The following is a 72,089-nucleotide window of genomic DNA, read 5'->3' as shown; positions in this document are numbered from 1 at the left end:
AAAACCTTCTACTTTATACTCAATACCCTCTATACTACCAAAGTTCAATCCCCATTCTTAAGTACCCTTCAAATATTTCATCACCCATTTAGCAGCTTCCCAATGCTTTTTACCAGGATTTGCCAAAAATCTACTTATCACACTAACAGCATAACCAAGGTCTGGCCTAGTGCAGACCATCAAATACATTAAACTCCCTACCAGGTTAGCATAAGGAATATTACTCATGTACCTGAACTCTTCTTCTGACCTTGGAGAATTTTCTGAAGGCAATTTGAAATGCCCTGCCAATGGAGTCTTCACTGACTTACAACTACCCATAGCATAACTGTTAAGGATCTTCTGAACATAACCAGTTTGAGACAACTTCAACTTTCTCAAACTTCTGTCCCTAATGATCTCCATACCCAATATCTTCTTGGCAATCCCCAACTCTTTCATTTCAAACTCGATCTTCAACATTTGCTTTATTTCTTCTATGTTCTCCTTGTGTTTACTAGCCACAAGCATATCATCAACATACAGAAGCAAGTAACTGAAACACCCTAGACAATACTCCCTGAAGTAAACACAGGAATCATAGGAACTCCTTGAAAAACCATTATTCACCATGAACTCATCAAATCTTTTGTAGCATTGCCTAGGAGATTGCTTTAAGCCATATAACGATCTTTTCAATAAACAAACCTTCTCTTCATTCCCTCCCTGTATAAATCCAACTGGTTGTTTCATAAAAATCTTCTCTTCCAAATATCCATGCAAAAACGCAGTTTTAACATCCAATTGTTCCAATTCCATATCTAGAGCTGCAACAATGGATACTAAAATTCTGATCGAAGTGTGTTTTACTACTGGTGAAAATATCTCTGTATAATCCACTCCAGCCCTCTGAGTGAATCCCTTAGCTACAAGCCTTGCTTTAAATTTGGGACCTTCTACACCTGGAATGCCATCTTTGACTTTATATATCCACTTACAGGATACTAACTTCTGATCTTTGGGTCTTTCAACTAATTCCCAGGTGTCATTCTTCATCAAAGAATCCATTTCCTCTTTCATAGCTATACACCACTTCCTTTTATCTTTGGAAGTAATTGCCTCTTCATATGTTAAAAGCTCATTAACACACTCCTCTTCTGCTGCAATGAACGCAACAGCAGACATAGAAACACTTGATGAATCTCGGAATTTTAGTGGCTTTAATATAGTTCTCCTCGGCTTGTCTCTTGCCAAACTATAATCTTGTGTGTCTTGTGATACACCAGTACTCGAGCTTTCTTCTTGAGGATCTATCCTATCTTCATCACAACTAGACTCCACCTCAATCTGAACTTCTTTTCCCTTTGACACACTATCATTCATACCTGGCATTTTATTGCCAACCATATCTTTATACAAGATATCTTCACTGACTTTCACATTCCTACTCTTTATAATTCTAGGGCTGCCACCTTCCACCTTCCACCTTCCAACTTCCAAAGTCTATACCCTTTTACACCTTCCTGATATCCGAACAAAACACATTTATAAGCCCTAGAGTCTAACTTATCTTACTGACATGAGCATACACCAGGCAACCAAAAACTTTCAAGTCTTCATACTTTGGCTTAACCCATGTCCACATTTCCATTGGTGTAACCCTAGAAGGTGTTCTGTTTATTAGGTATGAAGCGGTAGACACAATTTCTCCCCAAATATACTTAGGCAATCCTGAACTTAACCTCATACATATCAGCCTGTCTAAGAGAGTTCTATTCATTCTCTCTGCAAGACCATTCTGCTGTGGAGTTCCTAGTATTGTTAAATGTCTAGCAATACCATTGACCTTGCATAATTGATCAAACTCTTTATTGCAATATTCCAGCCCATTATCAGTTCTTAATTTCTTTATCCTTCTCTTGGTTTGGTTTTCTACCAAAGTCTTCCATTCTATAAACTTCTGCAGTGCATCATTCTTGTGTTTGATAACAAACACCCAAACCCTTCTTGAGAAATCATCAATAACAGACATGAATTATCTTTCCCCTCCTAATGATTCAACCCTTGCAGGCCCCCAAATCAGAGCGTATATAGTCAAGAATTCCCTTAGTGACATGCTTACCAACCCCAAACTTAACTCTTTTATGTTTGCCCCAAATGCAGGTTTCACAAAACCCTACATCACAACTTTTAATGTCACCAAGAACCTGTTGTTTCTTTAGTTCTACCAGCCCTTGACTACTTATATGGCCTAATCTTTTATGCCATAAACTAGCCAACTCATTATCCTTATCAATAATTGCAACAAAAGCCAATGACCCATTATTAACACTCCCATCGAGCACATAGACATTGTTATCCTTTCTTGTACCAGTTAACAATACTAGAGATCCCCTGATCACTTTAGCCTTTCCATCATTTAGACTTACACGACATCCTTCTCTTTCAAATGTACAAAGAGACAATATACTTCTCTTAAGACTAGGCACATACCTGACATTTCAAACTTCTACTTGACTGCCATTCTTTAATTTGAAAATAACTGTACCAACACCAACGATCTTGCAGTGTCTATCATCTCCAAGCTTCACATGACCCTGATCTTCATATCTCAAAACTTTAAAGAGCTTTTCCGCCGCTGTCATATGAAAAGAACCTCCTGAATCAAGTACCCACTATTCTTTCATGTCACTACTTGTAACACACATTACATCAGAACTATCATAGCCATCTGAGGCTTCTTCTTGAGAGTTATGATTTACATGTTTTCGTGAATTGTTACTAGCCTTATTCTTTCTCTTTTTCCATTCTGGGCAGTCTTTCTTGAAATGTTTCTCTGAGTTGCAGACAAAACATTTTCATTTAAACTTCGACTTTGATCTTGATGTTGATCCTTATGACATCTTGTTATGTGATCTATGTTCTGATCTGCCTCTCACAATAAGCCTTTCTCCACCTTCATCCTTAGGATCAAACTTCTTTTTGAGTTCTTTAGAATTTAATGCAGCCAAAACTTCTTCCACGGTAAGAGTTTCTCTTGCATACATCAAGGTATCAACAAAATTCTCATATGAGGAAGGCAATGATGACAGAAACATTATTACCTGATCCTCATTGTCAATTTCAACCTCTATATTTTCAAGATCAAGTGTAAGTTTATTGAAGTCATCTGCATGTTCTTCAATTGACTTACCAACACCCATTTGAAAGGTATACAATATCTTCTTCAGGTACAATTGATTAGCCAGGGACTTCATCATGTACAGGGTCTCTAACTTCATCCAAACCCCTGCCGCAGTGGTTTCCTTGGACCCTACTCTCAAGACTCTTTCACGGAGACTCAAGATGATCGCACTATACGCCTTCTCCATTATTTCTTTCTTTTCTTTCTTGGTTAACTCAGCCAGAAGATGATTTTCCCCTTTCAGTGCATCTACGACCCCATTATGCACCAGTAATGCCCTCATCTTCAACCGCCACAAGCTAAAATTGTTCTTGCCATCGAATTTTTCTAATTCAAACTTTGTAGACACCATCTTGAGTACCAGTTGAGCTTTGATTCACCGTTTTCTTTTTCTTCTGAATCGAGAGCCACACCAGGCTCTGATACCAATGGTCCAACTGTTGTGAAATCAACACCAAGAAAACTCAAATACAAACCAAATGCTTATCAACTTTATTGAATCAAAGATTATTGAACTATTACAACTGAGAATTGAAACATGAACCGAAAGAAATTATGAAAACAAGAGGTAACCTAAACTGAGCCCTAACCCCTCTTTTATACCAACTCCTAATGATCTTTAACAGTCATTAAAGAAAAATGACACAAATACCCCCTGTACTTATAAGTAATAAGCCAGGTCAACCTTCACCTTCTAAAACTTATTATTTTGACCTTTTGACCTTCAACATACGTCAGTGACCTTCCAAGTTCCATGTGAAATCATATATCAAACCAAACAGTTTCTTTTCCACACGGATTCTGTTTTCACTTGGTGTTTTACTTTTCTTGGAATGGAAAGAAGGTGAGTCAATTTTTTTATAACAGAAACATATCATATACTTTATACAACTATAAAAACTTAACAATTTAGAAGTTATTTTGGGCTTTGTCTCGATCTAGTAACTTTTGATTATATAAAGAAACATTTCAATAAAGTGACAAAGACATGGTTATATTGCATTCTAATCCTTCCTAGCAAATATATGGTGCATCTCTCTGCTTCTCTTCTAACCCTTAATGTAATATTTGGGCCCCCCCTTTACTTTCTATATATTTCATGAGTAATGTAATATTTAGGTGCATCTACGCTTTTCTGTTAACACGTAATATTGCAGGGGAAAAGCTTGGATCACTTGAGACTTCGGTTGAATGATATAGAGTTGGCCACAGATAAATTTTCAGAAACGTGCTACATTGGATCGGGTGGATATGGTATGGTGTACAAAGGAGAATTGGACCATTTTGATGGCATGGATTCTCTGAAAATTGAAGAGAAGAATAAAGGTGAATTTCGTAAGAAACATAGTTGTGTAGCTATTAAGCGCCTTCATAATAGAGTAGACACACAAGGAGAACAAGGGTTTGTTTCAGAAATTGAAACGCTGAGTAATTGTAAGCATCCGAATATTGTCTCTCTTCTAGGATTTTGTGACGAAGGACATGAGCTGATTCTCGTTTACGAATATGTTGCTAAGGGAAGTCTTGATGATTATTTGGGAAACATGGATGGCATGACTAATCTTGTTTGGGCCCAGCGTTTACAAATATGCCTTGATATAGCACATGGATTAAACTATCTTCACACCCACATAGAGGGCAAACCAATGATAATACATCGAGATATTAAGAGTGCAAACATCTTATTGGATGATAATTGGGTGGCAAAGATTGCTGACTTTGGGCTCTCCAAATTACAACGTGCAAATCAACAAGGTACCACCCTTATTACCAACAATATTGCTGGTACAGAAGTGTACCTAGATCCAGAATACAAGAATACTGGTAAACTGAAAAAGGAATCAGATATCTACTCTTTCGGAGTAGTTCTATTTGAAGTGTTGTGTGGAAGGTTGGCATATGATGAAATATATAGTGGGGGAGGGCTTCCATCAATAGCTCGACAATGCTTTAATGAGGGAACGTTGAAGGGAATGGTAGATCCAAAATTAATGGAAGCTGATGAAATCATTTCTTTGCTAAAAGGGGGTGTCAACCAAGATTCTCTAGAAACATTCTCTAAAATTGCAGATCAATGTTTGGAAGAAACTCAATCCAGGCGTCCAACTATGGAAGTCATCATCAAAGAACTTGAAAAAGCATTGAATTTTCAAGTAAGTAATCTATTTCAAAATGTAACTTCCTTATTTGTTAAATAGATAAAGTATGATCTACCTTCACATCAGTTTTTAAGGTATAAAGCACAAACTCAAAAACGGAATCACCCCTAACTAAACTGAGTTTTTTTGAGTGAGTTAGGGTGTTGGATCAAAATGGCAAGAAAATTGAAAACTCAGGGACTCAGAGAGAAAAAACTATTTGGACTAACATGGCAATTTGGAACAAACTTAGGGACCAAAATGGCAATTTACTCTAAAATATAATACACCATTTATTCATAACTCATACCTTAATTTTATTGTGAGTTCATGTATTTGCTTAACTTTAGACATAGAACTAGAAACTTGATATATGAGTTCAATCTAAATACATAAAAGAACATATTATACTACATATACAATCCCAATGGCGGGGAATAGTGCCATCCCCTATTAGCCCGTACAATTTATGGTTTTACCCCTAGTTTAAAATTACGAATTTGCCCCATCTTCAAAATCACGGTTTAAGATTACGATTTTGCTATCGTTTTAGCTTTTGACAAATTATAATTTTACCTCAGTTCAAAATTACAGTCTTACCATTTTTTTTTTGCAAAACTATGGAAGTGTTTTATTTTAATTGATTGACTTGATATAATTTTTATTCATATCAGGTTAACACTCTCTCATTGGTCCTGAAAGTTATAATTTTGCCCCCGGTTCAAAATTAGAATCTTGCCATCGTTTTAGCTTTTTTATAGCAAAACTATTATGGTGTTTTTTTAATTGGTTGAGTAATATTCGGCCTTCCGCCCCGAAACGCAGGCGGGGTATACTATAAATGGTTTGAAATCTTAGCAAATATTTGTATTTCGTGTTCGTGTGTTCCTTGTATGTAAAGTGTTAAAAAGATTATGGAAAAAAAATCAAAAAGAAATGATAAAACCTATAACACATCCTATAGGTTTTATCATTTCTTTTTAAATTATTAAACCAATGTCCTTACACACATACATATTTCTTCTTTTTAATTTTTTTTTTAATGTAACGTATCAATGCTTTAATTACCAGCAAGTAAATTTTTTAATACAGTTGTTGCATACTGCAATTGTACGTAAATTTGTGAATTACAAAGTTGATTTTTTTAAGTGCCATGATTCACAGAAAAATAAGGACAATCTACATATATCACTTAAAGCCATAAAATTGGGCACACAAAACTTCAGTGATTGCAACTGCATTGGAGAAGGAAGATTTTGGAAGCTTTATGAAGGAGAAGTTGATGATGCTTATGCATGTACCCGTGTTGTTGTAAAGCGGTGGGATGGAAAGTATCGTCAAGGACATATTCAGTTTTTGAAGGAGTTTGAAACGCTTCTCAAATATAAACATGAGAACATCATTGGTCTTGTAGGCTACTGTAACGAAATGAATGAAAAAATCATCGTTTACGAGCATGCCTGTAATGGAAGTCTCAATAAACATCTGGACAATCCTAGTCTTACGTGGATGAAACGCCTCAAGATATGCATTGATGCTGCAACTGGCTTGAAATTTCTTCATGAAGGTGGTGTAGAGCAAGAGGCTTGGATGCGGCATAGGGACATTAGAAGTGGTAGCATTCTACTTGATGCTGATTGGAATGCTGAAATTTCTAATTTGGAGTTCTCCACCAAAGTTGCTGAAAGAGCTGAACATTTGGATGATAATGCTTTCTTCTCGTTGGGATACATTGACCCTTGCTACGAAACAAATGGTTTCTTATCAAAATGCTCGGATATATACTCGTTAGGTGTGATTTTATTTGAGATGTTGTGCGGGAAATTGGCCTGGACAGAGGGATGTGAGAATCACTCTCAATCGTTAGGTCCTTCGGCTGTAAGATACTACAATGAAGAAGGAAACCTTGACAAGATGATATTTGAGGGCATAAAGGAACAAATTACCCCACAATCATTGACTACATTTCAAATGATTGCCATTCAATGCCTACAGGTTGACTGGTTTAAGCGGCCAGCTATAGACCAAATAATAATACAACTTCAAAAGGCATTGGAATTTCAGGTAAGTTTTCATACATCTATTTTAGTTGGCTTCCTGCTTCAAGTACATTTGTAAGAAAACTATTTTAAAGAACTGTATAAGCACATCAAGAAATAAAAGCAAGAAAAATATTAATGCTAGTAACGTTTAAGAAATAATATTTCTTAAAAGGTGAGCGTGCTGAATGAAAACCAATAACATATTAAATGAACTCTCTTTGATTGTTTAATTATTAAATGTATAGGAAGATTATGAATTATGGGAGCCCAAGCTGCCTATAGACTACCAAGAAATAATCCAGGTTTGGAAAACCCCACAAATCTACAAGCACAAATCGAAAAAGGATCTCTACAATATGTTCTCTAAAGGAATCCTCCTACAAGATGGCAAAGTGGTAACCCACTCCTCGTATTTCATTTCACTTAACCATCATCTTGTGTGAATGGTTTATGAATTTCAAATACTTCACGATTTAATAACTCGTGCGTGCAAGGGGTTTTAAGTTCTTTTTTTTTTTTTTTTTTTTTTGTGAAACAGTTGTTTTCACTCGGAAGTAACAAAGAAAGAAATGAAATGATATCAGCAAAAAGATTTTCATATAACTATTTGTTACCTAAATGGCGATCTCTTCCAGAATCAAGGTTCCTCTCTCATTCACTGGTGCATTTTGTATGATAATCTATTATAAATGACAAACATCTTGAAACCATTCTTTTATTTAACAAAAATGATTAACATACCTAACCATTCAATGCTTGAAACAGGTTTCCGAAAGTAGCAAAGATGTTTTATATTTCGAATTTGAAGATTCAGATCAAGATAAGAACACAATATTTATCTCCAAGTGTCAATTGTAAAGTTCATCTCATCTTTAGATTTAGTGGTCCAAGAAAATCTCAAGCTAAGCGGATGTATGTGAACCTAAAGTACAAAATGGGGAACGAAAGCTTGAATGCATATTTCGCAACATGGAGAGAAGACGGGTGGATGATGATTGAATTATTTCAATTCTTGAATCACAAAAAAGATATTGATTTTGAGGTTCTACTAGAAAGCTTTTCACAATCCTATTGTGGAAGTGATTCCATCTACATTGAAGGCATTCAGTTTAAAGCAATTGACGATGCAAGTTTCAAATTACCCTCTGGCTCCCATTATATATTGTTCTATCAATTAAACGTTTTCAATATTTGTCTTAATTTTTTATGCAGGTAACACACGAAGAAATTGAAAAGTTAACGGCAGACCATCAAGCCTTGAAATCAAAATCGGAGGCGAATAAGGTGTGATAATTTCCACCTAATTATGATGAAACTTTTTTTTAAGAAGAGCCTGTATTGTAGAATAAGATTATTCGTTCTTGGTTTTTTTTTTTTTTTTTTGTATTATAAACTATGTCTTAATCCTTGATCAAATAGTTGTGGTTCTTGCCAAATCCGATGAAGGAAAAGAAAGATCACACGATTTGGTTCTCATTATGTCATATACAGAAAAAGAAAGATGAGTTTCCTTCTACAAATGAAGATATGCTATCAATCCAATCCGGGTTTGTTCTCTAATTTCTTCATATTTGTTTCTGATAATCATTTAGTTTTATTGTATAAATTTATAAAAAGGCTAACAGGTTCAAAGTTTTTAAGAATTTATCAAAGAATAAAATGTTTAATGTTTATATAACTAAAACGGTCACAAGTGTTATAGAAGTTTTAAAAACTGACATGGTTAAAGTTTTATTAAATTTAATAAGATCTAATTAGTCAAAGTCCTATAAAAGTTTATACAAGAAGTAATCTGGTTAAAGTTTTACAACTCTAGTTATAAACAAAAGGAAACTGATTTTAATAGGTGTTATAAATTTTGATTAAATTATCATTATTTAAATGTCTAAAATTTTAAATAAAAAAAAGGATTTTTCTTATAATAATAAACCAAAACACAGCAGGGGCCCACCATTTTTTTTTAATATCATGCATTTGATGGTGATCACTAGCTTAGTAGCTTCTTGGAATGGTATGTATAGTATCACACAAACGGTGAGTTGTAATTGGGCCTACTATTAGTCTAGATGCTAAGAAGGCTTTTAATGTGAATGCATAGAGCCCAATGTAATGCCCATTAGGCCCACTATTAGATAATAAGACTGTAAGTGCGAATAGTCCAATGAAGGTCCAATGGGCCCTAAGGTTTAATTAGTTTTGATAATATATGAATAAGAAATTTTGTTAATCTCTGATTACACCCACCACCAAATTTACGAGGCCTGCTGTAAGTTTATGTCAGATTATATGTTTTATATGTTTGAGTGCATCTTCAAGAAGTATATAATTATATGATATGTAGTACATACAGATTTATTGGAGCGATTGAGTGTCCACGACAACAAATATTACGAATCAAGTGCAAGATTAAAAGTCAAATGTTGTCAGCAAACGCCCAATATACGTGCTACCTGGTGTTCAGGCTTTCAGAGAAGTGTCGTGGGTTGCATGGTCCGGTGATAGTACGAGATTTATTCAACTGGAGAAGCAAAGAGACGGGAGTTGTTTATTTTAGACATCCAAACCCCTGGAATGTACGCGATACTGACTCGGTTCCAAGGCAGAGGAAAGATGGATGGATGGAGGTTATTGTGTGGAAATTCAACTCAAATTATGAGCTTAAAAATGATCATCTTTTTGTTAATTTGAAACTCATAACTTATGAAGGGACTATGTCGGGCCTTATTGTACGTGGCATCAAGTTTCGTCCGATCTAAGTTCGTACCGGAGAATTTCAGCCATATCTTAGTCTAAGCCAGAAGTAGTTCGGTAGGCCAGATCCGTTTAAAGAACATAATCATATGCTTAGTGCTGATGTGGCAGTGCCAGTGTGAGCGAACACCCGTCAAGAATGGTATGCTAGACACCCTGAATGTTGGTTTAGTAAATTTTTTCGGTAAAAAATTGCTGGTTCAAGGTTAATGGTAAAATAGGTGCTTTGACAAGAAGTATGATTGAAGCATTGATGATAAACAGGACAGTTGTAATCTATTGACAAAAAAGTATGAATGAAGTTTCATGTTTCTCTAGTTAATATTAGTTATCACAGCCTTGTTAGGTTATTCGGTTTGTTTACGGGTCATGCGGGTTAATGGGTCACGAGTACGAGTCAACGGGTCATGATCAAACAGAAATTCAGCAGCGATTGATCAAATAACAACCTTAACCTAAGACTCAGCTACATATGCGATTAGAGATCGACACCACTAGCCCTATCTGAAATCCTGACCCACAACTAAAAGCCGACTACTTTGCTAAACAAAACATAAAATAAACATGTTAAGCTGCTGACCCAGTTGACCCGTTAAGTTGCTGACCTAGTTGACCCATTAGCTGCTAAACAACCGAATTAACCCAACATTTAAAAATGTCTATTCTATAGTAGGATTAGTGACAGGCGTATACACATAAACCGTTTATTTTAAAACAATGGTGATCGACACAATGAAAGAATCATCATGGTTCACTTCTATCTAGAAACCTTTGTTGGTCAGTTCTGTTTTAGGCATAATGAAAAACATGAAAACATACCTTTGATTGCATCAGTACAGGCCAGCAGAGAATCCAGATGGAGACCGGGCAATAGTGTTCGACATGATTGTCAGCTTGATCTGGTTCCTCCTTAGGGTGCAATCTAATGATGGTGATGATAAGAAACCGAAAAGGGTATCGGTTAGGAGAGGAGGTCGATTGATATTATGTGCTATTAGGGTTTGCGAAACTGTCTAACCCTTTAACCTCCACATTATTCTCCTTATATATGCACCCAGGAGGAAACCCTAATTAGTTAATAATGGTAATTAGGCCCATCAACAATTACCAACTAATTATTTAATAGGATTGTTATATATTTTGATCCATATAATGTAAATGATTATAATGGCTACTATATTAAATATAATATAAAATATTTAATCTTACATTCTCCCACTTAGCTGAGTAATCATTTACTATGAGTGTTAGATAAGCCTGATCAGGAGTTAACACTCATTTTAGCCTTAAACAAATACTATAGCAGAGAAATACAGCCGTTGAATCATTATGCGACTCAGGACCCCCATTAATCATACTATAGCCTTAATTTAAAACCTAATCGTCATGATCAAAATACGCATAAGCCCTTTGTTTGATTTGTAACTTTATTTGTCTATATGCCATTATGTCGACTTGACATATTCTTAGAGACGTACAAAATCAAACTGGTGAGGAAAATTAACTAATACTTAGTCATTCATAGTACGATATGCAATTGCGCATGGCCATTAATTAATACCCGTCTATGAGCTCTCTTAATAAGACTTATGGGTAATAGCCCTTCAGTTTATAGGATCCTTAAGCATATCATGAATGTATTCGATACAAAACTTAGTTTCCTCGATTCGTTCATAAACGAATAATTAATTGCGTATCGAAATTTAATGCAGCACCTCTTGAACTGTTACTGTTCAAGGAGTCATGGTAGCTGACTTTATCACACTAGTTCTTCAAAACATTAATTATATGGAGTTAATAAACTTATAAGTCCACTGATAAATTTCCAACAACATTTAGTGACTATATTATGTCGTTATAACTTAGGTTGTTAATATCAGTGCATTATGACTCCTCCATGAGATAGGTTTGTCTGCTGACATAAGGATATACCCAAAATTACATTCTATCATCTTTAAATATTTCAAAGTTTAGAGTAATAAACCGGTTTGAGTTCTCACTTCTTCTTCAAATTATAGCCTCTCGTTTATTTAAAGATATTGTAATACTCCATTAGATGCTACACATTAATCTAGACATATCTAGTGTGTTGCAATGTGAGTAATATCTAAACGAGTATAGACTTAAACTTACATAAGGCTTCCAATTAATGAAGCATAAGGAAATAATTTCATTTATCCTATTATCCTCTAAAGGAGAGCAGTATTTTGTTACATATGTAAGGACCCATTTAATGTTAAACTTATGGAACGAAACTAATGTCCCATTTGGTCTATCTCAGTACGTTATGATATCTATTACATAAGAGACATCTCTGAGATCTATTATATCAAAGTTTGTGTTAACAATGCTTTGACTTATGTAACATATACTTGTCAAAAGAATATCATCTATATAGACAAGTTTATCTTAGTTGCTCCCACTCATTTTGAGGTAGGTACATTAATCCACTTGATTGTTGATGAAAATAATTACGTTAAGATTTCATCACATTATGATGTTTGCATTAACCCATACATGGATATTATTGGCTTACAAATAAAGTGTTCTTTAATCTTTAGTTTAGAACTTTCAGGTTGTTTTATGAACATGTAAATGTGTCAGCCATTTGTTAAGGAAAATTGTTTTTAATGTTCATCTAATGTAGCTTTAAACCATTATAAGCTATTCAAAACAGTGATGATCCTCAAAGAAATCTTTGATAATTTATCTCTTCCTAAGTATAACCTTTGACAATCAATCATGCTTCTTAGTGTCTTAACGTTTGTATCAGGATTTGGTTTAGTTACGAACACTCTTAGGTAATTCAATCAAATCCCAAACGTTATACGAACACATAAAATCAGTTTTACTAGAAAACTCTTTTATTCCATTCAGATGATTGATTTACGCTAATGGCTTGATTTTAAGAGATAGGATCATTAAACATTTCCAAAATCCATTTCAACTTCAGTTAGGGAGGTTACGTAATCATCAAAGTTAGTAGGTTTTTAAACCTAGATGACCTCCTGAGTTGATTATTGGGTTTTAAAAAGTTTCAGCTTTATGGATTAGCTCTTGGTTAGGTTGCTATCATTTTCATTCTAAGTTTTGTAAGAGTTGGTGCAGTATGGTGTACAAGAGGTGTAATCGGAGTTAAATTCGGAGTGAAATTTAATGACACTCTTCCCCGCGCCTCTTGTATTCCTTACAAATCATGATAAGGACTTTGACTGCTCCCACTAACCTTAGAAAACTTTAGGAACTCAGCATGCTTAGGGTCAATATTTAACGACCAACAAATTCTAATAGAGAAACAAGTTAATGACGTTAGTCGTTGTGATTTCTCTTGTTGAGGATTATGTTAGTTTAGGTAAGAAATCTAAGTGTGCCCACAATTAAGCAACAATGAAACTTTTGTAAGAGTAGCATTAGATTTTAATGAGACAAGTTTTGATAGAACAGTGTCGTGATGGAGCGGTGTCTTATACAAGAGGTGTAAATTTAGGTAATGTAAAATTTTTCACTCCCCCACCTCTTGCGCAAGTTATTATTAAGACACTTAATGCTCCCACTGATCTTTAATATCTCTAAAATGCTACAAGAGAAGTTTCAATGAGCTATGTGACGTGGGAACCTATCACATATACGTTAGACTTTATTTGACTTCTTTAATGTCCAGATATCATAAGAAACTTTAGGGACATTTTTAATAGAAATCTTATTAAGTATATATATGAATAGATTTCTTCTAAGACCATGAGCCATATGCGACAAAATTTAGATACAAGTTGATAGTCTGTTAAATGATAAATGAATTATGTCTGAATATTCCATTTGGAATAAGTTCCACGAATGTCAATGAATGACTTATGATGGACCCATGCTTATTCCTTAAGCCAAGTCATATTTTAGGGCTTTAACGTCATGATTTAAAATCACTTAGAATGAGATTAAATGAAAAAATCATCCTCATTAACCATGTCATGATTTCTCATGAATTTTGGTTATAATGGATGAAATTTATAAGTCTCATTTTCCTTTTGTCAAATTCTCATTTGCATGATGACAAAAGTTGTGAAAAAGTAAGGTATCATCTAGTTTCATCTTAGTAATGTTTCTATCCAGATATTTAGAACAAATAAGAGGAGAGTTTAAGATAAGTGTGACTTTATGTTGACTATGCAAACCTCACAATCCTCATAACATAGCCTAAGTAATGATACTGTATTCTGATTAATCTTCAGAATATGTAAGGTATCGAATAGCGTTGTTAGAAGACTGCTTATTATGGTTCTTATAGTCTTAACATTTAATTTTTGTCACTAACTCTCACGTTAGTTATTTGTTGACTTCTGGTAAGGAAACACTTAAAACTAGAGTCAACTAATCATGTGTTAATTGGAATATTAAAATTATCAGACTTAAATATCATTATTAAGTGACTATCTAATTAATTTATCCAACTGTTCTTTAGAATAATGGATAGTCTCGTTGCTTATGTCTAGTCTAATGGCATAATTATGCAGTGAGATTTTCCCTTGAAGAACCTTAAAGTTGGAATTAGCACTTGTAATTTGTCTATGGACCTTAGAACAATCCTCTCTTAAGGTTTTAGTGGTTGTAAGGTGAATAACATCTTATTTTCCAGTTTCAAACATTTATTTCTTTGTACATATGTTGTTTATCAACACACTCGTTATACTTTGGTATTTTTGAGTGTTATAGTTGATTTATAAGGCATCAAATTGTACAAGTGAAAATCTTAGTATGTAATGTACTGGAAAAATGTACTCATTTCCATGCGTAAGCCCTTAACTTTATGGGTCATGGTATTGTACATTGTTATGTATTCACATAAACCACTTAACTTTATAATTTATAATTTTAAATGAAGGCATGCATCTTAGGAGTTCTAGTGATTATTCCACAATAATAGATTAGTCTTAGGAAAGACTTAATCTGGAATAACCTTTTAGTGACAATACTTATTCTTGATTATCATAAGAGACATCATGTTCGATTTATCCTAATCATCATGCTCTATTTTTCTTCTGTAGTGCTTTATCAGAATAGAGCAATAGGATTATCGTGTCTTAAGAGATAATCAAGGATTTAATTTAAGAGCTAATTCTTATAGAAACTTTAAGTAAAACATATTGATTTAGGAATTAGAGTGGATGAGATATAGATTTATAGAAGAAAATTATAGTGAGTAAAATTATGGGTACTAAGAATAAGGCAGACGAAATGATCATAAAATTAATTAAGGATCATTAATATAAGGATCATTGTGTGAAGAGGTTGTGATATGTCTATTACTAACATCAAAATAATAGACTTATTTAAAATTCTACTTAAACGAAGACAAATCAGCTTTGGCCAGAAGTGTAATCATTTAAGCATGTGTGCAAAGTAATCGTGACAAATCAGCTGTGGCCAGAAATGAGACAATCACTTTAGTTATGCACTTGTCAAGCATGCTAAACATAAATGAATTAAATCAGCTTTGGCCAGAATTAAGACATTTCACGTTTGTAATGCATACTCAACATAGCTTTTATAATACTTGAACAATAAATAGATGCATCAAATCAGCTTTGGCCAGAAGTGATACATCAAAAGCTCATTCAAGTTAAGCCATTTTGGTTTTGTAAAACATTATTTGATCCTTATTAATTAACTAAGTATTTACAAAAACCAATTATTTAGTAGCAAACCACCTGTTAGCGCTGGGGTTGCAGAGGGGCTGCGTGCCCCCGCACGGGGTTCGGGGCGGAGCCCCGAGCTAAATCTTAGTTCACATTAAACAGCCTAAAATAATGAAGTTTCGAGTCAGATCTCGACTTAGTTATGAGGTCTCGAGTGAGATCTCGAGTCAAGTCTCGACTCAGCTTATAACATTATGAGGTCTCGACTCATTAATGGTCTCGAGTCGCAACCTCAGTGTCTCGAGTCGTAATCATGGTCTCGACTGCTGTGAATTATGAGATCTCGACTCCTTATGAGGTCTCGAGTCGCAACCATGGTCTCGAGTTGTGACCTTTATGGTCTCGAGTCGCACAGATTTAAGCCCCTAGTCGAAACCTTGGTGGTCTCGAGTCGAGACCCTGTGGTCTCGAGTCGAAATCGTTGTCTCGAGTTATGAAGATTTGAGAACACTTATGATTTCGAGTAGAGACCTTATGGTCTCGAGTCGAGATCTTGGTCTCGGCTCGTTAAAGGGATCTCGAAACTTCCTGTTAATCAGCTGATTGTGTGATAAGTTTGAAATTCGAATTTTAAGGGATTTGGTATATTTTATTTCCTATTTTAAAAAGATATTTTATATTTATCCAATAATTTCGAAAATTATATCTAACAACATTAACAGATTTTTCGAAATCTTAAGGGATAAAAATTAATCAAATACAGGAAAAACACCTTCTAATCCTTAATTCATTCCAAATAAGGGAATTTATTCGAATTTCACTAAGAACATGAAGAACCCTAATAAATAAAATAATAATTCTGGAACCCGAAACCTGAATTTTTAAGAGTTTTATACAGATTTCGGACAGTTAAGGTTTACGATTATGATTCCGAGTCATTAAAACATTCTTTTTCCGCGACACAGTGGACTCGGGTTATGTGACTCGAAACCGGCTATGAATTTAATTAGGCTTTCAAAATTCCGTTTTCCAGATTTCAATCCCAGAATTAATGGATACGAAAACAGAACTGACTAATCAACATATGCTCTGATACCACATGTTGGTCAGTTCTGTTTTAGGCATAATGAAAAACATGAAAACATACCTTTGATTGCATCAGTACAGGCCAGCAGAGAATCCAGATGGAGACCGGGCAATAGTGTTCGACATGATTGTCAGCTTGATCTGGTTCCTCCTTAGGGTGCAATCTAATGATGGTGATGATAAGAAACCGAAAAAGGTATCGGTTAGGAGAGGAGGTCGATTGATGTTATGTGCTATTAGGGTTTGTGAAACTGTCTAACCCTTTAACCTCCACATTATTCTCCTTATATATGCACCCAGGAGGAAACCCTAATTAGTTAATAATGGTAATTAGGCCCATCAACAATTACCAACTAATTATTTAATAGGATTGTTATATATTTTGATCCATATAATGTAAATGATTATAATGGCTACTATATTAAATATAATATAAAATATTTAATCTTACAACCTTCACGCAAACACGCAACTTCCAACCCCGAAAAACCCATTATCGGAATCATGTCATTTGAAGTCACGAGATTAATGACAAAGCTAGCCAATTTATGGCAGGTTTCTAGCCATAAATAAATGTCAAGATTACAAAAAAATAAAAAAATAAATAAATAATAATAAAATAATAATAATAATAATAATAATAATAACAATAATAAAAAAAACAACAACAACAACAGAATAATAATAATAATAATAATAATAATAATAATAATAATAATAATAATAATAATAATAGAAGTCTTTAACAAAGTTTTGTGTTTATCAACTTTGATGTCCGAGGAGTGGGCTGATGATTAATTGCTTACGTGGGCCTAGTAGATAACAAGTTTTAGGCTTCTTTAATTTAGCTTTGGGCTGAATAATATCATAGTATGGACCGGGTCTTATAAGTTTATTTGTGGGGTCTAGTGTATTGATCAGTTTTGGTTTTTCGGTCGGGAGTACAAGATTATTAGGCTGGAGGGTATGGAGAGCCTCATCCCCGAGGGGGTGGGCCGCCACGTCACCGCCACGTAGGAGGGGCTTGAAGGGGATGGGCCTAGAGGGGTGGGGGATGAGCCCCTTTATGTATATATATGTATGTATAGGTATATGTGAGAGAAGGGAGGCACGGCGAGACCGGCGAGTGGGAGCCGAAAAGGACTTGCCGGGCCGAGGGGGCGGTGTGGGGGACCGGCGCCGAGCCAGGCCGGGCCTAAGGCGGCCCCCATACCGTCTGGTCTTATACATACCAAAAGAAAATATTGCAAATGATAAGGGGAGTGCCAGTTCAATTCTTATGGCAGGTTTTAAGTGATAAACAGATGTCAAGATTACACGAAGAACTCACTACTTCACTCGGCACTCTAAATCTCGTTTCCAATAATCACGATTATCTCATGGTGCTTGCGTTAATCGAGATCGTTGACAACATTAAATGTGTTGCGAAAGGTGTTTCTCGGCTCGGGAAGAAGTGCACGGACCCGGTTTATCGTAATCTTGATCATGTTTTCGATAATCCGATCGAGATTGACGGTAATTGGTGCGGGTGGGAGTATAAGTTAAAGAAAATGGAGAAACAGGTTAAGAAAATGAAGAGATTCGCTGCGGTTACGTTACAGTTATGCGAAGAACTCGAAGTGTTATCCGAGCTCGAGAATGGTTTAAAACGATTGCAAGATAACAACTCAAATCAAATGAAGTTAAACGAATTTGAGATTTGAGAAGAAAGTCGCGTGGCAACGCGAAGAAGTCAATGGTTTGCGAGAAATGTCTGCATGGGTTCGTACGTATGACTACACTGTCAGGTTACTGTTAAGATCGCTTTTCACAATCGTCGAATGAGTGAAGGGCTTTTTAGGAATTTCAACCAATTTCGTTACCTCCGATGGATGACGTTTGATTCGCAGTAATTCCATTTCTACCCTTTCGAGTTATCCGGCTAAAAACTCGATTCATATATCATTATCGAATCTCGGATACAAACAAAGAAAGAGTCTTCATATGCACCATCGTTCAAGTGTCTTTTGTGGGACCCAAACGCCAGTGACGACAAAAAGTTTGACTCAAATTGGACTTTTAAAAAAATGCATGACACCTGATCTTGAGTAGCCAAAAGTCAACGGTACACTTCAAAACCCTATTAACATTCTATTCATTCATAAAGGATCGTTAAAGGGTCAAAACAATCGAAAACCGACACTTGGTGATGCGGCTTTAGCTCTTCGTTACGCAAACGTAATCATATTTATCGAGCGATTAGCTATATCGCCTCACTTCATCAGCCCTGAGTCACGTGAAGATTTATATCACATGTTAACCACAAGTATCAAGAACTCACTTAGACTATGGGGTATGGGGCGGGGGTTGGGGCGTGGGTTGGCTGAAAACGCCCAAGCCACCACCCCGGGTGGGCTTGGGTTTGGGCGTGGCCCAAGGGGCGGGAGTTTAGAGCCGGCGTGGGGCGAGTCTATCAATATGACATGGCGGGCTGTGAATGGCCAAACCAAACTAGCCGTTGGCCAACGGCTATTTAAAAAAAATATTTTTTCACTATAAAACTCACACTTCTACTCCTTTTTTACCACATTCAACCACAATACACTCCACATCTTCTATAATCATCTCTATTCTCATTCTACAAAACGAAAAATGCATCCCTATAATCGTGTTATGACCCGAACAACCCGTGGGCATTCCAAAAAAATCCTAGCCCACCACCGAATCGTCCAATGGCTCCTCCATTTTTAATACACTCCGCTATGCCCGATGTGGCGGGTTACGCATCGTATCTCTCTCTCGAATCATTTGTATACTAACTTCCCACACACCGACGATTCTATACCTAGCCCGATTCCACAAACGCCCATCAACCTTTCACCAACCTCCATCAACCTTTCCCAAATCGAAACCGTCCCCGAAACTCAACCACCCAACGATGGACCTTCCGCATGCAAACCCATCAAAAAGAGAAGTCACAAGAAAAAAACCGAGGCGGAGAAAGCACATGAAACCTCCAACAAAGATGGGTCGTTAATGAAGAACTTGCATTGGTGAGGGCTTGGCTTCAACAATCTCTATATCCAACTTTAGGTATTTTTAAATATTTGTAGCCCTTAATATTTATGGTTTTTTTTTAATATGACTTTCTAATATACTAAATTTTGTTTTGATTAAAATAGGAAATTCTCAACATAGAAGCCATTTGTGGGAAGCGATTAGTAAAGCATTCCATGAAGAAATGGAAAGGGAGGTTTATCGTGAAAACGATAGCTTGTCCTCGAAGTGGACCGAGATAAGCGGTCAACTTAAAAATTTAGTGCTTTTTTAAATAAAGCAAAGCAAAACCCAAAAAATGGTGAAACCGAAGCTGACTTTGTGACAAATGCATTGGTTACATTCAAAACAAATGCGGGGAGCGACTTCCATTTCATGCATTGTTGGAAGATTTGTAAGTTCCATCCAAAGTGGGCGAATATCCCCAGTGGTAGCGAAACTAACACGTCTTCCAAAAGGTCAAGGACACCCTCGTCCCAAGCCCAATCGGATGCACGAGATCAAGAGTTGGAGGACTTTTTGGATGATTCGCCAAACTGGCCTGAATACGAAAGAGATGCCGCAAAAAGGCGCACTCAAAAATCAAGATCGGGTACGGCATCCCCTTCAGTTGGGAGTTCAGGCTCGCGTAGGGGAGTATCAGTTGGATGACATTGCATGCAAGTTAGATACATTCAACGTATTCCAACAACAAAGGGCTGAAATTCGGAAGAGCAAAGAAGCTAGGGATGCCCTGAAACAAAGACGAGATGATATGAAATTTCTAGCCCAGCCCATTGATCACCTATCAGGTGAAGAGTTGGAACTAATGTTGGAGACGAGAGAAGAGATAAAGAAAAAACATAAGCACTAGGAATTTTTTTATGTAATTTTCTTTATTTAAAAATATTAAAAAATTTAAATTTGTTGTTTTAAAAAAATATTAAAATAGCGGTTTGGGCTGGCCACACCCCAAACCCCCGCCCCACCATACCGTCTTCAATGTGGGTCAACCCAGCGAAGCCCCCCCCCCCAAGCCACGTGTCAACCCATGCCCCAAACCACCGCCCACCATGCCCCACGGTCTTAGAGAAAAACTTAGTTTTGAGTCTAAGAACGATTATAATCACGATGTTGCATCCGATTGAAGTTCGTCGATGCAAATAACACTCGAATGGTTGGTACCGCTCGCTCAAAAAACATGATAAAATGGCATTCTGAGAGGAATTTTGATAAGCAGATGATGGGTTCTGGAGGAAATATGCTTTTGGTGAATACTTTGCATTATGCAGATCAAGAAAAAAGTGAAGGTGCGATTACGGATCTTGTTTTAGGTCTTCATTATGTTTCGAGATTTGGTAGAGAGATTAACAGTAAAGCTTTTATGGGGTCTACTTGTGATACGGGTTGTTATGATTATTTGTATGACTGGTTTCGGGTGTTTAGAGAGTTCGGTTATATTGACAAAACGGCATCCGAGGATCTCGAGGTATTTTACTTATTTTGACCGAAAGATTTGGTTTTACTTAACTTTGATAGCATGGTTTTCTCTCTAGATGAATAGATGTCTTTGTAAATAACATTTTTATACATCATGTGTTTGGATTTTATGTAATTTAGTTTTACGCGACATGTTGAAGAGTTTTAGGACTTAGAAATGACAAGGGTCCCCAAGGGGACATCAGGTGGTTAAGTGGTGTATTCCACAACCAAAAGATTGAAAGTTCAAATCATGCAGCGTACGAGTGGCGACGTATTTATCTTAGAAAATATTGGAATTGTTTGAAAAAAAGGATAAATGACGAGGGTCAAGGTTATGTGTGCCCCTTGTTACCACCGCTAACCTGTTGGAGGGTGGTGGTCAAGAGGCAGCGTCTTGAAGGGTTGGGACTTGAGACTTGGGGGCAACAACCCGAAATCTAAATGGTATGCATAGGTTTTCTTGCCAAAACATAAACTTTGCTCAATTGGTCCTGCCAACAAGCACTCGATAACTTTTATTTGAGGGGGTAACTTACGGAATAATATAATAATAATTAAGTTTCTAATTGTACTTAAAACTGAGTCAAGCTGGCTCGGTTCGGTTAGATAGCGAGTCTAGGTTAGGGATGAGCAAATTGGACCCGGTACCGGTGTTCGGCACCGAATTTACCGAACCGGGTTCATTTTCTGTACCGATTCGGTACCGACTTTTGACATTTTCGGTACCGATCCGGTATGGTATCAGTTCGGTACCCGGTATTTACCGGTTTTTACCCTCAAATACCGGTATCGTACCGGTACCGAACCGTACCGTACCGGGTATATTCGGTACTGGTATCGGTACCGGCACCCACTTTTGGGGATTTTGGGTTCCGGTACCGGTCGATACCGAGCTCATCCCTAATCTAGCTAGGCTTGGCTCGTAACATTCCCAATTCTACTTAGAGTTGTCCAAAGACATAAAAGTTAACTCCATGATATTCATGGCTTTTGTGGCTTTGAAATAACAAATCTGAGAAATGGAACTCTACCCACCATCTTTAGTGTAATAATCGCGTATGTATTAAGCAGAGCCGGCACAAAATATTGTAGGCACATAGCTGCTGACAAAATTGAGGCCCTTCTTGTAAAAATAAAAGAAAAAATTGCTTCAGATCCTATGGTTCATATGCATAATTATATATAAAAATTTCAATGTTAAGAATCTTAAAGCCAAAATCACTTGCATGTATTTTTTTTTTTTAGAATTTGAGGCCATAGGGAAGGAGGGCCCAATTCGATTTCTTTGTTTCACTTCCCCTTGAGCCGACCCTGGTATTAAGACGTACAAATATGAAATGCGTGCAAAGACCATAATAGGCAAACATATACAAACATAAGTTCAAACCCCAAGTTTAGAGCTTTAACAATGGAGGTTTCATCTCCGTCTATATAATTCAATTAAAAAATACATTTTCCTTTATATTTTGTTTATTTTTCAAAAACATCCCATATCCAACTTTCTATCTCTATCTCCATCATACTCACAATAAAAAATATAGAGTTTTGATATAAACCTCTAAATATAGAGGTTGTATTTTGCTTTTTTATCAACTTTTCTCTTTATAAAGATTCCAATGTAGTAGTGTTTTTGTTGTTTTCTTTGTTTTTTACTCTATATTCTATAATATATAGAATATACATGTATAGAGGCTCCAATGTGAATGCTCTTAGATAATGTTCAATTAATCATAAAGAGTAAACTGCCAAAATGGTCCCTGAGGTTTGGTCACTTTAGTCCAAAACTCAAACCTTTTGAATCTGGGTCAATGTTTTCAATTTTGTTGTCATTTCATCCAAAATCGAAATCTAGTCAGATTTTTCAGTTAAAATTCATTTTTTTTGTCTTTTTCCTCCCTTTTAATAAAGGGCAAAATGTTTAGATTTTTCTAGTTTGTTATAATAAAATGTTAAAAAACCATTTTGCCCTTCATTAAAAAAGAAGGAAAAGACAAAAAAACTGAATGTTAATTAAAAAATCTAACAAGATTTTGATTTAGTTTGGGAATGTCGTAGGAAAACAAGTTAAAGAGTAAATTACAAGTTTTGTCCTTTATATTTGTATCAAATTGCAGACGGTGTCCTTTGTCTTTAAATTTGACGAGTTTTGTCCTTAACGTTTCAAAATCCTGCACGTTATGTCCTTTAGCCCTAACTCAGTCAGATTTTTTGGTTAAGTATGGTCATGTGACTTGTACATGAGGGCATCTTTGTCATTTTATCGTTTAGGGGCTATTTTGCAATGAATTATTATTCAGGGACTATTTGTAAAGCACTAAAAAATAAAAAAAGAAATATAAAAACTCTCCCTCCTCTCTCTCTCTCTCTCTCCTCTCTCTCTCATCACTTCTAGTTCTCCCCCTGTTTATTCAGGTATAATAGTTGTTTCTTGTGATCGAGCAATAGAATGTACCTTCTTTCATATCCATATACGCCCATTTGTACGTATCAGCCCATTCTTCCCGCCATCTTTTCACCACTTTTTTCTTTCGTTTGACTGGAATTGACTTTAACAATTCTTGATCATCATTTGGGAGTTGTGAAACAGCTGCCATATTCTTGTTTTCATCGTGATCATCGGCTGAAGATTCTTGTGGCGGAACGGTAATCAAAGGAGTGTGCGCAAATGTCGGGTCATCGTCCCCCGGCCCGATTTCTAAATCGATTTCTCCACCGAGCTCCCTAACCACCAAATGATGCCTTTGTTGAATCAAACTATTGCAGAATCTATCCCTAACCCGACAACTGGTATCAACATTCAGTATCACAAGTGTAATCCCCACTCGGGCCGGTTTTTTCACTCTGTATAGATGTAAAGGCGTATATTTGTAGGTAACAGAAGAGTTCACGCATCCAAACGAAGTGATTATGTGGTTTTGAATAATTAGAATAAGATAAATTAGTACATAAGATGACCGTAAAGGACATTCCTGTCAGCGGCGGATCTAGAAAATCCGTCAAGCCGTAACGTTTTATAAATAAGCCGTAACGAAATCGAAAAAACCTCTATTTTTTCCAAAATTTACACTAATTTTTCCAAATTTTTCCGCGCCAAGCCGTAGCGGGCGTTGCCCCCCGGCATAAGGTACCTCCGCCACTGATTCCTGTGAGATGCGAGTAAACGTCTCTAAAATTCAGTGGCGGACCTAGGAAAATATTTCATGGGGGGCGAAAATTTCAATTATTATTTGTCTATCATTATATATTATTTTTTTTTATCAGGTCGGGTCGGATCACAATTTTTTTCGGTTTGTTTCGGGTCACACAATAAAAATACCAAATAAAAATTTAAATTTATTATAAAGTATAATCTATAAATATATTACAAAATCCATAGAAATAAATGTTATAATATATTAATAACGTTAACCTTTTAGAAACTGAATCTAAAACCTTTATGATATAAAATTAAATTATATGTACTTTACTAAAAGTATATTACTAAAAAATGTTAAATCAAATAATTTAAAGATATAATCTTTATAGTACAGTATTTCTGTATTTTTAACCGATTCAAGTCAAATTCTAACATATTGTTGCTTTTGTACTCAAAACTATAACTAAAATTGAAAATAATTGAAAATAAGAGATAATGCATGTAAGTTTAATGAAGTATTGGGTTAAAATTGTCAAATACCCAAAAAGATAAGGTACATAAGTGCTAACCTCTTGATTTTCCATACCATCTTCTCCCTTTTTCTAGTCACGTCATTTTCCGCCATTGTTAGCCTGGAAAATAAAATAGATCGATCAACATTTCTTCATTCTTCACTTAGCAAACAAACCAGGTAAGGGGTGCGGTCAGAATTTTCCAAGGGGTGCGGTCGATATTTCCTAAGGGGTGCGGTCGGGATTTTTCGCGAAAAATAACACTAAATTTTTTTTTCAAGGGGTGCGGCCGCCCACCCACAGGCTAAAGTAGGTCCGCCCCTGCTAAAATTAGGAAAGAATCAGTAACAAAGTAATTTCATTTTACGCTTTTCATAATCGGTTTTCTTGCAGCTAATATGATATTGTCAATGATCTGATTTGAATATAAAGAGATCAAATAACCAATTTCATCCTAGTCGAAACAAAACCGATCATATAAGGGTAAAATAAATATACACCATAATGTGCCAAACACTCTTCAAAACCTTGAATAACCAAACACTCAACACCCATAAAAAATGACTAATTACTACTTGATACAACAAAAGCACATCCAAACACCAACTCCTTCTGCAAGTTTTAATATTCTGGTTATACAATATCACACAAACACTTTCAAAGAAACATAACCTAGAAATGAATCATAAGACTATTCTCAATCCAATTAAAACTATTCAGACAAAACATCTTCTGAATTAAACAAACACCAAACCCTAATTACAGGTTCCTGTACAATATGCAAAATTACCCAATTCAAAGATTCATAACCCAATTGATTTTCACCCAAAGATGGTAACTTTATACGAATTAAACGAACTAAGGGCATGTTTGGCTTAGCTTATTTTCAACTTTTGTAAAAGGACTTTTGCCCAAAATAAGTCAGGAAATCCTGACTTTTGGCAAATTCAAAGGACTTTTGCCCTTTAAAAGGAAAGCCAAACACTTTTCAAAAGTCCTTTTACCCTTCAAAAGTCCTTTTACCATCAAAATAAGGAACCCCAAACACCCTCTAATACTGCAACGAAGGTAAATAAACAGGATTTGGGGACTTACAGAACTGGGGTTTGACTTCTTGACTGTTGTTTGAACTTTAACGAACAGGGTCGAATTGTTCCCGAGACTCATTTAACAGGGGGAGGGGAGGGAAAAGAGATGAAAATATGAAAAACCATGTTCCCGAGTTTCATTTAACAGGGGGAGAGGAGGGAAAAAGGAAGAAAATATGACCATATATTCATCCTACCAAATTGAAGAGATTAGGAGAGAAAATTTTCCTTCCCCTCCCCTCCCCTCACCTCCCCTGTTAAATGACTCGGGAACATAGAGAAGTGATGAGAGAGAGAGAGAGGAGTGAGAGTTTTTATATTTTTTTTTTTTATTTTTTTTAATGTTTTACAAATAGTCCCTACATAATAATTCATTGCAAAATAGTCCCTGAAAGATAAAATGACAAAGATGCCCTCATGTGTGTAAGTCATATGACCATACTTAACCAAAAAATCTGACTGAGTTAGGGCTAAAGGCCATAACGTGCATGATTTTGAAACGTTAAGAACAAAACTTGTCACATTTAAATGCAAAGGACAACGTCTGTAATTTAATACAAACATAAAGAATAAAACTTATAATTTACTCTAAGTTAAAAGTTTAGAGTGGTGTGATCCAAATAAAAAATTAAGATTGTTATCAATAGGATTTTTTTAAATCTAATATTGAGCTAATAATTAATTAATGAACTGGACGTGGGGCGGTGGAAGCAACACGCTGCTTTTGGTGAATATCTTATCCACCTACCCACATAAGACCACCCGTAGTGGGGCGTGTTTTTTAAAAAAAATTCAAAAAAAACGCCCCAAAACGCCGTCCCCCCACTACACCAGGCGTTTTTGGGCGTTATAAATCACAATTTTGCATTCTGGCGTTTTAAATAAAACGCTCAAGTGAGGAAAAGGAATTTTGCATGTGGCCAATCAAAGGGGTCCAAGTGTAAAGGGACTTTGACTTACCAATAGGAAGGGACCAATATGGCTGACACATTATGACAAAACACATGCCACTTTACTTTTCAACCTACATCCCTTTTCCTTTTTTTTCATTAAAAATAATATGGGCGTTATTGGCATAATGCCCCACTACGCCACTTTTGCTATAATGCCCCAACGCTGACTAGGACGCCACGTGTCGGATAATGCCCCATGGTGGGGACATTATAACCCACTACCACTACACACATGGTCTAATAAGAAGCTGAATGCAAACTAGAAAAGCATTAAAAAGTGTGACCTCTCGGAATCGGAAGTGCCGACAAAACTCTCTCTCTCTCTCACACACACACACCAAAAAAACAACTTGCGACGGTAACGGCGCCGTTGCATCATCGTGTTAGTTGTAAAGTGAAGGTTAGTTGTTTTCATTTCGTGTTTCTTCCGTTTTTTTAGTTTAGATATTTTTAGTTTAGATTATCTATCTGGGGTTCAGGTTTTAATTCTACATTTATGTCTTGTTTCTTCATCTTTTTCTGTTTGATTTTTGGTTGGTGCTTGATTGCATATTTTATGAGCAGTTGTTCACCTTTTTTGACCAGTTCATGCGCGTTGTATAATTGAGGCAGAGTAACGATCCGCAAAAAACAACATAACATACATATATTATTCCTCAAACCCGCCATAATCCTTTTACTTGCGCCTGAAACCTTTTTCTTATTCTTCTAATTTCAATTCACCTGCTTGTTAATTTTTTGGTGCAGGTGTTTACTTTGGTCAACACAAGCATCATGTCTTCATCTACCCAAGAGATGGAATCCTTATACATCCCAATAGAAGAGATAGAATTAGCCACCAACAACTTCGCTGATGAAAATCTCCTCACACGTGGTTTATCTTTTCATGTTTACAAAGGACAACTACTCTTGCAATCTGGGGACTTGATCAATATTGCTGCGCGGAAATGTCGACAAAGGGTCATTGTGGTTGACGAGGTCATTGTGGTTGACGAGGTTTCGGTTCTTAGAGATCTCAAGCACAAAAATATTGTTTCTCTATATAAGTGGACTTTTAAGGATATAGGTAAGGATGATGAGGTATTCATCATCATCAACAAGTATGAGGCCAATGAAAGTCTTGACAAACATCTTAGTAACCCAACTCTCACTTGGATGCAAAGATTGCTTATATGTGTCGGGGTCGCACGTGCATTGAGTTACCTTCATTATGATACATTTGAAAATCATTATGTCATACATGGTAACATTAAAAGCTCCAAAATTTTACTAGATCACAACTGGGAACCCAAGTTACATGGTTTTAAATTTGCGGTTATAGGTAGAAAGCATCATCTTCACCTTACCGGTAAGTACAATGGCTCATTGCATTATATGGACCCGGCATATGAAAACACAAGAGGTTTGAATCATAAGTCTGACGTTTTCTCCTTTGGTGTCGTGTTGTTTGAAGTCTTGTTTGGAAGAGAAGCATCTAATCCAAACGATGATAATTGGTACTTTGCTCGAATGGCTAGAGCACATTATGAAGAGAGAAAACTTGATAATTTGATAGATCCTGTTCTTCGAAAACAAATGAACTTGCAATCACTGAACATGTTTGCTGAAATAGCATATTGTTGCATAAAGGAGAAGCGATCACAGCGTCCCGACATGAAAACGATACGCACAAGACTCGAGAGAGCATTGGAACTTCAACGTAAACATGTAAGACCATCAATCTGATTTTGAATTCTTTTTTTACCTTTCATCATTTTTTTTTGTAATAACTATTAACTAACAGTCTATAATTCTATTAATTTAATACTCATTGTTGGGATTATTCAAAATGAAGGAACAAACAACACTTATGGCCGTTGAAGGTACAACATCCAACCATTTGAAGGTAACAAAACCTTTTTCAGTTTGATTCAAGTGATTGCACCAAATAATAGTTACCTTAGACCAATGCTACAAAGTACAAACAAAATATTTAATCGAAGTTACTTTTATGTATACAATATTATTTTTTAACTCTTATTTGTAATTCCTAATATAAACATCACATATATAAACCTAAAAAAACTTGAAAAAGTTGGAAGTTATTTTGAGCTTTATCTTCAAAAACTTCTGATTCTAGAAAGGAACATATCAATGAAGTGACAAAGACATGGCAATATTGCATTCTCATCCTTACTGTCAAATATATCATGCATTTCTCTACTTGTCTTCTAATATGTAATGTTAAATTCGGGGCATCACTTTTTTATGAGTATTGTAATGTTAAAGTGCATCTGCCTGCTTTTCTCTAACACGTAATATTGTAGGGGAAAAGCTTGGATCACTTGAGACTGCGATTGAATGACATAGAGTTGGCCACTGGAAATTTTTCTGAAACCTACTGCATTGGGTCAGGTGGATATGGTATGGTGTACAAAGCAGAACTTGACCATTTTGATGGTATAAATGTTTCGGAAATTGAAGGAAAGAGTAAAGGTGAATTGCGTAAGAAATATAGTTCTGTAGCTATTAAGCGCCTCTATAGTAGAGTAGATAGACAAGGAGAACAAGGGTTTGTTGCAGAAATTGGAACACTTAGTAATTGTAAGCATCCGAACATTGTCCCTCTTTTAGGATTTTGTGACGAAGGACGTGAGTTGATTCTCATTTACGAGTATGTTGCTAATGGAAGTCTTGACAATTATTTGGGTGACATGGATAACGTGACTAATCTTGTTTGGGCTCAACGTTTACAAATATGCCTTGATATAGCACATGGATTAAATTATCTTCACACCCGCAAACCAATGATAATACATCGAGATATAAAAAGTGCAAACATCTTATTGGATGATACTTGGGTGGCAAAGATAGCCGACTTTGGGCTTTCGAAGTTACAGTGTACAAATCAACAAGGTACCACCTTTATTACCAACAATGTTGCCGGTACAGAAGTGTACTTAGATCCAGAATATGAGAACACTGGGACGTTGAAAAAGGAATCAGATATTTACTCTTTTGGAGTAGTTCTGTTTGAAATATTGTGTGGGAGGTTGGCATATGATAAAATCTATGGTGAGAAAGGTCTTCCATCAGTAGCTCGACAACGCTACAATGAAGGAACACTGAAGGGAATGGTAGATCCAAAATTAATGGAAGCGGATGATGTCATTTCTATGCTAAAAGGGGGTGTCAATCAGGATTCTATAGAAACGTTCTTAAAAATTGCATATCAATGTTTGGCAGAAACTCAATCAGGGCGTCCGACTATGGAAGTCATCATCAAAGAACTTGAAGAAGCATTGAATTTTCAAGTAAGTAACCTGTTTCAAAATGTGACTTCCTTATTCGTAAATTAGTTACCGTATGATCTATGTTCACATTAGTTTATAAGGCATAAAGCTCAAACCAAAAAACTTTATCTTACAAACTTTATATAAAATATAATACACCATTAATTCATAACTCATACCTTAATTTTGTTGTTACTTCTGTTATTTGCTGAAATTTAGACATAGAACTAGAATTGATGACATGAGTTCAATCTAAATACATAAAAGAATACATATACCGAAAATGGTTTGAAATCTTAGCAAATAATTTTATTTTGTGCGTTCCTTATAAGCAAAATCTTAAAAGATTACGGAATAAATATTAAAAGGAAGGGAGAGAAAATGAGGATGTTATGGAGGGTGGCCTGGAGAGAGCCAACCGTGACCAACGTGGCCGTGACCAACGAGGCTCGGAGTGGTGGCCTGGAAAGAGCCAGCCGTGACCAACGAGGACGTTGGCCCTTAAGGAGGGTCGATTGTTATGGACTAATACCATTGCAAGGTATGGGACTTGTCCCACCAAAATCAAACAAAACTAACTGATAGATTTTATTGTTGTAAACTAAAATACTACAAGATAGAACACCCGATTCGAGATGGGTTAATCTCCAAGAACAAAGGTATAGATACCTAATTAGATAATAATCATCGACATCCTCCCCAAAAACTAGAACAAAGATATAAATAAGCAATAATAGCAGTAATAACTGGCCCTTCAGTTCCCATTTCCCCATCAGTTTCCCTTTTCAATAACTGTTTTAACCTATTAATAATTCTGACCTATTTCCCACCCGTATAGGAGTCGGGTTTGTATCAATACATCCTGCCCCGATAGTCGACTTGTCCTCAAGTCGAAAAGAAGGTAATTGGCGCACCAAGCAATGAGCCATTCAATTGTAGGTGGACCACATTCATGGACCCATCTATAAGCTAAAACTTGTGTTTTCCCGGGCCTGAATTTAGGTGCAGACCAGAAAGAATCCTGTGCATTAAAATTTGGAATTCGAAAGTCGGTATTGATATCTGTTAGCTTTGCTGGCCAATCTACTTTGTCATCCATCCAACCCTTGATTGCCTTTTGAAACGACCAGTCAAGTTGTTTCTTATCCGTCTGAGTCTTCGTGTGATCCTTGTGTGAGTAATCACAGAGTGACTTCAGGACAGCATCCCTGCTGAATAATTTTTGCTCTAATTCTGCATTCTTCCTCTCTCCATAATTCTCGTGTTCCTCCTCTTCTAGACTGGCCCGATCATCTGTTTCATCTGCAGCTTCTAGCATTTTTTTCTCCCACATACCTAAAATCAACCGAAACAAGCTCGGCCCATGTGCTGAGAAATGTGTATTTGTCGGCTATGGGATCGACCAAATAGGTTACCGGTGTTATAATCCAAAATCTCATCAAATGTTCACCACAATGAACGTTGACTTTCTTGAAACAAAATACTTTTATAGTTTTATGACACCCAACTCAGTGGTCAGGGGGAGAATGAATGTATAGACACCCTGAGTTGGCTAACCCAACTTCCCTCATCTGAAGAAGTAACAACAGAAAATCATCACGGTACTGCGAGTCCTTCAAACACAGCCACACAATCTGCGCAGCACAGTACCACTAAAGAAAGTCCACCCAACGTGATATCTGAGTTAAGAAATTCTGAGGACTCTGGATGTTCTACGTTTTATAACCATGAGATAACAGGGGAACACATAGAACCGACAACAACGGAACCTACTCCACAGGTTGAACCAGATGTGGAACAGGGTGAACCAGACTTGGAAGAGGTTGAACAAGTCGTTGAACATGTGGAACCAGTTGCAGCAGAGACAACCGGAAGATACCCTCTCCCTCCTAGAGCCAATAGAGGGGTCCCTCCAAAACGGTACTCGTCAGAGAGGGAAACCAGAACTTCAAAGTATCCTGTAGCTATTATAGTTAATGGGAACTTATCTAACAGTGCGAAAGGATTTGTCACCTCTCTATACTCCGAACAAATACCTGGTTCTGTAAAAGGAAGCGCAAGGTAAGAAGAACTGGAAAGAAGCAATGGAAACAGAGATGCAAGCTCTTATGAAAAACAATACGTGGGAAAAGTGCATTCTCCCCAAAGTAAAGAAAACATTTGGCTGCCGATTGGTGTATTCAATTAAGTATAAAGCAGATGGTTCTATTGGAAGATACAAAGCTCGACTTGTAGCCAAAGGGTACACTCAGACGTATGGGATCGATTACTCTGAGACGTTTTCTCTGGTTGCAAAAATGGACACAATCAGAGTCCTCTTCTCCGTGGCGGCCGATAAGAATTTGCCTCTCCATCAGTTTGATGTTACAAATGCATTTCTCCATGGAGACCTAGCGGAAGAAGTCTACATGGAAGCACCTCCAGGTTTTTCATGGGGTTTTAAAGATGGGGAAGTTTTTCGGTTAAAAAAATCTCTATACGGGCTAAAACAGTCACCTCGGTTCTGGTTTGGAAAGTTCACCTTGGCCATGAAAGAATACGGGTATTACCAAAGTAACGCTGATCATACCCTGTTCCTCAAAAGAAGAAACGGCCTCGTAACTTGCCTGATCATATATGTGGACGACATGATTATCACCGAAAATGATGTAGAAGAGATAGCACAGCTGAAAAAGAATTTGTTTTCAAAGTTTGAAATGAAAGACCTTGGGAATCTCAAGTATTTCCTCGGAATAGAAGTTCTCAGGTCTAAATGGGGGATTTTCATCTGTCAAAAGAAGTATGTCCTTGATCTCCTGGCGGAAACTGGTTTGATTGATTGTAAACCAGCAGATACGCCAATGGTGGTGAACCACAATCTTCACATGGAACTTAATGGCGAGCTTGCAGACAAAGAAAGGTATCAACGGCTCGTGGGCAAGTTAATCTATTTCACTCACACTCGCCCTAATATAGCTTATGCTGTTGGAGTGGTAAGTCAGTTTATGCACCAATCGCAAGTTGCCCACATGGAAGCTGCTCAGAGAATTCTATGGTATCTAAAGGGAAACGCAGGCCATGGAGTGTTGTTCAAAGCAAATGGGCATTTAAATGTTGAGTTCTATACTGACGCTGATTGGGCAGGAGATAAGGGAAATCGAAGGTCAACATCAGGGTACTCCTCCTTGGTTGATGGAAACCTTGTTACCTGGAGGATTAAGAAACAGAAGGTGGTCGCTCTATTGAGTGCAGAAGCAGAGTTCAGAGGCATAGCTCGAGGGTTAAGCGAAGTTCTTTGGATCAGGAAACTTCTAGAAGACATTGGTTTCTCCCAAGGGCAACACCCAGTAAAATTATGTGCGACAATACAGCTGCAATACAAATCTCCGAAAATCCAGTTCAGCATGATCGAACAAAACACGTGGAGGTAGATCGACATTTTATCAAGGAAAAACTAGAGGAAAGGATCATAGAGCTCCCGTATATATCATCAAAAGATCAACTCGCAGATATTCTCACAAAAGCAGTCAACGGAAATGCTTTTAGTAGCTGTTTGAGCAAGTTAAGTATTGGAGATCCCACTACTCAACTTGAGGGGGAGTGTCGGAAAGAAGGAAACAAATAGTATAGGGGCTAGTGTGTAATATGGTGGTCTATATAAACGCCATCATTGTGTACCCCTAATCTTGTACAATACAATTTCTCAATACAATTCAAACGGCCAATTCAGAGATTATTCTCTATACCAAACAACACAGATATGGTATAAAACGCAAAAATACATGTTTTGTTTCAGAATATGTCACAAAATATGCTTGAACGATAAGAGGATATGTTCGTTATAGATGAATCCATGATATCCAAAATTGAGGTCTCTCTATTTCATATGGCTTATGTAAAACGGCCCATCTAAAAACCTGGCAACTTGAATGGCAATTTGGCCCACTAGGTTAAAGCAATATTTGTATCAATTTGAGTATAAATAAAATATATAAATATTAATAGTTTTGTAGTACACTCTCTCATAATAACCTCTCTATAGTAAGACTTTGTTGGAAAGTTAATGCAAGTTCAAGATAATAATCATTACAAACAAAATATATAAATATAAATAGTTTTGAAGTATTAATTATTGTGAATCAGAACTTTTAATTAAATAATACAAATCTTGTAAACTTTATGTGACATGTATTTTTTTTACGTCCATAAGGCAAAAATTGAAACTAGTATACAATTTAATTAACAACTAGTTCTTTTAGCATTATGACCAATGTAAATGTTAGAATACACTTGTTGCATATTGCAATTGCATACAACACGACACGTTAAAGTACAAGTGGATTCTAAAAAAAAAAAAAAATACATGTAATTATAGAATACGATACACACGGAACCGAACGTCACTGATACAGCATGTATAGAGCATATACTTCATAAAACGACGCGTAATGAAAAAATACGTCAAAATACGGCCCGTATACGCACCGAATAGGCAAAACCTAAAATTTTGATTTTACCCCTATACGCATCGTATAGGTCAAAACTGGGTCGTAAAGTAGGCTAATACGGGTCTTATAGACCCCCTGAATTCTAAAAAAGGGTTAATTAATAAATCAGAGGGTCTATACGGGTCGTATAGACCCCCTGATTTATCAATTAACCCATTGTTTTTTTTTTTTTTTGAGAATTCAGGGGGTCTACATGATAAAGTTTTAAAAATGTTTTTTGTTTAAAAAATAAAGAATTCTTTTGTTAAACTTTGTTAAAACTATGATTAAATGTATACAAAAAATTGTAAAAAAAAAAAAAACCAAAACAATACGACCTGTATAAGTCCAGCCAACCGCCAGACAAGAACTGGCACATGCAGATATGACTTTTGACTTTTGAACCTATACGACCCGTATAAGCCTATATGACCCGTATTGAAAAAGCAAAGTGTGCGGATAGATTGGCTGGTGTGCCAATAGAATTCCCCAAGTTAGAATACACATGTTGCATATTGCAATTGCATACATTTGAAGAAAAAAAATATTTCTCTTTGTCTTTGACTAAGTTTGATAGTTTAATTATTAAATCCAATATCCTTACACACATACATATTTCTTTATTTTTAATTTTTTTAATTTAGTATCAGTGCTTTAATTCCAACAAGTAATTTTTTAAATTCAGTTGTTGCATATTGCAATTGTACATAACTTTTTTTAATTACAAAGTTGATTTTTTAAATGCCATGATTCACAGAAAAACAAGGACAATCTACACATATCACTTAAAGCAATAAAATTGGGCACACAAAACTTCAGTGGTTGCAATTGCATTGGAGAAGGAAGATTTTGGAAGCTTTATGAAGGAGGAGTTGCACTTGCTTATGCATGTACCCCCGTTGTTGTAAAGCGGTGGGATGGAAAGTATCATCAAGGGCATGTTCAGTTTTTGACAGAGTTTGAAACTCTTCTCAATTATAAACATGAGAACATCATTGGTCTTGTAGGCTATTGTAATGAAATGAATGAAAAAATCATCATTTACGAGCATGCCTGTAATGGAAGTCTTGATAAACATTTGGATAATCCTAGTCTTACGTGGATGAAACGCCTCAAGATATGCATTGATGCTGCAACTGGCTTGAAATTTCTTCATAAAGGTGGTGTAGATCAGCAAGAGTATTTGATGTGGCATAGGGACATTAGAAGTGGTAGCATTCTACTTGATGCTGATTGGAATGCTAAAATTTCTAATTTGGAGTTCTCCAGCAAATTTTATGAAAGGGCTGAACATTTGGATGATAATGCTTGCACCTCGTTGGGGTACATTGACCTAAAGTACAAAAATGGGGGTTTCTTAGCACAACCCTCGGATATATACTCGTTAGGTGTAATTTTATTTGAGATGCTGTGTGGGAGATTGGCATGGTCGGAGGGATGTGAGAATCACTCTCAATCGTTAGGTCCCTCAGCTGTAAGATACTACAGTGAAGAAGGAAACCTTGACAAGATGATATTTGAGGGTATAAAGGAACAAATTATACCACAATCATTGACTACATTTCAAATGATTGCCATTCAATGCCTAGAGGTTGACTGGGAAGAGCGGCCAGCTATAGACCAAATAATAATACAGCTTCAAAAGGCATTGGAATTTCAGGTAGGTTTTCATACATCTATTTTAATTGGTTTCCTGCTTCAAGTACATTTGTAAGAAAACTATTTTAAAGAAATGTGTAAACCTGTAAAAAGTAAACAAAAATTAATAATCGTTGAACTATATGAAAAATATTAATACAAGTAACGATTGTGAAATAATACTTTTTAAAAAGGTGAAGATAAAATCAGGTTTTGAGATAAGTTGTCATGTGCTATTCTGTACCTTTTTTTTTTTTGAATGGCTGCTATTTTGTACCTGAAATCAATTTTTGTTATGTATTTTTATTTTGCGTTTCAAGGAAAAAAGAAATGTCTCACGTATTAATTAAAATGAAAATCAGTAACATATTAAATGAAAATTTTGTAATTGTTTAATTATTAAATGTATAGGAGGATTATGAAATATGGGAGCCCAAGCTGCCTATAGACTACAAAGAAATAATCCAGGTGTCAAAAAATCCACAAATCTACAAGCAAATAACGAAAAAGGGTCTCTACGATACGTTCTCCAAAGGAATCCTCCTTCAAGATGGCAAAGTGGTAACTTACTCCTCCTACGTCACTGATTATTATCAATTCCAAAGATCATTTTTATTTTGTCTGTGTATGCCATTTCGCTTAAATTATTTGTGTGAATAATTCTTTGATGAACAATCAACTCCAAGATTCAAGAACACTTGAAATTGGTTTTTTTTAATAACAGTGGCTTTCACTTGGAAGTAACGGGGAAAGAAATGAATTGATATCAGCAAAAAGGTTTTCATATAAAGACCATTTGTTACGTAAATGGCGATACATTCCTGATTCAAGGTACATTCTTTGTGTGTTATTTTGTATGATAACCTATTTATTTAATTTATAAATGACAAGAATGTTGAAACCACTCTTTTATATAGGAGATGTGATTAATATACCTAATCTATTTAATGCTTGAAGCAGGTTTCCGAAAGTAGCCAAGATGTTAAATATCTCAAATTTGAATATACAAATCAAGATAAGAACACAATTTTTATCTCCAAGTGTCAATTACAAAGTTCATCTCATCTTTAGATTTAGTGGTCCAAGAAAATCTGAAGCTAAACGGATGTATGTGAACCTAAAGTACAAAATGGGGAATGAAAACTTGCATGCATATTTCGCAACATGGAGAGAAGATGGGTGGATGATGATTGAATTATTTCAATTCTTGAATCACAAAAAAGATACTGACTTTGAGGTTCTACTAGAAAGCTTTTCACGATGCTATTGTGGAAGTGATTCCATCTACGTTGAAGGCATTCTATTTCAAGCAATTGACAATGCAAGTTTGATAGTGATCTTTGGCTCCCATTCTATATTGTTTGGTTTATATAAAGTAAATATTTTCTTCTCTAAGTTACAAGTTTAAATTATGGTCTTACCAGGTGAAACATAGAGAAATCGAGAAGTTAAAGGAAGTCCAACAAGTCTTGAAATCAAAATCCAAGACTAATCAGGTGCAACGATTTCCATCTAACTATGAGAACATATATATTTTCGAGAATCTAAAAGCTTGGGAGCGGGTGAAAATGCGCCCTTTTTTATTCTTTTGTATGTAGATTCAAAATCTCATTCCTGTTTTGATCATGATATTTTTTTATTATCTTTTGATGAAACAATTCAGTTCTTGCCGAGGAAGATGCGTTCTGCCAAGAAGATTGTATACAACTCCTCTAATGTGGCAATCCAATCCAGGTTTGTTTTTTAAACTAACTTCATGATACTGTCAGTTAACATATCCGTCCCACGTCACCACATATATCCATCACTAAAAACCAAAAAAATGAGTTTAAATTTCTTATAAACTTTTGAGTAAAAATATATATGTATATGTAGAGATTTTTAAAGAAAAAAGGGTTTTATCTAAAAAAGGGTTTACTACAAGAGTTATACATCTCGAGTGTAGTCCTTACTATATCTTTAAATGGTAGCTAATTATATGATATACATGCAGATTTGATATGGCGGTTGAGCTTATACGAAAACAAGTATTTCACATCAAGTGCAAGATTAGTAGTAAAATGCTTTCAGCTAATATACCGAAAATGTGTGCTACCTTGTGTTTAAGCTTTCGGAGAAGTGTTGTGGGTTGCATGGTCCGGTGATAGTACGGGATCAATTCCACTGGAGAAGCAAAGAGAAGGGAGTTCTTTATTTCAGATCGCCAAACCCATGCAATATACATGAAATTGACGGGATTCCAGAAAAGAGGGAAGATGGATGGATGGAGGTTATCTTGTGGAAATACAACTCAAGTTATGAGCTAATAAATGAGTATCTTTTTGTTAATTTGAAACTTGTTACTTATGAAGGAACTATGTCGGGTCTTATTGTCCGCGGTATAGACTTTCGTACAATCTAGGTTCATGCCAGACAGTTTCAGCCATATTTGTCTAATATGCTATTGTAATCTTTTGTTGATTATTCAATATAACAGAAAGCTTTTCCATCTTTGATTGGACTTATATCTTAGCCAACCGATTATTTACCATGTTTTAGGAATAATCGGCTGGCTAAGAGGTTGGTGGTAATGTTTTCTTGTTTTGCTCTACCTAGTTTTAGTCTTTTGTTACTCTATGGTTCTATACTTCTATGCATTACATGATTCGATTGATTTTAATTTTAAAACAAGCTTCTTGAACTGTTTGTGTGTACATACTGATTACGATTATCCGATTTTTAGACATAGTAGAAAAATCATTTAAAGTAATATGTACCAAGACCACATAGGTTAATGTTAAGGCGCTGCAAGTTGGGTGCATGTCGTATGCCGTATGTGTGCTGGATGCATATGGTGGATAAGTCATTAATGCATATGATACACAATCATACAAGTCATAAACCAGTTTACATAAAACTAAAAGAAAAGGAAATATATACAAATAACCAACCGTGGCCCCCACCTGGCCTATTCATCCCATCCAATTCTTCGGACAAATCCCTCCCCCCCCCCCCCCCCCCCCAAAATATTTCTTTCAAGAAGACTGCCCAGCCACGTTGGATGCGTTGGATGCGGACAGTCTTAAGGAACAAAGCGCTTGAGATGGTCTCATGTGAGGTTGTGGGGTGTGGAAAAACCACGTCGCCCCGTGGGGCATGTAACACCGCCACACACTGGGTGCGAGGACGACTAGGGGGGGGGGTGGATGGGCTAGCTATGCTAAAATTATATCATAAGCTACTTCACTATAGATTATCCAGTTTCATTCTTACCAAATTTGGCCAAAAAAAAATGACTAAAATGCAAAATGCCTTTAAAGTTTTCAGAAAAACCCCTTCTATGGATATAATAAAAAGCTACGATTGGATGGAAGAAGTAGGGTGCTTTCATTCGTTCTACAATATCGTGTGACGAATAAAACTAATAAAAGTATTCCCAGTTCGTCACCAATGGTATAGGTGATGAATGATGATATCAAAAGAAGAAAAAAAAATTAATATTACTCATAAGATACCACATTTTTTTATACATTCTTTCATTGTCATGCCACAATAAAAAGAATATTATCAATCACATCATTATCTATTATCTATTATCTATTATCTAAACACAACAAATACAAGAGTCCACGGCAATAGTGTCTCCAATTGATTGGAGGAAAGGGGTGACAAGGGGCATAGTGTCAGGCACCTGTCTGGCACTTCCTTATCGGTCCAATTAATTTTTTATTTTATCCCCGTTTTAAAATTATGATTTTGTCGTCTGTTCAAAATTACGTTTTTCCCCCAGTTATAAATATATTTACTCTTTTGCCCTCAGCTCAAAATTACGATTCTGCCCTCGCTAGAAAAAAAACACGATTTAACCCTCCGCCAAAATTACGGTTTTGCCCGAGTTCAAAATAAAAATATGTTTTCCCCTACCTAAAAATTACGATTTTACACCAATTTATTATTTTACACCCACTTTAAAAATAAACACGATTTTAAACCCCCCCCCCCCCTAAAAATAAACATATGCTTTTGCCTACCGCTCAAAATTACGATTTTACCCTCATTTTAAAAAATACGTTTTCGCCCCAGTTCAAAATAAAAATATGGTTTTCCTTCAAAATTATGATTTTAACCCCCACTTAAAAATAAATTTACCTTTTTGCTTCCACCTAAAAATTTCAATTTTACCTGCAGTTCGATTTACCATTTTGCCCCATTTAAATTTACCAGTTTTGCCACTAGTTTTTTCCCCTTAAAATTACGATTTTGCCATCAGTTCAAAATTATGTTTTTACCCCCACATAAAAATAAATTTACGCTTTTGCTTCTAGCTAAAAATTCCAAATTTGCCATCGTTTCAAATTTATGATTTTGCCCCGTTTAAATTTACAGTTTTGCCGTTAGTTTTTTTTTTTTCTCACAACCAAGTTACGATTTTGCCCTCAACTTAAATTTACGTTTTCTCCATCGTTTTTGTTTGTTTTCCTGGTTACATTACAATTTTGCCCCCAGTGAAAATTACAGTCATGCCGGCAGCTGCCTGCGACTCCCTCATTAGTCCATTTAATTTACGATTTTATCATTGAATGAAAAATATGATTTCGCCCTCAGTTCAAAATTACCTTTTTCCCACCGTTTTAGTTTTTTTTAGCAAAACTATAAAACTTTTTCTTAATTGGTTGACTCCGTTTAATATTTTTCGGTGTCAATGAGCTGCATAACACTCGCTCATTAGTCCTGAAAAATTACAGTTTTGCTCTAAGCAGAAAATTACGGTCTTATCATCGTTTTGGTTTTTTTTTCCTAACAAAATTATCGTAGTGTTTTTTTAATTGATTGAGAATTATTCGGCCATCGCCCCACAACGCAGGCGGGACAACTACTAGTTTTAACAAATAATAATTATTATAAAAATTGATTAAAATATTAACATTTTTCTCATCCTATTGTTCTTCATAACACTTTTATACTACGTTAATCGTTTGTTTTAAAGAGACAACAATATTTATGTCCTCTTTTGCCATGTAGAAAGCAATAAAGTATTAAAGTAATATATTAAAATTGATAAAATTTAGAAATTATGACCTCTACTTTTTAATAGTACAAAACTAGTCCCCTTGTTGGGAATATCAAATGCACATTTTGGACTACTATTGAAACAACACAATGCATAATGACAATTGTCAAAAAAAGAATATTAGCAACATAACCAAGGTTTTAACCTATTTCTTGATCCCACCTTTGTCACTTTGTTTGACTTTCAATTTCACAAATCTTCAACAATCACCTATCATTTTTGTCATAAAATTAAAGAATACAATATCTTTAAGAGTTTCATGTAACTTATTAACAATATGTTTAAAACATTTTCTAACAAAAACAAAATAAAGAAAATTATAAACTAAGATAATATGTTATATGTACTAACCAAAGTATTAATTTCGAACGAATTGTTGGCTAAAATAGAACTTTTCATCTGCAGGGTCATAGTTTATCTTCCCTAGTTGTAATCTTAGTCAGTTAAAATCTTCATCGTATATATTTCGCTGGTCAGAAGATCAACGGTCTATATTTAGACAATAAAAAGATTAGAATTTGGTTAAGTTACATAAAAATAAAATGTTTCATTTTCAGAACCGAAGGAATATAAAGATTGTGATGTGTATTTTGTCTAGAATAAAAAGTTTTTGCATAGTACAAAGGGGATACAACACAATAATGAAAGTGACACGTAGAGAAAAGGTACCAATAATACAACAATTCAACATTGTTATTAACACCACCACCATTTGGAAGTCCCTAGTGAGGCCGGCACTCTTTTAGCCTTCTTATTTACATACGTACGGATCCACATTAGTTCATAAATCTTGCTTCTTTATTCGGTTTTCGACTCGAACAAAAAAAACCGCAACAAAGCCAACCCATACGAGCATCTTAAGGGAAGATCATGGACCGGTTGATAAGCTTAGAGCCATCTAATGTTGTTGCAATACGACTCGAACAAGGTCAAAAGTGTTACGGTCGACTCACTTTGAGAAACGTTATGTACACAATGCCGGTAGCTTTCCGGTTGCAACCAATGAACAAGGCCCGGTACACCATTCGACCACAATCCGGGATCATATCCCCGCTAACAACGGTTATCGTAGAGATCACCTACGACTTCCCTCCAAATTCAAGTCTCCACGGGTCGTTTCCATATTGTGATGACTCGTTTTTGTTACATAGTGTGGTGGTTCCTGGAGCCGCGGTTAAAAACCCATCATCGACCCATGATTCGGTCCCTATTGATTGGTTTACTACAAGAAAGAAGCAAGTGTTTGTTGATAGTGGTATTAGGGTCATGTTTGTGGGCTCGATGGTAATAACTAGACTTGTCAAGAATGGGCCCATGGATGAAATAAGGGACGTGTTAGAAAAGAGTGACCCGAGTTGGAAAACCGTTGACTCGGTTGATGAAGAAGGTCAAACGTTACTTCACTTGGCGATCTCACAAGGCCGACCTGACCTAGTCCAAGTGCTACTCGAGTTTGAGCCAGATGTTGAGGCTAGGAGTCCGTCAGGAACAAGTCCACTTGAGGATGCAGCAGCCTCAGGTGATAGCTTGATTGTTGAGCTATTACTAGCTCATCAAGCTAACACTGAGAGGTCTGAGTCATCCACATGGGGCCCACTCCACCTTGCTACTGGTGGAGGCCATGTGGATGTCCTGAAGCTCCTTTTACTAAAAGGAGCTAACGTGAATGCGGTCACAAAAGATGGGAACACCGCTTTACACCTCGCGGTGAAGGAGCGTAGACGAGACTGTGCTCGACTACTGCTGACCGCCGAAGCAAACCCTAATGTAGCAAATTTCGCCCACAACGAGACTCCATTGCATATAGCGTCGGCTCACGGGGACGAAAACATTGTCAAGCTTCTATTACTTAAAGGAGCAAACAAAAACATTCGCAACCGATCAGGAAAAACCGCTTTCGACTTGGCAAAGGAGCACGGACACGCAAGGCTCTTTGACGCACTCGGGCTAGGCGACCGGTTATGTCTAGCTGCGAGAAAAGGCGAAGTGAGAACCGTCAATAGGGTCCTTGACGTTGGAGCCGCTATTAACGGGCAAGACCAACACGGATGGACCGCTTTGCACCGAGCCTCGTTCAAGGGCTACACGGACGTGGTTCGGCTCTTGATCGAGAAGGGTGTCAATCTAGACGCACGCGATGGAGACGGGTACACCGCGTTGCATTGCGCGGTCGAATCGGGCAATGTAGATGTTCTTGAGTTGCTAGTGAAGAAAGGTGCGGATGTAAAAGCAAGAACCAACAAAGGTGTGACCGCAATGCAAATAGCGGATTCTTTAAATTATGTGGGAATTGTAAGAATACTTACAAATGGAGGTGCAAATATGGATGAAATCAAAAAATTTGGTAAACATTCACCACCAGCATTTGTGAATAAAACGGGTTGGAGATCCGACAAGGATACGGGTTTGAAAAAGAAGACTAGACGGGTCAAAGCATTTAGTGGTGGTTTTGAACGGTCTAGTTCACCTTTGGCTATGTTTTAGTTAATCTTAATTAAATTTATGATTAAGTAAATCCAATTCATAGTTAATGCTAGTAGTTCGTTCTTGTAATCTTGTATTATTAGTCATAAAAATAAAAATACATACCGAATTCTAAATGAATAGGCTCTTGTCTGACTTTTAATGTTTCACTATTTATTGTATGTCATACACAATATGTTATATTATATCATATCATAAAATAGGACCATTCAACGCTAAAGTATTTGAAGAAGTTAATCTTGAATTAGGGAGATAAATATCAAGATGGGTTATTTATAATTATGGTGAATTATTTGTTTTGTCTTGTATAATTAAATTAGAGATAATTGTTGGTTTATCTAGTTAATATTTTATAATTTAAAATAGAGTTTGAGTCGTGTTAGGATTAAAACAAGTTTAGTATAAATAGATGATTAGGGTTATTGTATTTATGTGCTTTCAATGATAAATAAAAGAGTCGAATGAGTTTGTTCATCCGGTATTTTTGTGTTCGATCGAAGGGCCTGATTTCCAACACTATTTATATGGAAAACCATTACCTAAGTATTAGGGTTGTGTTAACAACGATATTAGGGACACACCGGTTGTAAATAAAAGAGTCGAACGAGTTTGTTCATCCGGTATTTTTGTATTTGATCGAAGGGCCTGATTTCCAACACTATCTACGTGGAAAACCATTACCTAAGTATTAGGGTTGTGTTAATACCGGTCCTAACACACCGGTTGACATGACACTTATGCCATATGTCAAGTGACGCAATTATTGACATATCGGTTGGAGAGGTACAATCGTATAAATACCTCTTATGTATTCGGTTTCTATTTATCGACATTTCTTGTTGTTTACCTCCATTTTCTCTTCTTTATCATTTCTACGCATTTATATTAGTAGACTGAACTTAAACGTAGAGGTGATTAAATATATATAAATGTCAGGCAAAAATTATATATTCCGTTGCCGGGACTTGAACCCGGGTCTCTCGGGTGAGAGCCGAGTATCCTAACCAACTAGACTACAACGGAAGATGCTTAAACGTTGTAAATAAATAATCTTAAACGATAGGTTAAAGATCATTTTGTTGAAATAAATATACTATCAATGTTGGATTAAAAAAGAGGTTGAAAGGTTATTGCATGTTGAATACCATTATACAACAAACATATCCAGTGAATTTAAAAGATAATAAAAATAACTTACCCAATATGTTAAGAAAATTTACTCCAATTTAGGGCTGTAAACGAACTGAACGAACACGAACAAGGCTATGTTCGTGTTCGTTCGTTAAGGATATTAACATGTTCGCGAACTGTTCATGAACGCATACCAAACATAAGTTTGTGTTCGTGTTCGTTCGTTAAGCAAATTCAGTTGTTCACGAACAGTTCGTGAACACTGGTCTCGAACACAAACGAATGAAAGCAAATAAAAACGAACGCAAACGAACATTTAACTTGAAAATAAAACGTAAAAACATTGTTATCCTTAAACATTTGATATAATTATCCCCAAAAATGTCTTAGAATGTCCAAATTTTATCTAACTTAGAAAAAAATATGGTTTCAAGTTTTCAATATGTTTAGATAAAAGGTTTATTATTTATTGGTTTTTTAATATAAACAAACGAACATGAACGAATGTAACCGAACATGTTATCGAACGTTCACGAACACAGTTGAACGAACGAGACTTGTGTTCGTGTTCGTTCGCTAAGCTAACCGAACGAAATTTTTTGTTCGTGTTCGTTCGTTAAGCCAATCGAACGAACATAAACGAACTTCCAACCGAACGGTTCACGAACTGTTCGCTGAACGTTCGGTTCGTTTACAGCCCTACTCCAATTCCTAAATTCTTTTAGGATTTGGAAAGTATTCGATCATCCTGCAGCAACTATAAAGAGGGGTCCGATGCAAACCACTACCATTGAAGACGATGTTAGGAGTATTTTCAAACGGGCAAAATAAATATAATTCGGGCTGAGTCTTAGAAAAAGAGATAAAAAAAAATTGCATGGTGATATCTTGTTCCAAATAAGAACAAGATGAAACATTTAATCAGTTTATTGGTTAAATATCTTGGTTATCAATTCTATAATATATGGAAGAGTTCACATCCATACATTCACATCGTGTGACCATGTTGGTGTCCACCAGAAAGGTCACAAATTATCTATATAAAGAAGCTATTGACCGCGAGGTTCTGCCACCGTAGTTTACGCAATATAAGTCTGAACAAGACATACTTAATCACAAATGCTTGATTCGATACTTGTACGCAAGACCGAATAATAGAGGCACTTACATACAAGTACACATTAAAAGCCAATAAAATGGATATATGATAATAATTATAAAAATATTAAAATTAAAACCAAAATAAATTGTTGAGACATATGCTCATTTTTGTTTGATTTAAATGGTTCATTGTGCTTAAGTCCATTTCAGATGTGGACAAGAGATAGAATGTGTACAATAATCATTTCAAAATCTCATTTCAAAATCTAACCAAACGTTGTTCCAGTTTGAACCTATAAATACAAGCATCATCAACCAACCTTCTTCATCGAAAAAAAAAAAAAAAAAAAAAAAAAAAAAAAACTCTCAAACTAACCGATTAAACATCGTTTTAGCCTTGAAAATTTGGAATCATGGGTGTCTTGACATATACCGATGAGCACACTTCACCTGTCCCCCCGGCCAGAATTTTCAAGGCCTCAATTCTCGACTCACATACTTTAATGCCAAAACTCTTGCCAGATGCTATTAAAAGCATCGAATTTATCAAAGGTGATGGTGGGGCCGGAAGCATTAAGCAAATAAACTTTTCCAGAGGTAAAGTAATATTTATCCCGCTTAACTAACATTGTCATATGGTCCGTACCTAAATTACCACATTCACAAGTTGATTGGTCAAAGTTGTCACCTGGGCCTCTCAAGTACTAATTTCCTGTGTATTTTCTTGTTTAATTCAATTCTTGTATGTAGGTTTCGCGAAGCACCAAATAGATGAAGTCGATGAGAAGGCATTTACTTACAAGTACACTTTGATAGAAGGAAACGGTATATCAGACAAGATTGAAAAGGTATCTTATGATATTAAGTTTGAGGGTTCACCCGATGGTGGGAGCATCGCAAACATGACGACAACTATTTACACACATGGTGATTTTGAGATCAAGGAAGAAGAACTAAAGGCGGGCAAAGAAAAGGTTTTGGGGCTTTACAAGGTTGTGGAAGCCTACCTCCTCAAAAACCCTGATGCATATGTTTAAAGATTCTCATATTGACATTGTACCCATGTTTCCTGCTTTTATTTTTTGTTTTCTTTGAATAAAGTCCATATCATCAATAAAGTTTGACTCAAAAACTTAATCTTGAAAGTTGAAAGCTCTTAACACATTCTGAACTAATCTAACAAAAAAGTAAATTTGGCCAATAAGAAAATGGTATACATATCACTGTGGTGAATTAGTGATCACTGAACACTATATATAAAAGAGTCCGTTTTGAAAATTGAAATGAACTCTTCATGTTGTGTTGTGATACTTCATCATCTGACCGTCCCGGTGAGCGTGAAGATCTGAACTTAAATATGGTTCAGTGCATTCCAGAATAGAGATTCTAAGCTCATTATTTGACACTTAGTTAACTAGTTAAACTGTAATGCATGTGCGAGACACAGCTGTTGAACAAAGATGAGGGTAGTTCACATGCAATGAGCCAATGAAATCAGACTTATCAACAAATTTTGTATTGAAAGGCGTATCCTGTATTGTTGTTTTCTTATAGTTTGATCCTTATCCCACGATAACTTTGTAGTACGAGGCTTTCTCGTCGATCCATGTAATATTGTGGCACAAAAACAGCTCAAGATGATGAGCAAAAGCAAGTAAACCTTCAACGACCGGTTGCAACTCTCAACTCTATTACAAACTGTTTAGATAAATGGGTTTCATATATGGTGTCTAGATCTATATGAATGATGGATATGTGTTTGACAGTTAAGTTCCAGTGTGGGTTGGTGGCGCAGTTGGCTAGCGCGTAGGTCTCATAGCAAAAGAGTGATCCTGAGGTCGAGAGTTCGAGCCTCTCTCACCCCAAATTTTTTTTTAATTATGTTGTGAGCCAAAAATAAAAAAAGAATTCCGTTGCCGGGACTTGAACCCGGGTCTCTCGGGTGAGAGCCGAGTATCCTAACCAACTAGACTACAACGGAAGATATGTTAGCAAATTGATTATAAATAAATAATTAAGTTTTCATTTGATGTTAAAATGATTATATGCGTTTAATATTTATAGGAAATAAAATTAAAAAATGATGTATATATGTTATCCAATAATATGTGAAGAATGTTTACTTTTGTTTTATCTTTATTGGGTCAAACCGTAAAACTCATAACAGAAACGAGTCAAACAGGTTTTAAGTTAAGGGTAAATTACAGTTTTCGTCCTTTATGTTAAGGGTAATATGGATGAAATAAAAAATTTGGTAAATATTCACACCACAAGCATTTGTGAATAAAACGGGTCTGAGATCCGATAAGGATACTGGTTTGAAAAAGAAGAGTACACGGGTCAAAGCATTTAGTGGTGGTTTTGAACGGTCTAGTTCACCTTTGGCTATGTTTTAGTTAAGGGTAAATTACAGTTTTTGTCCTTTATGTTTATCTTGAATTGCAATAGATACCTTTTTAACTTCGATAATTAAAGTCACAATATTTTATGTATAAAACCAATTACGCCCCACGTCCTTTAGTGTTAACCAAATTAAAATTTTCAATTAAGTCATATCAGGTGATTATCATGTAAGGGCATTTATGTCTTTTTACACCCAAATAAAAACCATTTTTTAACTACAGATCAACACATCCTGCATTTGCCCTAACCCATTTAAACTTCAGATGAACCTTCATCAAAATTTGGTATTTTAGATGATTTAAATTGGTTAGTTTAGGGAATGGAGATAGGTTAAATGCATGGAAACAATGAAATGCTAGAGATTTGCAGATGAGGACTAAAATCACCATGAGGATAACTGATGACGGGGGTAGCCCAAGACCAAAAATAAATGACTTCAATACATGAATACCCAAAAGGCAAAATAGTTCAAAGGTTAAAAACCTGGGGAGTTGAGATAAAACAATATGGGAACAGTAAAAGGTCACGTCTCTGGATTGCTTCACCAACTCACAAGCCGCAAAAGCAACGCAGGTCCACAGAGCACACTCTTTTATCCGCGGGTCAAATGGCTTCAACCACCGAAAGGGTAAGTCCCCCACTGCAAGCATGTTCACTAGTCAAACACATTCCTCTTTGAGTGATGTCTTCTCCTATAAATTAGACACTTCATTTACTAAGCAGGACATTCGGATCAGCTCTGATTCTTGGATAATCTCTGATCATTGCTCTCGAGTACTTGCTTCATGCGAGTCACTTGCTTTCACATTCAACATACACATTCCTTTTACTCAAACATCCGAATCTGAACACACTTCAGAGGAGGATCTTTAGCAAACAACAAAAACAATCTAGTGAACCTCTCTCCACGTCTTGCAAACGTGGGGGGACCCCACGACCTGCGTTAGGCAAAGTTGAACCCTTCAACCCTTTTGCCTAACCAGCCCAGCTACTATCCTTGGTCTATTATTTGTTGCATCAACAAGTTGGCGCCCACCGTGGGGCTATGCCACTATTTTCCTTCAAAAGACCTAGTAGTGTAGCTCCATTACCTTGAAATTACCATGTCGGAAAGTGGATCCCCGGGAGAAGTGAATCAGGTTCCAAATGCCTATACCCCAGGTACTAGCCAAACTCATGTGGCTATACCAACTTCCTTTTCGACTCCGGGAAGCACTCTCGAGTTCCTCACTTTCAACACTCCAACTCCATCAAGGGATGAGGCAGGTCCCAGTAGTCTTCCTCCAAATCCTAACCCATATTTATCCGCAAGGCCAAATCCTACAGCATATCCTCTCTTTTCCTCCCAACCTGCCACCAATGGTGCTCCTTTGGGCCATGAGCTGACCCTTGACCAGCTCCTACAGTCCCTAGTGACGAGTATTCCACCCTCAACAACAAATTCATGGGAACAGGCCTTGTCAGTGCTCCCTTTGGCACGAAGTGCCGTTATGAGCACTCCCTTGGGAGTTAACTGCTCAGTTGCACCTGGAAGCCTTCAAGGCTTCAACCTTATGCCCCAGATGATGACCCAGATGACGGCCAGCTTCCCGTGGCAGCACTTCATTAATCAGGTGCTGACCACCTAAGGGAACAGCAACAACACGGGTGCAAGGGTTGAAGAAGATTTGGCCAAGCCTTGTAAGCCAAGTAACCTCTCATGCTTTTCGCAGCAAATAGCCGATTATAATTTTCAAACAAAGATTAAGATGCCATCCCACATCAAAACATATGATGGGACTGAAGATCCTAAAGACCATCTTCAGATCTTTACTGGTGCCGCAAGAATTGAGAAATGGTCAAATGCTGAATGTTGTTTAATGTTCATGCAAACCCTTGTCGGATCAGCCAGAATCTGGTTCAATGACTTACCTGCTCGAAGCGTTCGAAGCTTCGATGACCTCAGCAAAGGGTTCCTAGCCAATTTCTCTCAACAAAGGCGGTATGTTAACGATGCTACAGTGATCTTTCAAATCAAACAAAGAGATGATGAAAGTCTTCGAGTGTTCATAGAAAGATACAAGAAAGAAGGTCTAACATATGTAGGGGCATACGAAAAGATGAGGGTGGCCGGTTTTATGAATGCCATTACATCCAAATACCTCACAAGAGATTTCAACAAATCCCTGCCCAAGACCTTGGAAGAAGCTCTCGAAAGGGCGGAGGCCCACATCCGGGGAGAGGACGCAGTAGACATTAAAGAGCAAAGGAAAAGAGGATCCAGCTGGCGAGGTAACAACCTAGCTAGAAAAAGGGGAAACTTTAACTCCTATGACAGACGCCAAAAGGGTTCAGACCATTGAAGGCCTGAGGGTCGAAACCCTTACAGCAGGGAGAAAGGCATAAGTTTCACACCCCTCACCAAAACTCCTCAAGAAATCCTCGCAACAGAAGAAGTCAAGCAAAACTTTCGGCCTCCTAGGCCTCTCCCCAAAAGCAGAAAGAACGAGAACTCCACACAATACTGTGAATTTCATGAAGAAAAGGGTCACCACACCAATGATTGCTTCCAGCTTAAGAAAAGGATTGAAGAAGCTGTTAAGTCCGGGGAACTTGCTCACTTGGTAAAGGGAGTAAGAGACAAAATGGCCGAAGGAAAGGGCAAGGAAGTTAATATGGTGAATTTTGATGGAAGGGTTCCACACAAAAGGCAACGGTTGGAAGCTTGGGAGCTTCAGTGTGTTTGCTTTCCTCCAACAGAGAAATACCCTCTTTCAAACCCTCTTGTGGTACAAGCAACTGTGGGAACATTACAAACGAGCAGAGCATACATAGACACTGGTGCTGCCACCGAAATCATGTTTGAAAAGTTCTTCAACCGTTTGAGCAATGAAGAACGTTCAAGGCTTCAACCCTCTGGGACCTCCATAAAAGGTATTGCCGATATACCCCTTAAGCCTTTAGGACAACTGACGCTTGATGTTCGTTTCAGTGAAGGTCAGAAGGAAAGAATCCAACCACTCACCTTTGTGGTTATCAACATACCTTCAAACTATGACGTGATCATTGGAAGGCCGGGGCAGTGTGCATTCTATATGGCCATGTCTGTTGGCCATGGCACTGTCAAATTTCCCACCGAGAGGGGAATAGCAACCCTTCAACCTTCTCAGGAGGCTTACCTGGTTGAAGGTGAAAGTTCCAAAAGTGAAGAAGACAAGCAAAGGCTAATCATAAATCCTAAGTACCCTGAACAAAGGATAAGGGTCAATCCAAGCCTTTCACAAGAAACCCTCTCGTATCTTGAAAAGTTGCTAACACATTACAGTGATGTCTTTGCTTGGTGTCCGGAAGATATGACAGGAATCCCTCGAAGCATTGCTGAACATGAGTTAAGAATACCACCTGATGTCAAGCCTGTTGTCCAAAAGAAACGAAGTCTAGCCCTTGAAAGAAGCTTGGCTGCATGTCAAGAGGTTGAAAAGCTTGTGTCAGCTGGCATTCTCCGAGAAGTCAAGTATCAATCCTGGGTTGCAAACCTGGTCATGGTTCGAAAACCAGATAATTCTTGGAGAATGTGCATAGACTTCAAAGATCTTAACAAGGCTTGCCCCAAAGATTGCTACCCGTTACCAGAAATTGATCTCAAGGTTGACTCCCTCTCCAGTTACCCTTTCAAGTGTTTTCTTGATGCTTACAAGGGTTACCACCAATTCCTCATGAAGGAAGAAGATGAAGAAAAGACCGCGTTCCACACAGACAAAGGGATTTGTTATCAAAAGATGCCTTTTGCAACTCAAATTGGTAGAAACATGGTAGAAACATGGAGGCATATGTCGACGACTTGGTGATCAAAAGCAAGATGGAATATCAAATGCTCGATGACATCCAAGAAACCTTCAAGAACCTTAGGAAGGTCAACATGAAGCTCAACCCCGAGAAATGCTCATTTGGGTTTGAGGAAGGAAAGTTCCTAGGGCATATTGTGGGAAAGCAAAGCATTAAAGCTAATCCAAACAAGGTAAAGGCTGTCCTGGAAACCAAACCACCGAGAAGCAAGAAGGAGGTTGAAAGCTTAAACGGGAAGCTTGCAGCCTTGAAGCGTTTTACCTCAAAATTGGCTGAAAGGTCTTTACCCTTTTTCAAAACGCTCAACGGTTGCTCCGATAAGAAGGACTTCAAATGGACTGAGGAGGTGGAAGAAGCCTTCAACCAGATGAAGCAACACCTACCTTCCCTACCTGACATTGCAGCCCCAGAAACAGGAGAATTAATCTCAGTATACCTTTCAGTCGCTGAAGAAGCAATAAGTGCGGTGCTCACCATTGAATAAGACAAGGTTCAGGTACCCATTTATTTCTTCAGCAAAACTCTAAAATTGGCTGAAATCAAATATCCTTCCCCTGGAAAAACTTGCCCTAGCCCTAGTTCAAACAGCTAGAAGGCTTCGAAGGTATTTCCAAGCACACCCTATACAAGTGGTCACTGACCAACCTATTAAGAGTGTGCTTGAAAAACCAGAAAACTCGGGACGGTTAGCCAAATGGGCAGTGGAACTAGGTGAACATAACATCACCTATGTACCAAGAAAAGCCATCAAAGCCCAAGTCTTGGCTGATTTCATTGTAGAAGTCCCAAAGCAAACAGTCACTGAGGTGAACACAGTTGCCACTGAACCCTCAAACCTTGAAGCCTGGAAGCTTTTTATCGATGGCGCTTCAAGCGTTGAAAGGTCAGGGGCTGGGCTCATTCTGATCAAACCAGAAGGGTTAGAATTCACATATGCTCTTCGCTTTGATTTTCAGACCACCAATAATGAGGCTGAATACGAAGCACTGATAGCTGGCCTAAGACTGGCTAAAGAGATGAAGGTCCAAAAGCTTGAAGTGTTCACAGACTTGTTGCTGGTATCAAGCCAAGTGAATGATAGCTACATTGCAAAGGAGCCCAACATGAAAAAGGTACAAATAAAAATCAAAAGAATTGATGAACACCTTCCAAACATGTAGCATCAAGCAAATTCCCAGGTCTCAGAACAAGAAGGCAGATGCCTTGAGTAAACTCGCATCTCTCACTTTTGCTCACCTTACCAAGAAAGTATTGGTAGAAGTGTTAAAAGCTCCGTCAATCGATGAGATGGAAGTTCAAGACGTAATCACCGAAGAAGATCCAAATTGGAGACTCCAATCAAGAAATTCCTCAAAAATGGTGAATTGCCTGGTGATCAAACAGAGGCTGAAAGGGTCAAGATCAAGGCAAGGCAGTATGTACTATAAGGTGAAATCCTCTATAAAAAGGGGTACCTTGCACCCTTGCTAAGATGTTTTGGTCCCGAGCAAAGTTAGTATTTGGTCAAAGAGATTCATGAAGGCATATGCGGAGCTCATTTTAGAGCTAGATTGGTGGTTGCTAAACTCATGAACCTTGGGTATTTTTGGCCCTCAATGCACCGAGACACCACTGAGCAACTAAGGAAGTGTGATGCCTGCCAGATTCATGCACCTGTCCCAAAAAATCCCCAGCATGATCTTGTCCCAATAACCTCAGCATGGCCATTCTATAAATGGGGGATGGACATTGTCGGTCCATTTCCCCCAAGCAAGGGTGGAGTAAAATTCTTGTTGGTAGCCATAGATTATTTCACCAAGTGGCCTGAGGTTAAACCACTCGCAAAAATCACGGGCAAGCAGGTCATGGACTTTGTTTGGGAAAACATTATTTGCCGTTATGGATTGCCGGGAGTACTTGTCACCGACAATGGAAAGCAATTTGCTGAGAAGCCTTTCAGCGTTTGGTGCAAAGAATTCAGAATCAATCAGGTTTTTAGCTCAGTGGCATACCCGTAATCAAACGGTCAAGTTGAGAGGACGAATCGAAGCATAGTAGAAGGAATCAAACCAAATTGGGAAGGTATGAAAGCAATTGGCTTGAAGAATTGCCAAGTGTTCTATGGGCCATAAGAACAACCGAAAAAACAAGCCACAAAAGAACACCCTATAGCTTGGTATTTGGGTCCGAAGCTGTGATTCCAGCTGAAGTAGGAGTTGTAACACAACGAATTGTCAACATGGATCCCGAAACGAACCAAAAAGAGACCATGTTGAACTTACAACTCCTAAAGGAAGCACGAGACCAAGCTGCAATTCAAGAAGCCAAGTACAAGCAATGAATGGAAGCCTACTACAACAAGAGAGTCAAGAACAAATGCTTCAAGCCAGGAGACCTAGTGCTTAGAAACAATGAAGCTAGCAAAAAAGAGAACCAAGGAAAGCTTGGCCCAAAATGGGAAGGCCCGTATACCATCCTTGAAGCACATAAGGGTGGATCTTACAAGCTAGCAGACTCAGAGGGTAAAAGGCTTCCAAGGCACTGGAATGGAAAAACTTTGAAAAGGTTCCATGTCTAAACAAGAAAGATTGGTTTGTATTGCACAAGTTGTATCTCAAGAGTTACGCTATGAACACCTTTTGTAAAAACAATATCTCTTGAATGAATGAAGTTGTTTTATCAAATTTGTCTTTCTATCATAAAAGCAGGTTGAGAACCTAGCAAGAAACTCCATGGCAAGGGCCATGTAAGGGGATGAGCTCCCAGGCCACATCGCTCAATAGGTTCAAGGGTTGAATGGACCTATATAAGGGGTGAGTTCCTAAATCAATACAGCTCCATGAGACTTATTATCAAAAACAAAATTGTCTCATAGACAGGTTTAAACAGCCTACACCAAATGTTCCTTAAGCCTTAGAAAGATAACCAACAAACAGGCTTACAAAATCAAATAAAGACAACAAAAGAAATAGGATAGGTGCTATGTCTTCTTGTTAAAAATGCCAAGGCTAAGTGACTGCAGCACTGAACCCTTTAAGGTATAAAAAACATAAAGACAACACAAACTCAACAAAGACAAAGCTACAAGAAAAAAGAAATAACCTAAGGAACAATGCAACAACTTGAACAAAAAGTTATGAAAACTCAAAGATACAAACCAAGCAAAGTCACAAATCCAAGGAGCCTTGAAGGCTTCAAGCTACATACGTGACAACTCAAAACCTTAAAGGCTTAAAGGCTTCAACCTACATACAGGATCGCCAAAAAGCTTAAAGGCTTGAAGCCAACCAAGCTGCCTTAACAAAATAGGCACAAGTATAAAAAACACAACACAAAGAAAATAGTTAAACATAGTATCATAGCAAAGAAAGCCTTAAAAGACTTTCAACCATCCAAACATAAGTTAAAACAAGTCCTAGTAACTTGTAAGTTCAGAAATTGTTCAAACGGCCACACAGGTCTAAACACAACCACATAACAAGAACCTTAAGGTTCCTGTATCACCTAATATTGTTTTAGTTAACATTACAAACCATGAATTGTTTTAAAAGAGTACGAATATCATGCATCAGTGGAAGGCTTAGAAGCCCCAGAACTATTACCTTTGGTCTTCTTGGTCTTCTTGATCTTCTTAGCCTTCGAGCCCTCACCACCAACAGCTGAACCCTCCAAGCTGGCATCCTTAGGAGCATCAAATTCTCCAGAAAAGGTATCCTCGCTATCTCCTGAATAGGAACGTTTCCTTGAAAGAAAGCTAAACACTTCGATACATACCTTCTCGTTAAGACCATCCGACTTTAGTTCCTGCAAGACAGAGAGGGGCTTACCATAGCAAGAAGCAACCTGGCTCACATACGGGTATGTTAACCTCTCCGCTTGCTCAACGGAACCCTTGAAGATATCGGAAGCCTCAGGACGGAACAAAGGAGATTTTTCCAAAGGATAGCCAGACTCATGAAGCTTATAACCAGCAATAAGACCTTGATGTTTTCCCTGATTGAGCAGTTTAGTGTAAACTTCACCAAGAGCAGAATTAAACTCTTTAGAGTGAAGAAGATAGGTAACAACCTGATGAAAACCCTGCTCAATGAGCCACTAGTTATCCCCAGTGGCTTGGGCAACCAAAGCCTTCAAGCCATCTTTTTCTTCATCAAAGGCCTTCTGTTGAACAACTAAGGCCTCCCTATCAGACTTCAGCTTCAATCAGTCAGCTTCGAAACCCTTTTTGAGATCATTCATCTTAGTCTCGTGTCTTCTCGTCAACTCACCCACCTTCTTGACCCAAGCTAGCTCCTTTTCAGAAAAACTATCAATCTCCTTCTTCATAGCGGCAATCGAAGCTTTCATCTTTTCCTTCTTCTTAGAGGCTTCCTCATATTCCTGCATGCCTTTGGCAAAACGAGTAACACCTTCAGCCAACAGGGCTGAAAGGTTGCAGGAACTCAGCATCATCCTAGAAATAAGATGATCAGCCTCCATCTCTGATATAGCGCTTCGAACACCGGGAGGAGTGAAATGAGCTAAGGCCTCAACACAAACAGTCGGGTCTTTGAAACTATCTTCAACCTTAACCCCCCAATTCGGCACATAAACCTCCTGACCCTCTGAACCTTCGAAACCCTCAACGCTTTTGGCTGACGAACCTTGAATAACAGGAGTGCTACCCTTCTTAACCAACTTCTTCTTTTTGCTAGAAACAATTAGCTCCTTCTCCTTACCCTTGCTGACATCAATGGCTTGATCTGCTGATACTTCAATGTCATCACTAACATCAATAGCTTCCGAACCAGATGGCTGATCAACACCTTTCATATAACATTGTGAACGACGAGTGGAAACCTTGGAAGCAGTACCCTTGGTAAAGCCTTTAACATTTGGGACATTCACATACCCAGAACCCTCGAACCTATAATCAGAACTCATAAAAACCGCATCCTCGCCCGGGGTAGCAACAACATCATCAAAGGCAACGTCGGAGGTATCATCACTTTTGATAAAGTCAAGTGCAGACATAACTACAAAACAAACGTAAAAACACATGAGCAAACAAAGAAATAGGAACACAAGAACACAAAAAGAATAAATGCATACCCTTCCCATCTCTCATGAGCACCGGGTCTCGATCACGTTTTTCCCAAAATTTACTAAGACCCAATAACACCAACAAATGCTCGGGAAAGGGACGAAGCCTTGAAGAAGACTCCCTAAGAGTTTCTAAAAACCGAGTATTTATATCAGACGCAGAAGGCCCAGGTTCGTTCAGAACGGCATCCGGGTGTCTCCAAACAAGTTTAAAAGGAACAATTTCCTCTGACACCCATAAAAACCGGTCTTTCCAGACCCCAAGTGTAGAAACCATGGACGAAATCAAGCAGGTGTCAACTTGAGTGGTCTCGAAGGTAAACCAATCACCATTCTTAGCCAAACGGAAAAAACGGCGGAATGATAAAAGAGTCGGATCATACCCGGAAGCCCGACACAAAATTTCAAAATGTAAAACCCTAGCCATCCAAAAGATATGCGATAATATTCCAGGATATTCAAAACAAAGTTTGAAAACGGATGACGAAGATTTGAAAACTCAAAATGTCGACAATACAAAGCAATCGAACCAGGGGACATTGATCGATAGACTTATCAGAAGCCGGTGCAACCGGTTTAAACTTCGTCCCTATTCCCCATCCCATACAAAACAAATCGACTTCCTCTTGAGTCATTCGAGAAAACGACTTTGCCAAATCCTTACGAGCACCCATGATATGAGAAATTAAAAAGAAAATAAGCAAAGGAAACTAACCTGTTTTGAAAAAGGGGGAAAAACCTGAGAAAAAAGAGAGCAAGTAATGTTCTTCTGTTAAAATATATGTAAATTAATGAGATAGAAAGTAATATAATTAGGCGATAGAATTAAAACCGCCGCCTGACAAACTGCCACAAGTCATGTCAACTCTCTTGTCAAAATTCAAAATTTAAAAACCGCAACCGTTTCCAACCCTTCTAGCCTTGAACCCTTGAAACCTTTAGGCAGTAAAACACATGTATAAAAGTCAGAAGTCTTTGAGCTCATTTCCCAAAAACCTCTGACTCGGGGGGCTGATGACGGGGGTAGCCCAAGACCAAAAATAAATGACTTCAATACATGAATGCCCAAAAGGCAAAATGGTTCAAAGGTTAAAAACCTGGGGAGTTGAGATAAAGCAATATGGGAACAGTAAAAGGTCACGTCTCTGGATTGCTTCACCAACTCACCAGCCGCAAAAGCAACGCAGGTCCACAGAGCACACTCTTTTATCCGCGGGTCAAAAGGCTTCAACCCCCGAAAGGGTAAGTCCCCCACTGCAAGCATGTTCACTAGTCAAACACATTCCTCTTTGAGTGATGTCTTCTCCTGTAAATTAGACACTTCATTTACTAAGCAGGACATTCGAATCAGCTCTGATTCTTGGAGAATCTCTGATCATTGCTCTCGAGTACTTGCTTCATGCGAGTCACTTGCTTTCACATTCAACACACACATTCCTTTTGCTCAAACATCCGAATCTGAACACACTTCAGAGGAGGATCTTTAGCAAACAACAAAAACAATCTATTGAACCTCTCTCCACGTCTTGCAAACGTGGGGGGACCCCACGACCTGCGTTAGGCAAAGTTGAACCCTTCAACCCTTTTGCCTAACCAGCCTAGCTACTATCCTTGGTCTATTATTTGTTGCATCAACAATAACAAAATGTTTGTTGCAGCGGCTGAAGTAAATGGGTTTTATTGCTCTATTCTTCTTTATTTTTCCGGTGATTTTACCGGCGAGTATTCAGGCCAAATGATGGTTATCGCCACCTGTGAAACGTCTTCAAGCTAGGCCTCCGATCAACCATGTCGCTAGAAACCGCCTCGAGCTAGACCAACATCTAAAACCATCTTTATTATTATTATTATTGTTCAATAAATTGATAACTAAAATGTGTTGGCTTGTATTTTTTAGAGGAGCTAGTGGCGGCTGTGTTAAGAAAGCTTTGAAATTGTTGTTCAATTTCGGTTTGGATGATGAAAATAAGATGGGTTTGGTGGCTTAGGGTTGTTCAGATCTGGAACCGGTGGTCGTGGGGGTTGGTTGGAGATATGGTGGTAGGATTTAGCAGTGGTGGCGACAGACTTGGTTGTGGCGGTGGTTTAGGTTGGTTGGAGAGCGGAGAGAGAGAGAACGAGGTGGTGGTGATGGTTAGACCTGGCAAACGAGTCGGGTCGGGTCGGGTCATGGGTCAAAATGGGTTCAGGTCGAAATGGGTTCGGGTCAAAACGGGTCAATTAAAAAAAGGGTTGCTTAGGTTCGGGTTGAAACGGGTTCGGGTCAAAACGGGTTCGGGTCAAAACGGGTTCGAGTCGGAACGGGTTCGGGTCAGAACGGGTTTCGGGTCGGGTCGGGTCTGGTTGGTGTTGGTGCATGTTTGTGACAACAGCTTAGATTTGGTCTTTGGATATCTTGTAATTAGTTAAACGATAAACAGTTAGCGGGTTTAGCTTTATGATAGTTAGTTGTAATGTTTGGGCTAACTAAACCCAAAGGATTGGGTGATGGGGGGTGAATTGGGCCTGTCCAATTCGCAGCCCAGGAGTGTAAACCTAGCCCACTTGTAAACCTTGTGTTATATAAACAAGGTTAGACATTAGGGTTAAGGTTAATCAGCCAAAACAGAGTTTGAGAGAGACATAATTTCGTGAGAGCTTGCTTGGACGAAATTAGGGTTTGTGTTTAGGGTTTGATTGATTGTAATCAATCTTGATAGATAATCAATAAAACCCGGTTTGATTGAATTGTTGTTTCTGTTTCCTACACGTTTTCTGCTACAATCTGATCTAGAGGATTCCGCACTCTAGGTTAGATAAACGATTCTGTGACGATCCATAAGACTCAAGGGGGACCTACAATTGGTATCAGAGCGTTAGGCTCTTGATTGCTCGGTTCAGAATTGTTTGCTGCAGAAACAGGGAGTAAAATTTCGAAATTTTTGAAACCTGATAATTAGGGTTTTAAAAATTTTCGAAAATTTTGGTGTGTTTGATTTTGATTTTTGATTTTTGTTGGCTGTTTTGATATTCTGGTTTGCTTGATTGCTGTTTTGCAGGTTTTAGGGTTTGCAGGACTGTTTTTGGTTGATTGTTTGAAGAATTTTGGCTGGAAACACTTGAAGATTCGAAGACTGTTCTTCGTGTTCTTCGCGTTCTTCGTTCTGTTTCTTGTTGATTTTCGAAAATCACTGATAATTTGCTTGTTTTGATTTTGCAGAAAGTTGTTAGAAGAATCAGAAAATCATCAAGTATTTTGATCAGATTGAGTTTCCAAAGTTACCGGGCGAATTTGACTGTTTTTGGCGAATTTGATTAATTTTGCTGACTGACCAGCGAAATTAACTGTTTTTGGCGATTTTGACTGATCTGCGAACTTAAACCAGCAAACTTACCGGCAAAGTAAATCCAAAGGCGACTTTGGTGATCGTATAACTTTCCACAGCGAAGTTATTACGATTCTCGGCGAATTTACTGGTCGTCGTACAAGCGAAATTGACCAGCGAATTTGGCGAAATTTGAAGCGAAATTGAGCGAACTGACCTGACACAGCGAACTACACCAGCAAACTTGACTTGTCAGCGAACTTGACCTGCACATTAAAACTAGCGAAATTAAACATTGAACCAGCGAATTTAACTAAAACCAGCGAATTTAGGAGAGAATTTAAGTGGTGGAATTTCAGTTGGCAAGCGTCGAAAAATTTTCAGTGTTTCGCAAATAGAATTTGATCCGTAACTCGTTTGACAGAACCGTTTGGACCGTTGAACTCGTGTGGAAAATCCCGAATTCGGTTTTTGACATTATATATCATTGGATTCGTCTTTTCGAGACGATTCTAACGGTGTAATTTGGTAACCACTGTTTTCGGACGACTTTTGTACGGTTTTCTCAGTCTGTTAACGTTAAAATGTCAAACATGTCTACTTTGAACGAGCTATTGAAGATGGAGCATGAGGTTGGTACTACAAACAAACCACCTAAGATGATGAAGGTGGAAAACTATCTGACATGGAAGGATCGTTTTCAGTCCTTCATTGAATATCAGGATACGCGCATGTGGATATGCATCGAAGATGGTTACGTAAATCCAACACACGACTTTGAGGGCAGACCACGTCGAACAGAATATGTGAACATGCAAGATAATGATAAAAAGATGTATGAGGCTGAAAAGAGAGCCTTGGCTGCAATCAAAATGTCGTTACCTGATAGCATCAAACATACCTTCAAAAAGTACACTAACTCAAAGGATATGTGGGATGCTTTGGAGAAAAGATACGCTGGTAATGCTGATGTCAAGAAGAACAAGATTGATCTACTGAAGAAGCAGTTTGCTGTTTTCAAGTACATGAAGCATGAGTCACTTGAAGACGTCATCACGCGTTACTACCATCTGATGTCAGAAATGGACAATTATGAGATCGATTGCTATTCTGACGTAGAGAAAAATGACAAGCTGCTAGATGCTTTGCCTACTAAGTGGGATATCTACACTTTAATGATCAAGGGTGAAGCAGATTATGAAACAAAAGAGCTTGAAGAGGTTGTAGGAAAGTTGAGAGCTTATGAGCTCAGCATGAAGAAGAAAGATACTGGATATGATCAGGTTCAAGATCCGGCTGTTTACAATGGGCTTACATCTTCTTCATCTCACAACGCTTCTAGCGACTCTGCTACTGCGTTTTTATCATGTGAGAATGAGCAGGTTTTGGTGAATCAGGATGGTGATGTGTGTTTTGTTGCTGCGTCAGGAGGATCATCAGGAGTTAAGAAATCGTCAGCTTCTAAGCAGAGTACTACTGCCAAGTCAATGCCAATGAGTGTGAAGTCTGCTGAAGAGCATCTGGCTCTGCTTGCTTCGTTTGTTGCCTCCTATGAAAACTATATTCAGGGAAAGATTTCTGATCCTGCTACTTTAGATGAAGACTATGATCAGATTGACCCTGATGATCTTGAAGAGATGGATTTGCAATGGCAAATGGCCATGATTTCTAGGCGTGTGAAAAGGTTCATGAACAGAACAGGAAGAAAGTTTGTGGGAAGGAGCGTTGGTTTCGACAAGACCAAAGTGAGGTGCTTTAATTGTCAAAGTTATGGGCACTTTGCTAGGGAATGTCAGAAACAAAAGCAAGATAATTCGAGCCAGAGTTCAAACAACAGGAATGCATCAAACAACTCTAGCTCAAAGGCGTTGATCTCTACTGCAAGAGAGGGTTCATATGATTGGAGCATTCACTTAGAAAATGATGGGGATGTCTCTCAAGCATTCATGGCAGAGATTACTCCAATCGATGATGGTGAAGCTAAAGTAGATGATGCAGAAGTGAAAGTGGATGCTGAGGTGAAGATAGAGAATAGAGCTGAAGAAAAGAAGGTTGATCAGACAACAGGTGCTGAGAATGAAAAACAAAAGTCAGAATATGAAAGAGAAGCTGAGGAAAAGGATGCTAAGTATAAACAATTGGAAGCTCAGCTTGCTGCTCTAATGGCCAACCTTGACAAACAAACAGGAGAGGTAAAATCTAATTCTGTGTGTTTAAAATGTCGTGAACTGCAGGGTGAGGTTGACAGGTTGTCTGCACAAAACAAAAGTTTGGTAAGCGAAATGTCTAACATTAAAGAATCAAACTTTTTTGCTAAAAGAAATGAAACGTCATACTTGAAGAAAATAAAAGGTTATGAAAGTGAAATTGAAGCCGTAACCTGCAAATTAAATGAAAAACTTCAAGTCATAGACTTAGCTCATGACATGATGGCTGAAAAAACAAAAGAGATTTCTGATAAAAACAAAGAGTTGTCAGATGCTCAACTCAGAATTGTTGAACTTGAAAAGAAATTGGGTCAATTCAGGGATTCTACTTTTGTTATGAAACATATGATGGGTGGGTTAAAGAAGAGTAATGACAAGACTAGTGTGGGATTCCAAGGCTATAATGAAGTCCCACCTCCTCTTAGTCATGATTATTCATTCCTACCTGATGAAGATGAGCTAACAAAGTTTATGTCAACAGCACCAAGCAGTTCCACAGCAAGTCGAGGTGATGAGTCTGAGAGAGGTGATGCTAAGAAGGATAATAACAGCAAACCAGCTTTGAAAAAGAACACTTCACAACCTAAGAATAAAAATTCGACTTTTGCTAAAAAGATAAATTTTGTTCAAGGAAGTGACATGAAAAATGAGACAGCTGTTATTGAAAATGAATCGAATGTAGAGTTTGCTAAAAATAAAAACAACGAAAATTCTGAAATTAAGCAAACTGAACCAAATCCTTCTGTGGCATCATCATCAAAGCCTGAATCTAGTTCAAAGGCTTCAGATAAGAAGTCTTCGAAAAGGATGTCGTGCTTCAAATGTCATACCAAAGGACATGTAGCTAGCTGCTGTCCTAACAAAACGAATGAAGCACAGGTGAATGAGAGGAAGAGAGAGAAGTCACCAGAGAAAAATGGTGATAAGCAGGAGAGAGAGTCCAACTCTCCAAAGAAATCTGCTCCTAAGCAACCAGAGCCTGTTGCTGTTGGTGAGGATAAGGCTGAAAAAGGAACTCCACAAGTTCCTCGTTTTCAAAGAAATCAACCTAGATTTCAGCCTAGATCTCCACCAGGCAGATTTGAGAGACCTAGAAGCAGTTCACCAAGAATGAACAATCAAAATACAAATAATTTCAGAAGTCAAGGTCAATATCAAAATCGATACCAAAATAATGGTAGTCGAAATTTTTATAACAATGGCTTTAGAAATTATAACTATAATGCTTCTTGGAATCAAAATCCAAATTTTCAAAGGTCAAATAGTCCAAACACACATAGGAACCCTCAGGACCAAAGACCTAGTGGAAGTCAAAATCAATTTCCAACAGGTCTAAGATCCAAGACTCCAGTTAGGAGTAATGGATATTGGATGGACGTTCCGGTGGTTGGTGAATTTGGACGACCCAAGACCATTAAGGCTTGGGTCCCCCAATCTAACTAATTTCTTGGTTGGTGTGTGCAGGAGCTGCTAAGGAGGATTATCAACTTGTGGTATGTTGATAGTGGCTGCTCTAGGCACATGACGGGGGATGCGAGGTTGTTGACTGAATTTGAAGAATATGATGGAGGACAAGTAAATTTTGCGGGTGCGAAAGGTGGTAGAATTACAAGACGAGGAAAGGTGACCAATGGGAAGATCACACTGGACAAAGTGAATTATGTTGAGCAGCTTAAACACAATCTTATGAGCGTGTCTCAAGTCTGCGACAAGGGTCACTCGGTCCATTTTACCAAGAATGAAGCTTTAGTGTTAAAACCAGGTTTGAAGATACCGGACGATTGGATAGTGATGCGAGCACCAAGGAGAAATGACACTTATGTCATGGACATGGGTGCTAAGGATCCAACTGCAGTGGTGGCGTGTTTACTATCAAAAGCATCTGAAGCTGAATCGATGTTGTGGCACAGACGCATGGCCCATATTCACTATCGCAAAATGAACTATCTTGTTAAAAATGAGCTAGTGAAAGGGGTACCATTGCGGAGGTTTCAAGTGGAAGACAAATGTCTTCCATGTCAAAAGGGAAAACAACATAAGAAACCTCATAAATCAAAAACAGTAAATTCCATAGATGCCCCTTACGAATTACTTCACATGGATTTATTCGGTCCAGTGAACGTGAGGAGCATAGGTGGAAAGTACTATTGTTTAGTTGTCACTGATGATTACTCACGTTATTCATGGGTTTTCTTTTTAGGTACAAAAGATGAGACAGCAGAGATGTTGATAGATCTTTTTACAAAATTGGAAAACGTCCATGATGCAAAGATCAAGAGGATAAGGAGTGATAATGGCACGGAGTTCAAGAATCGTATTCTAGATCTCTATTGTCTTCGCAAGGGAATTGAACATCAATATTCTGCTCCTTATACGCCTCAACAGAATGGAGTTGCTGAGAGGAAAAACAGGACGTTGATTGAAGCCGCTAGGACGATGCTTTCAGATTCTAAGCTACCAGTTCTTTTCTGGGGAGAAGCTGTGAATACAGCCTGCTACGTCCTAAACAAAGTTTTGACTGTTAAACGTTTTAACAAAACTTGTCATGAATTAATGTTTAACAAGAAACCAAACTTAGAAGGCTTTGAACCATTTGGATTACCCTGCACCATTGTGCGAAATAAAGATAAACAAAAATTCGGTGAGGTGGCTGACGAGGGCTACTTTCTAGGTTATGTACCTGGCGCACCGAATAAAAGGGTTTTTAATCTAAAAACTGGTAAAATTGAGGTTGTGTTTAATGTTGAAATTACTTCTTACAAACCTCAACAGTCAACGAGTGGACCAGCTATATTATATGATTATGAAAGTGTTTTTAAATCATTTAATATTCCTGAGTTTTCCAATGCAGATGAGTCTCAACTGATTCAAACAGTGCTTGGTGATGATGAAGGCGAGTTCATGCCTAGATCGAATGTTGATATGACAGATGCTCCGGAACCTTCCCAAGATGCTGCTGATACTGATTCAAGTGACGATGAACCCGAACCCAATCAGGGGGAGGACTTCATTAATCCGTTTGCGGATCAGCACATTCAGGGGGAGGTTGGATCAAACCTGGGTGACAATTTGGAAGTCGATGCGGTTGCTACTACACGAGCAAATAGAGATCATCCAGTTGACATGATACTGGGAGATCCTACTGCAGGTGTTCAGACGAGAAGAAGCATAGCAGCGAATACTGGTTTATTTGTGTCGATTGAGAAGACTGGGATTGTGAACGAATGCTTGTATAGTTGCTTTATTTCCCAAGAGGAGCCGAGGAACATTTATATGGCTCTTAAAGACAATTCATGGGTTGAAGCTATGCAAGAGGAATTGGCCCAGTTTGCTAAGTTGAAAGTTTGGGAGTTGGTTGATCTTCCTAAAGGTGAAAGAGAGATTGGCACTAAATGGGTATTTAGGTGCAAGAAAGATGAAAGAGGTATAGTTACGCGAAACAAGGCTCGATTGGTGGTCAAAGGTTTCAATCAGCAAGAAGGGATTGATTACAATGAGGTGTTTGCACCAGTGGCGAGGTTGGAGGCAATTCGGTTGTTTCTGGCTTTTGCAACTTTCAAGGGCTTCAAAGTTTACCAACTAGACGTGAAGAGTGCGTTTCTTTACGGGAAAGTCCAAGAAGTGGTGTATGTCTCACAACCAGATGGGTTCGTTGATCCAGATTATCCAGATCGAGTGTACAAACTTGATAAGGCTTTGTATGGGTTACATCAAGCTCCCAGGGCGTGGTACGAGACACTGTCTACACATCTGATCAAGAATGGTTTTGAAAGAGGTCAGATTGACAGTACACTGTTCATCAAGAGGAAGAAGGAAGATTTTCTGCTGGTACAGGTGTACGTGGATGACATCATCTTTGGGTCATCTGATGAAAGCATGTGTAAAGAGTTCGAGCAGGTGATGAAGAGCAAGTTCGAAATGAGTGCTATGGGTGAGCTGTCCTACTTTCTGGGATTACAAGTTGAACAGAAGGCGGATGGGATGTTTATTCATCAAACAAAGTATGTGTATGACATTTTGAGTCGGTTCAAAATGAATGATTGCACTACTTCCAACACACCCATATGTGAAAATCACAATCTTGGCCCAGATCATGAAAGTACTGAAGATGTTGATCCTACTCAATACAGGGCAATGATTGGTTCTCTAATGTACTTGACTGCTTCAAGACCCGACATCATGTTTGCTGTATGCTTGTGTGCCAGATATCAGGCGAATCCTAAAGAGTCACACATGAAAGAAGTGAAGCGAATTATTCGTTACTTGAAGGGGAAACCTAAACTTGGGTTGTGGTATCCAACTGATAGTGATTTGACGTTTGTTGCTTACACTGACTCAGACTTTGGAGGATGCAAATCGAACAGGAAGTCTACAACAGGTGGTTGTCAGTTCTTAGGAGGCAGGATCGTGTCTTGGCAATGCAAGAAGCAATCCTGTGTGTCTACCTCTACGTGTGAAGCTGAATATATTGCTGCTGGAAGCTGCTGCTCTCAGGTTCTCTGGATTCAACAGCAGATGCGCGATTACGGTTTGGATTTCACTCGTACTCCTATTATGATAGACAATAATGCCACTATTTCAATAACTAATAATCCCGTGAACCACAGTCGCACAAAACATATTGACATACGTCATCATTTTATACGGGATTGTGCTGAAAAGAGACTAATTGAATTACATCGAGTCGACACAGAGGATAACCTGGCAGATCTTTATACTAAAGCATTTGACAGGGCTCGCTTTGAACATTTAGTCGAACTCAACGGGATGAGGAATCCTGAATAACTGGTTTTTCATAAGAATTTTTGTAAATAGTTTACTGCTTTTCTTAAAAAATCAAAAACACAAAAAAATTGAAAAATCAAAAACATAAAAAAAATAGAAAATCAAAAATGAGATATCACTGTGTGAAAAGAAGAAATGATAGTACATCAGCAAGTTAGACTGTCACACTGAACTTGAACCTAAATTGCTTAAGTGTGATAGCAGCTGCATCATATGATGTACCAGTAGGCAAAAGCATGAAATAATCAACTTACCAATGTGATATAAACCTAAATGAACTGAATATGAGTGGGGAACATATCAGTGGTGTATGGTGTAATGACCTTAATTCTTGCGTTGATAGATTGCCAAAATCTAAAGTTTTGGGTCTTTATACTGTTGTTTCAACTAGGGATATCTTGGCTGTCTGTCTATTAGAACTAAAATTGTACATGACCCCAGGAAAGATAGTCACTTGGAATTAGCTCATTTCTATTTGAATGTCTGTATATTTCCCGATACACACAATTTTGATCTGATTCTGAAATCTTCTCTGAAAAAAGTCGTGTACCTCCTCTGCTGCATCCAGATATATGCTGACCTGGAGGTGCTAGGCAACGACAGTTCTGCTGCATCCAGATACATGCTGACCTAGTTGTACGTTGTCGCGCTATAGATCTAATACACCCGAAAGAGGCCCTCAAGTGCCCAAAAGAAACCCAAGAAACCTATATCAAACTGAGAAAATCTCATTTGATCTGTATATTATACCATCTCTACTAAAGATCTATTCTGTTCTCTTCTCAACCTATTCCCAGTTAAGATTTCAGAACTCTGGATTGGACTTGTGAAATATGTGGTAGGGAAGATACTTGCATGATAGAGTGTGCTGTTTATATTTCCAGGATTTGATTAGTATTTGTTTGGGTGTTCATAGTTAAGCAATTAAAACATGATAAAAAAAAAAGTTTATATGCAGAACTAGACACAGTCAGGATATCTTAAAGTATGAATTCAGTATACTCACCTACTACGATGAATCTTTGTGCATACCTTGATCGTGGGGGTATATCCTGAAGTGGGACACGCTCGTATTTCAGAAAATAAAATTACCTTAATGTATCATACGGTAATGGTACTTGAAATGTTCATGCATTTTGTTTAAATGGACAAACAGTTTGCTTGTGCTGATATGATCTTCTTACCAGTGATTCTCACAAAAATAGAGTGTTTATTGTTTTTGTATTTACTTGCTTTCAGAAAAATATAAAAATCCAAAAATAGTGTCTTTTTCTGTTTAAAATTCTTAACGTACGAAAAACTGTTATTCTTGGAGGAATTGTTACTGATAGGGGGAGACGGTGTTAGAAAGTGAGTTCAAAATTTTCAATCAGGCAGGTTCTTGTGTGTTGAGCAAAATGTTTTGCGTGTTGATGACTTTGAAAAAGCTTAATCTGTTACACAGTTTAACTAATCTCTTGAAAGATAATAATTTATTTAACTTATGTTGAAAAATTCTTATGGTTTCTCGAGATGTTGGTTTTATAGTGTTCAGATTGAAGCGGTTTGTTGCTGAGAAGTTGCTGTGAAGTATGAAGATGAGAGTTTGATTGGCTGCATGGTAGAACCTCCTTTCTATATTGCAGACAAAGATTGAAGAGTTTGAAGATTGTTGTGCAAATGCTCAACTGGAGTTTACTCAAGTGCTAACGTGTTGAAGATTTGGTGATTGGATGCATCAGCTTAGGGGGAGTCTGTTGCTGACAGAAGCTATTGAAGCTGAAGCTATCCAAAGACCAAAGACAGTGCAAGACTACTTGAAGATTGCAAGAAGACCGAAGACAAAGTTTTGACTCAAGACAAAGTTTTTATGAAGCTATTGTCAAGGGGGAGTTTGTTGGTGCATGTTTGTGACAACAACTTAGATTTGGTCTTTGGATATCTTGTAATTAGTTAAACGATAAACAGTTAGCGGGTTTAGCTTTGTGATAGTTAGTTGTAATGTTTGGGCTAACTAAACCCAAAGGATTGGGTGATGGGGGGCAAATTGGGCCTGTCCAATTCGCAGCCCAGGAGTGTAAACCTAGCCCACTTGTAAACCTTGTGTTATATAAACAAGGTTAGACATTAGGGTTAAGGTTAATCAGCCAAAACAGAGTTTGAGAGAGACATAATTTTGTGAGAGCTTGCTAGGACGAAATTAGGGTTTGTGTTTAGGGTTTGATTGATTGTAATCAATCTTGATAGATAATCAATAAAACCCGGTTTGATTGAATTGTTGTTTCTGTTTCCTACACGTTTTCTGCTACAATCTGATCTAGAGGATTCCGCACTCTAGGTTAGATAAACGATTCTGTGACGATCCATAAGACTCAAGGGGGACCTACAGTTGGTTGGTTAAAAAAATGTTTTTTTAAGTGATTGTACATCAAGGGGCAATTTTCTTGGGTTTCGACACGAACCGTATCTTTTGAGATTTTCGATTTGAACAGGTGATTGACGGTTAACGTTGTGATAATTTTGAACAAATTCGATAGGTGTTTGATGAGATTTGTTTTGATTTGATGCACAAGTGATAAAAACTATAATAGTTAACAGAAAACAAAATCAGTTGAAGTGATCATATTGTTCAGTGATTTGTCAAACAGTTACTACAAAAGTTCTGTTCGAATTCTGTTAAAAGATTTGAGTTTCGGATTGATTCAGACGAATTTTTGATTTTTGATTGATTTCGAACTGATCCGGTTGATTTAGTTCTAATTACAGGTTGTTTTGGATCATTTCGAAGTTATACAAACTGTTTTTGTGATTGATTTTCGGTCAAGTTTCGATTGCAGTTTAGAGTGTTGATTGAAAACTTTGGATTAACCCAATCAATTTCAGTTGATTTCTGATAGAATCAGTGTTTTTTAGTTTGATTGTTCAAGATCTGAGATATTCCAAATCATTCTCATAATTGAACTTAGATCATTGTAGAACTGATCTGTATAGGAACCTGAATCTGTCGAAATTTATGTTGATTATAGAGATTTCAGAATTGTTATCGATCAGATTTGTTGTTTTAGTTCGTAGAAGTTGATTGTGAATCAGCTTTGTTGAATTGAAATAGAAATCTGAGTTGCAGAAAATTTGAAGTTAAACGTGCAGGTCGTGTAGTGTTTTGTTGCTGAAGGTAGAAATCGAACAAGATGAGCTGGGCTGGGATGTGAAACTTAGTGTTAGTTAATAAAACGATATGATTCGCGTCGAAACGGTTCGCGTCGAAACGGTACGCGTCGAAACGGTACACGTCGAAACGGTATTGGTCGAAACGATACGCGTCGAAACAGTTCGTGTCCAAACGGTTCGCGTCAAAACGGTTCGCGTCGAAACGGTACGCGTCGAAACGGTACTGGTTGAAACGGTACGGGTCGAAACGGTACGGGTCGAAACGGTTCGCGTCGAAACGGTACGTGTCGAAACGGTTCGCATAAACGGTACGCGTTGAAACGGTACGGGTCGAAACGGTTCGCGTCGAAACAGTTCGCGTCGAAACGGTTCGCGTCGAAACGGTAAGCGTCAAAACGGTACTGGTCGAAACGTTACGCGTCGAAACGGTACTGGTCAAAACCGTACGCGTCGAAACGGTACGCGTCGAAACGGTACGGGTCGAAACGGTACGGGTCGAAACGTTACGGGTCGAAACGGTTCGCGTCGAAACGGTACGTGTCGAAACGGTTCGCGTTGAAACGGTACGGGTCGAAACGGTACAGGTCGAAACGGTTCGCGTCGAAACGGTTCGCTTTGACCCGAAACCTGCCCCGTGTCTTAAGACACTAACCCACGTTGACCCATTTCTTTAATGTTGTTGACCCATTTTGACCCGAAAATAATAAGATGGAATTTCAAGTGACCCATTGTGACCCATTTAGGTAAAATATCTTACCCAAACCAACCATATAATTTTAAAAGCAACCCAAACAGACCCACTTAGAAGGCTTTGGGTCAAGATTGCCCCCTCTAGTGATGGTGAAAGAAGAAATTAGAAAAAGGGAAGAGATGTAGTAGGTTTTAAAATAATGTTTTAATTTTTTCTTCAAATAAGTTGCTAAAATGACTAAACTACCCTTAACTGATCAAACTTAACTGAAAATTTTAACCTATTCAGTGTTAAAGGACATAGTGTGTAATGATTTTACAAATAAAGGATTGTGACTATAATTACTGAAGTTAAAGGGTATCAATTGCAATTCGAGATAAAAAGACAGGACGAAAACTGTAATTGACCCTTTAGTTAATGTTAAATATTAAACGAGTTAATTACATAGTTAGTCCCTGTGGTTTGCACAAAGTAACATACTTAGGTACTAATAGTTTAAAATCACATTCTAGGGTATTAAATTTTCA

At 37.6% G+C, this 72,089-nt stretch overlaps 5 protein-coding genes, 2 non-coding genes and 1 pseudogene across 7 annotated transcripts in view; 5 read left to right on the top strand and 3 right to left on the bottom strand.

Moving 5' to 3' along the window:
* The window catches only part of LOC110888830 (receptor-like protein kinase THESEUS 1), a 7,677-nt gene extending 2,262 nt beyond the window's left edge, over positions 1-5,415 (top strand). The window contains exon 3 of the mRNA XM_022136333.2: positions 4,321-5,415. Within this exon, the coding sequence (XP_021992025.2) occupies positions 4,321-5,361 (1,041 nt within the window). The 3' untranslated portion in view covers positions 5,362-5,415. The remainder of the gene's footprint in view (positions 1-4,320) is intronic.
* Positions 5,416-5,475: 60 nt separating this feature from the next.
* LOC110888831 (receptor-like protein kinase HERK 1) lies at positions 5,476-7,542 on the top strand. The gene is made up of 4 exons (XM_035980173.1): positions 5,476-5,565; positions 6,373-6,375; positions 6,466-7,365; positions 7,516-7,542. Exons 1-4 carry the CDS (start codon positions 5,476-5,478, stop codon positions 7,540-7,542), a joined length of 1,020 nt encoding a protein of 339 aa, XP_035836066.1.
* A 9,715-nt stretch (positions 7,543-17,257) lies between these two features.
* On the top strand, positions 17,258-21,332 carry LOC118484186 (annotated as a pseudogene).
* A 2,164-nt stretch (positions 21,333-23,496) lies between these two features.
* On the bottom strand, positions 23,497-26,261 carry LOC110887353. Its single transcript, XM_022135043.2, has 3 exons — positions 26,051-26,261; positions 25,013-25,075; positions 23,497-24,148 (listed from the first exon to the last, which is right to left on the bottom strand). Exons 2-3 carry the CDS (start codon positions 25,066-25,068, stop codon positions 23,716-23,718), a joined length of 489 nt encoding a protein of 162 aa, XP_021990735.1. The 5' UTR covers positions 25,069-25,075; positions 26,051-26,261; the 3' UTR covers positions 23,497-23,715.
* Positions 26,262-42,138: 15,877 nt separating this feature from the next.
* On the top strand, positions 42,139-44,022 carry LOC110888833 (protein VAPYRIN). Its single transcript, XM_022136336.2, has one exon. It carries the CDS (start codon positions 42,293-42,295, stop codon positions 43,904-43,906), a length of 1,614 nt encoding a protein of 537 aa, XP_021992028.1. The 5' UTR covers positions 42,139-42,292; the 3' UTR covers positions 43,907-44,022.
* Positions 44,023-44,856: 834 nt separating this feature from the next.
* Positions 44,857-44,929, bottom strand: TRNAE-CUC. Its single transcript has one exon. It is a non-coding gene; the product is annotated as a tRNA-Glu (tRNA).
* A 1,622-nt stretch (positions 44,930-46,551) lies between these two features.
* Positions 46,552-47,286, top strand: LOC110887354 (major allergen Pru ar 1). Its single transcript, XM_035980106.1, has 2 exons — positions 46,552-46,735; positions 46,889-47,286. The coding sequence occupies exons 1-2, from the start codon at positions 46,552-46,554 to the stop codon at positions 47,173-47,175; spliced, it is 471 nt and encodes a 156-aa protein (XP_035835999.1). The 3' UTR covers positions 47,176-47,286.
* A 760-nt stretch (positions 47,287-48,046) lies between these two features.
* On the bottom strand, positions 48,047-48,119 carry TRNAE-CUC. Its single transcript has one exon. It is a non-coding gene; the product is annotated as a tRNA-Glu (tRNA).
* Between the last annotated feature and the right edge of the window lie 23,970 nt (positions 48,120-72,089).

This window comes from Helianthus annuus, chromosome 11 (genome assembly GCF_002127325.2).
Source record: "Helianthus annuus cultivar XRQ/B chromosome 11, HanXRQr2.0-SUNRISE, whole genome shotgun sequence".
Classification (NCBI taxonomy): domain Eukaryota; kingdom Viridiplantae; phylum Streptophyta; class Magnoliopsida; order Asterales; family Asteraceae; genus Helianthus; species Helianthus annuus.
This window is presented reverse-complemented; position numbering and strand designations above follow the sequence as displayed.

Excerpts from the sequence above, each read along its gene's own strand:
- LOC110888831 (XM_035980173.1), top strand. The coding sequence starts at position 5,476 with ATGGCAAGAAAATTGAAAACTCAGGGACTCAGAGAGAAAAAACTATTT. Across the intron at positions 7,366-7,515 it reads AAAAGGCATTGGAATTTCAG|GTGAGCGTGCTGAATGAAAA; the intron begins GTAAGTTTTCAT and ends ATTTCTTAAAAG.
- LOC110887353 (XM_022135043.2), bottom strand. The coding sequence starts at position 25,068 with ATGGCGGAAAATGACGTGACTAGAAAAAGGGAGAAGATGGTATGGAAA. Across the intron at positions 24,149-25,012 it reads ATGGTATGGAAAATCAAGAG|AGTGAAAAAACCGGCCCGAG; the intron begins GTTAGCACTTAT and ends ACATCTATACAG.
- LOC110888833 (XM_022136336.2), top strand. The coding sequence starts at position 42,293 with ATGGACCGGTTGATAAGCTTAGAGCCATCTAATGTTGTTGCAATACGA.
- LOC110887354 (XM_035980106.1), top strand. The coding sequence starts at position 46,552 with ATGGGTGTCTTGACATATACCGATGAGCACACTTCACCTGTCCCCCCG. Across the intron at positions 46,736-46,888 it reads GCAAATAAACTTTTCCAGAG|GTTTCGCGAAGCACCAAATA; the intron begins GTAAAGTAATAT and ends TCTTGTATGTAG.